Raw genomic sequence first — 72089 nt, 5'->3', positions numbered from 1 at the left:
TCTCTCCCGTAGTTTTGTGCTTTCTTGTTTCTCTCCTCTCTTCTTCTGTCGCTTTCAGCAGGTATTTCTACTTCCGGAGCTGCAGAGTCTGGATCTGTGGTTGTGGGCCGCCTGCTGCCCCCGTGTTCCTGCTTGGCAACTGCTACTGCAGTTGTCGTTGTTGGCTCTGTTACTATTATTGTCATTGTTATTCCTTTGACTGTCATTCCTATTATTAAAAACTTAATAATATTAATATTACCACTACCATTACATTATTGCTATTTAAAAATTCTAGGTGGTATTTGCATTGTGCCCCCCCCCCCTTCTCTCTCTCTCTCTCTCTCTCTCTCTCTCTCTCTCTCTCACAACCTAACACAGCAGTGGGCTTTGTTGGGTCTCTGTAAATAATATTATAAAGAGTAGGGTCTAGACCTACTGTATAGGAAAAGTGCAATGAGATCACTTCTCTTATGACTTGGCGCTATATAAATAGATAATACTGAATTGAACACACACACACACACACACACACACACACACACACACACACACACACACACACACACAACAATTTACAGAAAGTTACTTACATACTTGACAATATAACATTGACTGTTACACATACACACAGAAAGTCTGGTGTCGCAGACAAATTCTCAATTATCCATAAAGACCTCAGTCCGATGATTTTCTTCTGTCTGTGGGGAAGCTGAATCACTGTCCTACCACCTGACAGTATAGGCTGCTGTTTTTTCCCAGAGCCTGTCACTACATGTCCTTAAATTAACTTCATACTCAACAAGTATGTGTGTGTGTGTGTGTGTGCGTGTGTGTGAAAGAGAGAGGCAGAAAAACTACATTCATATGTTTCTGTCTGGACTGTAAATGTCTGCATGTCTTTATCCATGTATTTGTCTTTGCATTGTGTGTGTGTGTGTGTGTGTCTGTGTGTGTGTGCGTTTGCCCCCACACCACCACAGCACCAACCACAGGAAGAGTGGGAGAGAGAGAGGAGAGGTGGACCACGGAGCGGTTAACCTCATGACATCACATGCTCTGAGCTGATTGGCTGCTGCCAGAGGCTGGAGAGTTTATAAGCCAACCAGGAGCCTCAGTTTCTGCAGCAGCATCACAGAGCAGCGAAAGACATCCAGGGAAACCCAGGAGATAAACTAAAGACAAACCACGTCTGTCTGTTTCTGCTCCACAATCTGCATCTGCTAAACTCCTGAAGCTTCTTCCGACTGCAAACAAGGTCAGAATGAATATATGACAAACTAAACATTATATTTACTGTGTACAGTGTTTGGTTGGAGTTTTTCTGCAGCACTGGTGGTGTGATGAGAGGTGGGAGTGCAGGTTAATATTTGTATAAGCTGCTGGAAATATGCTTTATTTAGCTTAAAGAATACAATTCAACATTTAGAAACTTGCACTGTGAATAGGTTTGAAGTTCTTTCATGCATTTGAAATACACTATATGGCCAAAGGTATGTGGACACCCTATATTTGTATACTTTTGGTATGGATCTGTTTTTCACTGTAGGCTGGGCCTCTTAGTTCCAATGAAGGGAAATCTTATCTTTCCCCCATACAGAAAGCCAGGTCCATAAAGAAATGATTTCCCTGTTGTGGGAGAACTTGACTGGTCTGCACATAGCCCTTCAAACCCTTCCAACACCTTTGGGATGTACTGGAGCACTGACTGTGAGCCAGGTCTTATCAGCCAACATCAGAGTTGGACCTCACTAATGCTGTTGTGGCTGAATAGGAGCAAATCGCTGCTGCCAGTTTCTAAACCCCAGAAGAGTGGAGACTATTATAGCAACAGATTAATGCCTATAGTTTTGGAATGACATGTTCAACAGTCACATGTTGGGTGTGTCCAACATTTTGGCCATGTAGTGTATTTTATTTATGGATTTTTCTTCTTTGAACACTGTGAATGCAGGTAATCAAAAAGGAGATTTTACAAACATGGTACAGAGCTTCACTGCAAAAATTTCATTTAACAAAATCTTTTATTTTATTTTCTTCTTAGCCTTTCTTTAAAAACACACCTTAGTCTGTAATTAAGTCCAAAAAGTCTTACTTTATTTATTCTTAGTCAAAGCCAAGACAAATCAACTTGTTTTTACAGTGTAGTTTCCAGATACTGACAATTCTTATAACAAGCTCATCTAAATTTGTAACAGGTTGAAAGCAGTTTTTGTTAAAAATAAATGATTTAGAACTAAATAATAGACAGCAGTGGCCTTAAGATTGTTTTGCAGTGTACTTGGTGTAAAGGGTAATTTCTTTGGAGGATACAGAGTCCAACTGCAACTCTAAGAGTTTTCTAACATACTCCAACTTCATTTTGATTGATTTCAATTCAATTTTATTTATATAGTGCCAATTCATAACAGAAGTTATCTCATTGCACTTTTCCTATAGAGCAGGTCTAGACCGTACTCTTTATAATATTGAAAATAATATTATTTTCAAACGCACTTGTACAGCATTATCAAAAATTAAAAGTCAGTGTGGAACCAACCCACAGGAGGGATTGGTTATCCACCATAAAAGCTCCGCAGTTTATTGCAGTCAATTACAACTTCTTTTTTAAGACTTTATGGCAGTCCGCCTGTGATTGGTCAGAGGTGAAGCCGGGGCGGCTGTGTTTGATTGGCTGATTAGTGTCACAGTGAGTCCAGGTCAGAAAGGGGAAGCTGTGGGCAACAGGAAACTAACCTCTGGATTATGTGTCACATGACCAGGACCAGCCCCAACTAACCACACTGAGTAAACACACTGACAACATACACATACTGATTAACTACCAGCTCAGTCAGCAGCGTTTTTTTTACTAAAGAGCTGGAGAGAGTTTTTAAGAGGTTCAGGTTCTTTTTGTAGGTGTTTAGTTTTCCAAAAAAGAGACCAAAGTCCAGCAGAGTTTCAGAGTTAAAATAAGTTCTGAATAAAAACTTGAAGCTGTTTCTGTTCTTCTATGGAAGTAAATAAACACATGAACACTGAACACATTTGAGTGCTGTTCAGTCTGCAATGAATAGCGTAACAGAAGTGTATAACTACATCTGAGGTCTTCTCTAACTTGTAACTATCAAAACTGCTTGCTCTCACTGTCCACTTTCAAGTGTGGTGAGTGCTTAAGGCACATACCATATATAAGCAATACCCGCAATTTGATTCTAGCTGGGGACCTTTGCTGTCATAATCCTCTCTTTCTCTCTGTTTGTTTTCTGTGTCTATGAATACTGTAAAACTATTTAAAAATCACATTCTACATGTTTGCAGAGTAATTTTCTGTACCGCAGTGGTTCCCAAATGTTTTGGTTTATAAAGCCATGCTATGTCTACTCATGGCCCCTTGGCCTTGTCACAGGTTGCTAGCAGTTCAACAAAAGAGTGATGTTCCCTTCTCAGGTTTCATTTCAATAGTTGAAGCATGAAGAGAGAAAACTATCCAGTATTTTATAATAAAGACAAAAAGATTAGAAAAAAGTCTCCACTGGTTGCCCGGAAACCTCACGATGACGACAAGTCTCCCGGAAGTCAGTGCTCCTGGCCAAGAAATAGTCTGGCCCATCACCCCTTGTAAAACCAAAATTTGTCGTTTTACATTTTTTGGTTTTCGTATGGATATAACAAAAGAGATATAACATGTTAATTAGTGAGTCAGGCTAACCATTTCCCCCTGCTTTCAGTCTTTATGGAAAACTAAGCTAAGAAAGCAAATAAGTGTATTTCCCAAAATGTCAAACTATTCCTTTAACCACCACAGCTACATGTCTAACCCCAACCTTACCCTCTACCCCACTGGTCCTCCATCTGAAAAATACGTCTCTCTTTTAACCTAACCTTAACCTAAACCCAATTCTAACCTTAACCCTAGAACCAAGACTTAGCACTCAAACAGCCCTTGGAAGAAGTGAGGACTAGACAAGATGTCCTTACTCTCGAGGTATGAAACTTAAATTGGTCCTCACAAAGACAGACTTACAAGAGCACACGGACGCAGATACAATTCCTGCTGCTTTTGTCAGGACCCTCATTGACATAAAACATGTCCTAGCCCCTAATCCTAGAATGATCCAAAACCTAATTCTTGCCTTAAAATCTAAAACCAAATCTTAATCCCCTTAAACAGCCCTTAAAAGACTTAAGGCTTCCAAACATGTGTCCACTCTCAAAATCTAAAACTCATACCGATCCTCACAAAAATAGATGTACAGAAATACACACATGCATACAGTCATATGGGCGTCTGTCATGTTTCTGCTGCACTGTGGCTTTCCAGTTATAACCTGGTGAATTACACAGTATAGGACGAGTCCATCATTAAAGATTGAAGCAGCCACTCACACTGCTCCTCCCACAGCATACACAAAAAGAAGAGCTTGGCACAGAAAGAGAGGGGAATAGAGAAAAAAGACATGTTTTTAAAGCTGCTGTTAACAAGGTTTTAATACCTGCAGTGAAAAGAATGATGTATAATACTGACATGCTAGGTAGAGGTAAAAAGTACTCTAAACATCTACTTCATTAAAAGTTACTGTTACTGTCATCAAATCCCATGAAAAGACCAAAACCAACAATTAACTGATCCCACTAACAAGTACTGTGTGTGTACCCAAAGCCTGATATATCTTATTCCTCTGTGCCATAGAGCTCCATTGTTGTCAAAAAACTAATAAAAAACATCAATGAGCCACACTGTTGCACTGGGTGGCATGTTAACTACACACATTGTAGTTTATTTTGACTCAGTCCCACATACACCATCCTGCTGCTCAAAATACTCACTAGAGCATGAAATGTGTATTACTCCTCTGCTGAAAATAGTTCCCAACAAATGCACTATTTACTCCTGTTTCAGTAACATTTATTAAGAACTAGTGTCCAGCTGTTTTAGGATATTACCGAGTCTTTTTAAAAAATGAAACTATATATTTGTGAGCAATTTTTAAAGATTTAGTAGGAACCAATGAGCGCGGAGCTGAGAGTCACAGACAGAGTAGAGAAGTCAGAAAGTATAGAGAGATGGACTAACACATTGTTGGTTTTGGTCTTTCAATGGCATTTGTTGACACAATAAAAATATAGACTAATGCCAGCCTTGTCCTTTAAGTATAATGTTCTTGATGCTAGTGTAGCATTTTGCCTTATTATATACTGATACTCATTTGTAGAAAAATCTTGAAACAAGGCACTGAGTGCCACTGAGTGGATTTCTGGCTGATTTCAAGATAGATGTCATAAATAGATGTCGTAAGGCCTAAAAAAAAGGTACAATGAGTTTGTAGTGTTTAGAATTTTTTGCTGTGGACATTGATGTCTTTTATTTTGGGGCATCTTTTTGCAGGACAACAGTTCATTTTAATTTACTTCCTTAGAGAGTTCTTTGCAGAATGATTGATGGAAATGTAAACTAGACTCAGACAGTAGTAACTCTAAATGATGCTGGTTTTCTCCCTTATATCTTTTCAGCCAAACACCCACAGATTAATTTCATATCCTTCTAAATCATACCTCTTATTTTCTCACACCTTTTAGACCAGAATCAACCAGAAACATCCTGTCTCATAGTTTAACAAACCACGCACCAAACCAATGTTTTACTGTATCGAAACAGAGTTGTCAGGGACACATAATCACTTGGTCTGTAATTAAGGACCTAATGACTTCCTGTGACATACCAAGGCTTCAGGAAGTGCCACTGCTAGTTAACAGTCATGTGACCATGCATCCTCCATTTTTAGGAAGGAATCTGGGCGAGAGCATTTACTGACGAGACTTGCAGCTCATTTTCAGTTTGACATGTCATTGTGTTTCCTGTGAAGTTATGGCCTCCGGACAAGTATTTTGGTGTCGTACAAGTTCAGTGTATCATGATTAAGTTTTATTGTTTTATTGTGTTATGTGATGATGTTTTATTGTGTGATTTCAACCTGCATGTTTCTGGTTTTCTTCCCATCCAGACACCAAACTGTGACACAATGAAAGTGGCCGTTGTTTTTGTTCTGCTCTTCGCCACAGTTCTCTGCCGGCCGGTGAGTCATTTTCTCTGTCAAGTCAAAACTTCAAGATATCTTTTGCTGAACTGAGAACAGCAGCTTTGTCCTTACATCACATTGCATTTTTGACATTAGTTTTGTTTTATTTACTTACTTGCTTGCTTTCGATTCAATTTGTATATATCTTTGTTTGCTTTTTAGGCGAGAAAACTTTCTGACAGCAGTTCAGAGAGCTCTGAGGAAGTGGTGAGTATCTGAGAGAGAGAGAGAGAGAGAGAGAGAGAGAGAGAGAGAGAGAGAGAGAGAGAGAGTTCTACATTGACTGATGTTTGTTGGTCTTGTCCCAAAGGTGAGACGACCAGCAGCTCAACCCATCAGGAAACAGGCGGCAGTGGTTCCTCAGACCCATGCAGCACCCGTACAGGTAAAATATTCCTTCACTTCATCCACTTATTCTTTTTTCCATACCATCGTGTTCGGTTCAATCTCTTCTCTTTTCATATTTCGTTCTCTCCTCTGCTCACCTCTCACATCTCCTCTTCTGTGTCTTTTCTCTTATTTCCTCCTCTACTCCTCTAGTGTTTTTCCTCTTATTCAGTTAGACACTTTCTTCCATTCATTCAAGGCTGGATTACCAATCAGGCAAAGTAGGCAACCACCCCAGGGCCTTAGACCCCCAGGGGCCCCCAAAAGTGGTTTGTACCGCTAAACAAATTTGCAATTAATTAACTGCAAATTTGTATCCTAAATTCGGAATATGCAGAACTAAAACACTGAAATGATGATGGCCTTAAAGGAACTATGTGGAAATTTCAGTAAATCCTTGTTATTTATGACACCGGTGGCCGTCAAGTGAACTGCAGTCAGTATCCTGTTGCTTGCGCATGCTCGCACTCCGTCGGCGCGAGGAAGCATCCTGGGCACCGGTCAAAAGATGATTTACAGTAGCTCTGACCAGGACTCTGACTCCGGGGACGACGAAGACACAGCAGGTTCAGATGGGGACAGGAGATGCATGAGGGTGGTTGGGCATTAGTGGTTATGGCGAGGGGATCAGGAGCCAAACCCAACAGGAAAACCACCTCGGTACTGTATTCCTTGTATTCCCTGTCGTTTCTCGGTGACTGTGTTCAGTCCCGGTCTGGCCGTGTTCACTGGGAGGCTGCTGAGCTGGTTCCGTTGCCCACTCGCCCGGCTCCGGTGCCCATTCTGGCGCCGCTCCCTGACAGCATTCCCCACTTGGTCCCCCCCGCGCCAGGCCTGAAAACCTCCTCCCGAGCTCCCAGTCCATGCAGAGTCAGCTATAATCCAGCAACCCTGTTTCAAGTACATGTATGATATGGCCCTAGTGGTCCAAATGAAAGACATTCTTTGGAGCTTAACATTTTAGAGACTGCAAATGATACCTAGGGAAAAGACATCAAAGTTAGGAAAGACATTTTAACAACTGTCTACAAGTCACTCATTGAGTTAGTCCTCACTGCATTTGCCTGAGACACGAATGAAGCAGCAATAAAAAAACAGTAAAAGGTAAAAAGAGGATTAATCAAATTCATTATTTCTCTCTGATGTTGCAGAATGTTGTAGCAGCAGCTGCTGCCGGCTCAGACGAGAGCACAGAGAGTTCAGATGAAGAAGAGGTGAGAGATGTCAAATAAATAATTTAAATAAAATCAAACATAATTTATCAGGACACATCTTGTTAAAAAATCAGATTTTCTTTTGGCTTTTGTCTGCAGACTACAGTTCTGGTGAAGTTTATGACTTTGTGTTTTGATCATTTTTGCAGCAGGCGGCAGCAGAGGCTCCAGTTGAAGTCAAATCTGATAGCACAGACACAGCTTTGTCCTCAGATACAGACTCTGTCATCAGCAAGGACAGTGAAGACAGCGATGATGATGACGATGAAGCAGAGGTGAGTAAAAACACACCAACAGCACATCTGGCTACATATACAGCATGGAGGTGATGTTTTTTTCTGGATGTTACTGGACAGTGTTGGCTGCTGAAACTGTAGAAAAACAACAGAAAAACTACAAGAAGGCTCATTCAATTTAAGGCAGTTATAATGTCATATTGTGGGATGATTATTTCACTATTGATACTTTCTTGTTTGTAGAAGAGTTTTTTTGCAGTGAGGGCCACTGTATGTGTGTTTGCATGTGGGTTTCATGTGTAGGAGTAGAAACTGTTCATTTAAATGCCTGTACAATGGTCTGTATATATGTTCTTGCATCCTTGTGTTGATACATGTTACATACAGATGTTAGAGGTTACTGATCTGTGAAAGCTTGTGTTTTGTGTAACAAATTTTAATTTATCATAACTATAAATGCTGTCAGGCTTGTAGCCAGAAACGTGTGTGGAAAATCAAAAACAAAGCTTCAATTAGGATAAAAAGGACACCAACAGCTGATGATTATTACAACACAACCAAATTACTGTAAATACAATGCTATCAACAAATACCAAATGAAAAAAATCCCCAAAACAAACAATCAATAGAGAATAATAACAAATAAGTCACAATTCATAACTGTCAATAAAAAACAGTTGTAACCACTCAAATATTGTAGTCCTGCTATAAGTACAACATCAGTCTCATGTTTTTCATATTTTTCATGGTAACTAGTAAACACTTTTTTGTCAGTAAAAACTTTGGTTTGACTTTGGACAGGAACAGTAGCTAATGCTACTTATGCTAACAGTAACGACCTTTGTGCCAAACAAAATCTAGTAAAATATTTGTGAAAAGGCAAAGTAGGCAAATAAGACAAATAAGACAGAGACCATATGAGCAACACAGATGGTGACATACATAGAACATTTCAAGGAGGGAATTCCTGACCCGGCTATCTGCATAGATGCTCCAAACACCAAATATGACAGCTCACCTCCCACCTCTGTATCTCCAGGAAACCGAGGATGAATCCAGCGACAGCTCAGAGTCGGGAGAGTCCTCCACCCTCGCTCCCGCCACCGATACCCCTGTGGTCATCACAGAGGAACCCGTGGCTGAAACCACACCTGAGCCAATCATTCCTACTATTGTCACCGACATGGAGACAGCCCGCGGTGACAACTTGGGACGCTACCCCAGTGACTACAAGTCCATTGTCTACGTTGAGGACAAATCCTACCACAAGGTCCCTGCTCCCTACAAGTCCTACGAGTTTGTTGGCGCAGGAAAGAAGATGGCCTATGACATGACAAACGTCAATGAGGTGGAGAAGTCACTGCAGGTGTACAAGGTACCGGTCAGTTTGAGCTTCCTGAGAGTGTTAGGCCATCAATAGAGTCCAAATTAAATTAAATTTAGCTTTAGGCTGCTGTAGAATGTTCTGCTGCAAGCAACTGCCACTGTCAAACTGTCTAATATCGTGAAAATGTTACCTTTTACCTTGTACTACCCTACCATTCCCCCAGGTGTCAGCTCACGTGGGTAGTGTTTACAAAATGCCGAACCACAGCGTGTGCTTAAAAATGTAGCTAAACTCCACAAAACATTACGACATAAATGGGTTCTTCTGTTCTACTTTTTCTAACTTTCTCTTCCTTTCTCCCGCTTCATTCTACAAAACACCTGAATATACCAAGATTTTTAAAACAACTCTAGACATATGCCTTTCACTTGTACTTCAGCTAACATTTTAAACTCCTTTTAGCACTTGCACATATGAAACTGCTTGTACTTCAGCCGACACGTCAACTCCTTTCAGTCCTTGCTTACAGTTCAACTAACACTTTCAGTTTTCACTTGAATTGACACTAACTCGTTTCAGGACTAGGATATCCTTTCAGTTCATTGGACTTTAATCGACTCTTCAAGCCATTTCAGCACTTTTACTTTCACTTCAACTGATACTTCCATTTTATCTTAACTGTCACTTCAAGTTCTTTTAGTAATTCTGTTCAAACTGTTACTTCAACTTCTTTCAGTTCTTCAACTTCAGGTGCAATTTCATTTCATTTAAGAGTTTCAACATCAGCTATCACTACCATACAAATAAAAAAGTCTACATGTTAAGCCATGTTCTCCGTCCTTTTCTCTCACTACAGACTTATTACAAAAACCTAAATATACCAAGTTGTAAAAACACTGTAGACAAATGGGCTCGATGAATTTCCTCCATCAGTATTTACAGAGAGTTTTGTCTGTACTCTAGACTTAAAGACAAATCAAACAAACTAATTCTCCCAACCCTCCTCCACTTCACTTCCAGGCTCTCCAGGTCCACTCCGATCTCCTGGAGGAGGACACCAGCACCCCTGAGGTGGAGAGCCAGGGCTTGGATGCATCCTCCGGCACCTCTAAAGACCAGGACCTCAGTCCCCGACAGGCCTCCCTCCCAGAGGAGGAGGAGAGCGCTAGCACCAGCGATGCCACCACCAGCGAGAGCTCCAGCACCCCAGAGGAAGAGGAGGAGAGCGCCAGCACTGCCAGCGACAGTGCCAGTGCCAGCAAGGAGTCAGAGGACGATGAGAGCCAGAGCAGTGAGGAGGCCACAGCCACGCCCGGAGCTGCTGACAGCGAATCAGATGAGAGTGACAGCACTGAGAGTGACTCAGATGAGGAGGGGGCCGGACCTGACACCACCACTGACATGCCAGTGGTCATCACTGCCAAATAAGCCCCAGCCATACAGGAAATGGAGTGGTTGGTGGTGTCAGATAGATTCATATAAAGAGCGCATGCTGCATCCAGGTGCAAAAAGCCCCCTCCAGAGCCACTTTCCACTGTAGGGCCAAACAGGGACTGCCAAGGCTTAATTATTATTGATTTCAATGTCTTCAGCCAATATTTCTATAATTATTTGTGCATCTTTTGAGAAACAGAAATGCCTTTTCTTCTGGGTTATATTTAAATAAACCAATAACTCCTGCATTCTGTGGTCTAGTTGCCCTGGTAAATCCAATGTTTGACCCCACAGGGGAGAAGTGGTTGATATAACTTTATAGGCCATTGAAAGTGATGACTGCTACCTGCAACAGGAGGTTGACTGACCTCATGACCTTTACCCCCTCCCCTGTCCCCTCTGTTGCTGCAGGGTAAAAGGTCAAAACTGGAAAAGAACAAAGAAACAAACACAGTTGAGTCCTGATATCTACACTAGCACAACACTGCATTTAATCATTAATTAATAACTGCAATATACAAACCTACATTGTTTTTGTGCTTATAAAATGAGACAGAAAAGCTCACAGTTTATTTAAATATTTGTAATCATTTCAAGCATAATAAAATTTAAACTTGACATTAAGCCATACATTTGCTGCCTGTGTGGCTTAGCTTTGTTGCTTGCTAGTATTAAATCTGCTGGTGTAGATAAAAGGATGAAAAACAAGGAGAAACTCATCATCAAATACAGGGTTCAATCAGGTATAGATACAGTACACACACACAACACAGTCCTGTTCATTTGCACAGTTCCTACCTACACTACATGTTGTTTGTTCCATGTTGTTTACTGTAATGTATCATATTGTACCATTTCTAAAATATTAATAAAGTTCTTTTTCATAAAAATAGTATTGGTTGTTTATATTTGGTAAAGACAGGAAGGGTGGTGAGATGACAGGCTGAGAAGATAGATCTAGAATTAGCTGAATAAGAAAAGCATAAGAGAGTCATAAAACAATGATACACAGAAATGCTCAAAAATAATTAAATTGGACTAAAGTAGGGACTGCATCCTACTGAAATTTGTTCTAGAACCAGACTGAGCTCTTATTTTAAAGGAATAGTTTAACTTAATTTTGGGAAATATGCCTATTTGATTGAGATGAGGAGATCAATACCACTCTCATGTTAGTGTGTAACATATGTAGCTGAAGCCAGGAAGTGCTTAGCTTGACATAAAGACTGGAATCAGGGGGAAACCGCCCCCCTTGGCTTTGTCCAAAGTACAAAAAATGCCTACCAACACCTCTAGAGCTCACCAATTAACACGTTTTTTAACATATTTTTAGGGGGAGTTTGGTGGTGTTTATCCATCTGCCATGCGGTTTATGCAGCGTCTATGCTGGTTGCCTGGCAACACTGCAGCGACGACAAGACTCCCGGCTGTTGTACTGCAAGACAAAGTTACAGCATGTAACTCCCATGCTAGCTGTTTCCCCCTACTCCCAGTCTTTATGACAAGCTAGGCTAATCACCTCCTAACTCCAGCTCCGTACTTAAGACACAGACATGAGATTGATATTGATCTTCTCATCTAATACTTGGCAAGAATGCAAATAAGCTTATTTCCCAAAATATTGAACTATTCCTTTATAGAATGCAAATGCTGCATTTTGGGGGTGGGGGCCCAACTGAACTAGACCATATATTGTAGGCTTCCTCACACAGCTTCAAATTTTGGCCTCCTATCGGCTTATTTGAGCACGACACAGCCCTATTTTGCCTGACACTTAGAAAAACTACACTCCAACTTCCAACAGTCAGGAGAAAGTGGTGGTACTGAATAATAAGTAACATTACTCAGCTGGACAGATATCTAACGTGCAGGTACTCCAGAACTGGCCCAATTCTAGTGCTGCATACATGGTCTGGACTGCTGCAATAAATCATGACCTGTTGCAACAATATGTGACAATATGTGTGTGTTGATTAGGAACTGGGACAGAATGATTCTGCTGCAGAGTGATGTGTGTGTAATGAAGCGAGACAAGGACACAATTATCAGCACACATTCTAATCAGTGTATAATTGTAATTTTGATATTAGGTTAAGTAACAATTCATTTTTATGTTTTAGGCCCACACTTGACCCTAACCTGCCCTATGCATGTGAAAAAGTTAAAGCAGACCTGCTAGTGTCCTCTATAGGCAGAACTTTTCAGAACAATCAGCAATATGGGAGTGATTTCTACAGAAATCTGATATTGAAGCACCTAGTTTTTGTCTAGACTTCATGTCCTCATCTGTTAATGTCCTCCCTTCTGTCAAACACTGTATAGACACATAAACACTGAGGGAGTTCTGGCAGATTACAGGCTTCATATCGTCGGTGCCCCCAAACTGCAGCAGTGAAGCCCCTCAGGTGGAAAGACGAGACATTTAAAAATGTGTTAAGATTGATGTTGTTCCTGTTTCAACTCTGAACTGCTAATCTAAGGATCCAATATACGTTAATGTGTAATATATGGCAGTGATGTCTAGAAAATATACATGTATAAAGCAACAATAAAAACAGACCTCTTATTTTATGTTTTACTATAAATATGTGCAGGATTGTGAACAAAAAGGATGTGTGTTACAAAATAACTTGAATAGAGGTTTTGGAATATGATGTAGACATGGTTGTTAATAATTACTAATAAAGACACTTTCAATATATATTTGATAACACTTCTAAAATTTACCTGGGTTCTCAAGCTAATCCTGCTGTGGAAAAACCCTTGAAAGTGAGTAAGTTAAACATTGTAACTTGGACTCTGATGTCTTTCTTTTTCTATGAGTACACAATGTCACAGTGATCTAAGTGATTTATGTTCAGTTGTGCACAGACAGGCCAAGGCTTAATTTATTATCCCTCCTGAGAACATAAAGACAGACACTGTAAAATATGTCATTACTTGAGTGCACGAACAAAGGCAACATAAATGCGCAAAAAGACACCTCTGTGAGTTTGGCGATGCAAAGAAATGCAGATTATCTTGAACACATAGACAGCAAAGGTGGTTCTTCTGTGTGTGTCTCACCTGGGCATCGTGCCACTCCTTCAGGGAGGGCTGCTGACAGCTCATCCAGCATTGGAAATATCCCCGAGCTTAGCTTTTATGTAGATGACTAAAATAATAACAGGATAATAGGCTAATTGTGATTACTATATTCGTCTATGAGTCATAGTGAGAGCTGTGTAATTCTGCAGTGGGATTTGAGACATGAAGAATCAATCAATAAAAATAAGTCACTTTTTTTTTAGCAGAACAGTGTGTTCAGAGACCAAACCGTCAAGAAATACAACATTTAGGATTTTAATGGACCTACCGCAGTTTCTCTTGTGTAGCGCTCCCCTCAGGGGTAGTCTCTAATTTAAAGTTGGTTACTGAAACAGAGCTGCCGGCACTGACTGAATGTCACTGAGGGTCCAGGTCAAAGATTGTAATTTACTTATTAGTCCGATATATATTAGCCAACTTTGTAAACGCTTATTTGGTTTCAATGAATCCAGCCTGTGTAGAATTCATGGCATTCAATCTTTTTGCATGTAAGTAGGTGTGCTGTACTTTCTTGTTTATTTTGCACACCACAAGAAAAATATAAACATATGATTACATCTTTACACCCATATGTGATTGTGGAACATGTCATTTCAAAACATAGGCATTCATTTGCTGCTATAACAGCCTCCACTCTTCTGGTTTCAGGCTTTCCACCAGATGTTGGAACTTGGCTGAAGGGATTTGCTCCCATTCAGCCCACAAGAGCATTAGTGAGGCCCAGCAATGATGTTGGCTGATAAGGCCTGGCTCTCATGGTGTTTCACTTCATCTCAAAGGTGTTGGATGGGGTTGAGGTCGGGGCTCTGTGCAGGTTCAGTCAAGTTCTTCCACACCAAACTGGGAAGACCATATCTTAATGGACCTGGCTTTGTGCACAGGGGCATTGGCAGGCTATATAAGGGTTTAACGGGTCCATGTATCAGCCAGAAACCTGTTTGAAATCCCTGTCGACATAGACTGTAATAAATGAGTTTCCCCACTAGATGGGGCTGAGTCATTGAAATGCCATTTGCAAGCACTTCGTGTCCACCCTGCTTGCTTTGAAAACACAAAGAGAGATTTTTATTTTTTATACTTTTAGTTGAAGGGAGTCAACAGGATTTTATGCAGTGATCAGAGCAATTTGAAATAACTTTAAGGACTGAAAGGTCGCAGGTTTGAATTACAGGCAGTATTCTATCTTACCTACAAAGAAGAAGTTCTGCTCTGACCTTAAAGGGTCAGTTCACCCAGATTTTATTAACACATTTTGTCATTTACAGAGTTTTGGTTGTGCACAGGCTTTGAGATACCCACCAGTTTTTATGGGAACTTTTTTTTTGGTTGGATGAACTTCCAATAAAAATAGAGAAGTCTGTAGATTATGAAGAAAATGAACCAAACTTTACCTAAATTGAACCCCCACTTCATTTTTCATGTTTACACTGTACAGTAGAAACATATTTGTGCGAAGTAAAGAACATCCTCTATTCCTCATTTTCTAAACCACTGGGTTGGGACCCCATGTGGGGTCACTTCATCATGGGAGATTTCTAAGAGTGATCTATTTATGTTTAAGATTTTTTCTCCACTACAAAACGAGTTTAAAATATATTATTGCCGCCAGCTCCCTCCACGCTCTTAAAAATAGTTTACAAAACAATGTTACATTCATATTTCTATTACTGAAATAGGGGGTCATCAAAACTTTATAACCACGAGCTAAAACAGTTTGAGAAACCTTTAAACTCTGTTCTTACTCTAATTTAGATGCTTTATTAGAAGAGATTTAAATACATTCAATCATGCACATTAAATCCAGTTTAATAAAATGAAGTACAACACATGTTAAAACAGAAACAAACCGACAACAGTAAGGTATTGTCTTCAGCCCCCTAAGCCATATTTGGGAAAAGATGAATTCACAACCCATAATTAAACCAACCCACTGTGGCATAACTCAGTCTTATTCAGTATGTACAGACAACCGACGAGACAAGACAAGACAAACAGGACACACCCTCCACAGTCTATAAACACACTGCGGTGGGATACATACTCTGGTCTTTTTTTTTGTGGAACATATAAGTAGTGACAATCTTCTACTATCTACTTGTTTTAACAATCTTGTGCCGCAGGAGATACACTTGACAAAATCCTTATAAAATACTAAAAATTAAAACTAAATACTTAAACAGTATTTAAGGAGCAGATCTATGTAGAAACACTGAAATTTACTATTTTTGGCACACTGGAAGAAATCCACCAAAGTATCCTGCCTGAGCAGGACCAGTTAATATTTAAAGGTAAACATGACTGAGCCACAGATTTGTTTATGTTATGTCACCATATATAAACATATCTAGAGTCACATACTTTAAGAGTGGGGGTTCCTAAAAACTCTTTACTTGTGACCTGTTCTTTCTAGAAGTTGATTATTTATCATCATTCATACACATTATCTCTACACATTTGCATATTCTTCTTTAGGTCAGTTTTGGTTAGATGTCTGCTGCTTGTCAAACTAAACCAAGATTTGCATTTTAGTTGTAAAAAAATTACTTCAATATATATAATATTTTTATCAAGCACCTAGTGGTCATTAACGGAAGCGCATCTTAAGTCACTTTTCAACAACTCGTCCTGGACGGGTTAGTGATACTGTTAGCTAGTTAGTCTAGTTGACCTTCTAAGTTCAAACTGGCCTCACAGTATCTGTACTTATATCTTTTTGCTTCTTAAGTTGATCAAGCCCACTGAGGTTTAACTCTTGCAACTAGACTCAGATATATCCTGAAAATGACACATTTTGAATGGGAATGTGGTTAGTTGTTGTTTGCAGTTGGTTAACAGGAATGACAGTCGCTTAGTTGTCTCCTCTGTTTTCTGTGATGGAAACTGGCGTTGGAATCTCCTCGGTAATACAATGACTCACACTGCCTGGTGTCGGTGTTGTTAGTGGGGTCGTCACAGTAATAGTTGGCTCATCTGTGCTCATTGTGTCTGGTTCAGGGGTGAGCATACTCCCGTCTCCTGTGGTGATGGTGCTCATGGCGGTGGTGGTCACGACCGGTGTGGTCTGATCGGTGATTAGAACTTCCTCAGAGGACTCCTCCGAAGATTCACTTTCTGACGATTCATTAGATTCCCGTGACTCTGAAGAGGAGTCTTTGTAGCTGGAAGATTCAGTAGACCGCGAAGACCACCCGTGTTTTCCATCCAGCAATCCCTTTTTCCAGCCATTGTCAGCGATGTCAGCATCATGATGCCGACGCCAACCAGTCTGTGGAGGAGATGTCAAATGAAAGAGACGTTACACTCACATACTGTCAAATCATTCCCAGCCCAGTATCTCTAGATATTACATTTATATTGGATGAATCTGCAGTGCCACTGCAGGAGGTTGCGTCCTTTACAGTATGTAATGAGGCAGAAAGTAATTAATGTTAGCTTTTAAAAAAACTGAACTAATCACAGTCTTTTCCACACCTTAACCATAGGTGAAACCATGCTGTAGATACGATGTGCAGGCATTATAGAAATAAATCACTTTAATAATGGTGGCATTGAAATTTTATATTTATCATTGAACGTAATGACAGTGGGACAGTGAGCCAGCATTCACAATACCAGTGCTGTCAACTTCTGTTGCATGCTGCTGAATGAAACACGTTATAGCCCTGCAGCCTATGAACCATGACGTTTTTTTCTCCATTTTCAAAAAGAACACATAGCATTGGTTGTGTATCATCAGTGATTAGCTTGTTAGCTTAGTTCCAACTAGACGTTACTTTTTGTTCATGTTACATCAGAACCTACTTACATCCCACACACTCAGTGTTGGGTTCGTCCTGCATTATACAAAGCAGGGGGTCTAACTATCACTCGCTGTATCTCTCATGGGCCCAGTTGTAGTGATAGTAAATGACCGGAATGTCAAAACTCGCAGCACCGGGTAGTCCTGTAACCTCAGCACTCTGCACGTTGTTGTGGGACTCGAATCACAGCATTGAGTAACAAATTTACAGAGTCATGGAGTAATGTAGGGAGTGCTCACATCACAGATGGAACTTACGCAACGGCTAACAACGTTGGGCACTCTCCTTATTCACCTAACTTCTTGTGTGGCTGCTGGAATTGACGTGATATAACAAACTGTTATTAGTATCCACACCCACAGATATTGCAACAAACAAACATCATCAGTTGAAACCAAAAATTCAGGCCCCCCTGGAGAACATTAATGAAGGGGGTGCTATGCTATGCATGGCAGAAAAATAAATGAAACTTAAATTTGTTTTTGGCAATTACACACTGATAATTTCAGTTTGACTTTTAAAAGTTGCAAAATGGATGAGCTCTGTCAGTTGATCTCTGTGTTATTTGCAAATGAATGGGGGTATAAACAGTCACAATAAACATAACTCAATGGAATATGTAGAAATTAAGTTAAATTAGTTAAGTTAAAGTCTAAAGCATATTGTGCCCTACTAGAGGTTACAACGTTACATCCCATGGCAGGAATGTGTTGGTTGAAACAAACATCATACAACATAACATCATTTATCAATGTTCAGAGGTTTACCAGTAAACACAACAATAGGAAAAGTGAGGCACAGCCAGTGAGAGAGAAAGAGCAGTGAGGGATGAGGATGAGGGAAGATTCATATGCAGCTTTGTGTTTAGCTTACTGGCTTAGCAGAGGCTGTTGTAAGAAGAACGATGACGAGGGCGGTTGTCAGGAGCTTCATCTCTGACTGGTTCTTATCTGCCAAGGAGGGAAGCTACATACACAGACACACAAAAAACACACAGTCACTTACATACAACCAGAAACAAGACACTGTCAGAGCCTTGGCATAAGAATCAGAGCATTGCAATAATCTTGAAATAAAAACATCTATGTTTTCTAAAGAGATAAATATTCACATACTTGATGATAAGTTGCTCATAACCCCATAAAAGAAAAGTAAATATCTAAATTACATGAAAACATTTGAATAAATTAAAAAACTTACCAAGTTTTCTGTAGCAGCAGGTCTGTTCTCTAGTTTCTTTATAACGTCTCTTGAATCCTGTAGAAAATCAATGAGATTCTGTGCAGCTGTGCTCACTCTCTGTTTCAGTGCAGAAAGATGTGTGACTTCCATGCAGGACTGGCTGCTGCTCATATATGCTCCCTGGACAGAGAGGCTGGGTAGGGCTGTGACGGGCAGGGGACCAGGGGGGAGGATTAGGCAAGACTGGGTGACTTGGGGGGGGGGGGTTTACCACACACTTACAGCTCACCCAAATGCTGAATCACTGGCAAAGTTATTTAGTTTAGAGAGGTATTGATTCAGCTCATTATAGTTTGTGGTGTATGTTGATGTGATCACCAGTGTGCCCGAAGAGAGGACAGGAGGATAGGTTCTGAGAGTCATTTATGTAGATTGTGTAAAAAAATAGGGCCACAACTGGGGTGCAGCGATGTTAACATGGAGTCTGAGGACATTTTGCAATTTTGATTTGGGACAGAACTCCTTAACATCCAGATTTCCCTTTAAGTAGCTTTAATTTTGGAAAAATCCCCTGATGTTTACACAGAGTGAAATATTCAAACCCAAGATTCCGTGTTGTAATGGCTGCATCATTACATTAAATGGAAATATTCTAGGTGTCTTCTGCATCATTCATTGCACATTTTCCCAAAATAAGCCTGACATATTTGATATCTTCGAAAACTCTGGGATCTCCACTGGAATTTAGAATAAAGTTCTGTGGATTTGAACATTGTTTGGCTACATAGCATGGGTTTGTAATAGTGTGTCAGTGAGGTTAATGAGGGTAAACCCTGTAAAATGTTTTTATTGTAAGAGTAAGGTGAAACAAGAGTGCACTACATGTTTATGCCCCTCAGTCTACTCTTGCATTATAGATTCAGGGTTTCAATAAATAGAGAGAAGCAGTCTATTTAAGATGCTCCGCTCATTCTTTTGCTCTACAGAAAAAGCTAGACAAAACAAACAAACAAACAACTTGCTGTTACTGCTGTTGCTACTGATGCAGCACAGGAGTTTCCTAGGAATTACTTCCCTATTGGGCAATTCCACGCCTCCGCGGATTTATGTCCAATGCCAATGTTCATGTTCAAGACATATGTAACGCGGTGGAGGTGGGGACGGTGGGTGGACATACAACACTTCATATTTAAAATAATAGGTTTATGTTTGCTGTGTTTTTTTTTTTTTTACTGTAACCACAATCTTTCCCAAACCTAAACCATACCATAGTTGCCATATGCAGATATTGTAAAAATAAAGATCGAATGTTATCTGGGTTTTTGCAGAATCGTCGGATATCACTGTTCTTGTCTGGCGATAGGGTTGGCACCTCTTGATGACGCTATGTGTTAAAGGCTGAACTGAAATTTGACATGGTGACAGGTGGTGACTGAGAAATGACAAAAGGTGTCGGACGTCTGAATGAGGTAATGGACAAATGAGTCAACATACAGATTGACTCAGGGAGTGTTGAGCAGTGAGTGGAATGTTACAGTAGAGTAAGAGGGCAGCCACACTTTGATCTGAACTGTGTCGCGTGTGTGACAAAACTGTGTTCTTCATCACGCTGAAACTATCCCCCTCCTCTCTTCCTCACTCTTCTCATCGGGGAAATCACACAAACACCCCAAGATGTGTCACGAAAAGGTTTCAAATTAGAAGTTTAAGAACACAGATCAGCACAACAAACCATTCTGAAAAATGTGAGACCTCACCCAGAACCACATGGCCATGGCAACCAGGGTAAACATGAACAACAAACATAGATGTGGTTTTTATGTCTTTTTTAAATCAAACAATACTTTACCAAATCCACTATCCACATAAACCGTGATTAATTAGCAAACTTAATTATGACTCTTTTCGAAAGAACACTTTTCACAGGTTGTGCAGGGCAAAGTAAAGACTATCTTGCAATTTCTCCTCAACCAGTGATTTGAGCAGTGCTTGAATTTTCGTTTCGTCGTTTCTACTTTTTATTTTATTTTCTGTCTTTCTCTGGCTCTGACCCCCTGTGCTGTTTGTTAAGACCAACTAGATGTTTAAAAATGGTGGCTGTGGACCCACTTCCACAGAGAACAGATGTTTGTTTTTTGGTATCAGTACCCCTGGCTTGATCATGCATTCCAGTTAACACAAATGGTTCACTGGTGGGAAGCCAGTGAGGGTTCTCATACTTGTTGCTGCACTGGTGAATCCTGTTAGTTGGTTGCGGCGTCTGTTTTGATCAAGCTAAAAACAGCATTCAGTTGTGAGGCTTCTTTGGGCCTAGCTGCCACAGTTGGGATTGTAGATCTGACGCCCACTGACCCTAAAATGACTTTTCCCCATGGACGGTCATTACTAGACTGAAACCATTATTTAATGAATACATTAGTTGATCAATAGAAAGTCTGTTTTTTTTATTTTATTGAAACTGACCTAATTGTTTACAAGATGGCCCAGTAATCAGTAATCAAGATGGCCCAGTAATTCAGGTGAAACTAGCTATTAACAGATACTCAGGTAGATTCCTTCCTGAGGGCAGGGCTTATGTAACACAGAGTAGCTTAAATTTCTATTTCCCGTCCCATTTTTTCACAATTGAGAATGACTTCCGGATGGGAGCCGAAACGTCTTGATTCTGAAAACAGTGTCCAGATGACTACGACTGAAACCTTTTCTACGATAGAACACTCCTGGACGAATGTGGGGCTACACTGTACTTGTATAGCGCCTTTCTAGTCTTCAGAACACTCAAAGCACTTCACACACCACATATCACATTCACACACTGATGGCATGCTAACTGCTCATCAAAGTAACTAATGATTCACACACTCACACACCGAAGGCACAGCCCTTGGGAGCAGTTTGGTCTTCAGTGTCTTTCCCATAGACACGGATTGTCTGACTTTTCATCTAGTGCAAGTCAAAGTCTTTTAGTGGCTTTTATGCAGCAAAGTATCTCAACATCTACTAGAACTACGACCAAATATTGTACAGACAATCGTGGTTCCTAGACGATGAATCCTAATGACTTTGGTGATCCCCTCTTTTTTCCTCTAGTGCCATCATCAGGACAAAATCTTGGTTTATGACCAAATACCTGCAAAAATAATGACATTCCTATCAGCCTCTGTCTAAGTACAGCCTCACAGAGCTGCTAGTATGGCTAGTCTTCACTATATTCACTATTTTCTGAAATTTGGCTACAGTGTGTCCCACAAGAAATCTGGTGAGGCTGCTTTCTGTTTTTATGGCCCTAAACTGTGGAACACCCTCCCCTTAGGGGGTTGACATTGCTGGTATCATTTATCAAACTGTTTATTTATTTTCTTTCTTCTTTCTATTGCCTTTGTTGTTTATTATTGATATAATATATCTTGTGAAGCACTTTGGCCTGCATCTTTGCATGAGATATGCTATACAAATATAGTTATTGTTATTATTATTGTCAATTACGCCCCAAAGCTATGGAACATCACTACTTATTATCAGGGAAGCCAGCTCGCTAAAAAAAAGAAAGAAAAAAAGCTAGCTAAAAACTCATCTCTTTACTTTAGCCTTTACTTAGCTGTGACTTTCCTGATACAAGCCGGAAACTCTGCACTAAAAGAAGTGCAGCAGTTCATTGCACTACTGCACTACTTTTAAAATGCTGTATTTTACGTGATTTTATGCATTCTACGTATTCTATTTTTTAACTTTATTTTATTATTATTATTATTATTATTTAGTGGGTTTTATATTCCATCTTATGCATTCTATGCATTCTGTTTTTATCTTCATTTAAATTGTATTTTTACTATGATTATCAAGAGGGTTTTAATTTTCCCATCTTATTTTCCATTAATTATGGCATTCAATCCCTGTTTTTATGTTCATTCTATGTTTTTCATGTGAAGCACTCAGTGCATGTAATTTTCTTTGTTATAAAGCACTTTGAGCTGCATTTCTTGTATGAAAGGTGCTATACAAATAAAGTTTATTATTAGAATTACAAATGTCACCACAACTTTACACACTTTAACACACACACACACACACCAAAGTATATCTGTCATTATCACAACACACACACTGCACGTCTCCAACAACTTGAGTCATAAACCCACATCCTACTGCAAACGCACTTTCATTAATGTATGACATGTAAAAGTCTTACAAATTCAGTAAATCTGTCTGAGTCAGAAATAACTTTGGCAACAGTTTCAACCACTTTATCCAGAGCCATTCAGGGGAAGATCCTAACTCTGGTCACTCATTACCGTCATCCACCCACAGTCTTTTCTCAGGTCTGCTCATGTACAGGAAGCGCTCATTTAAGTTTGTAAATTAACGGGTCAGTTTAGGCAACAATCTTGTGGAAGTCGAACAACCCATGCAGTAAAGCCAAACTGTTGTTAATGGTTAAATTATTTAAAAAAAACAATGTCTGAAAAAACTCTCATCACAATAGAAACCTTGATGATTTGGGAATCAAACCAAGGTCGTGGGAATAGACAGTCTTCCCCTGTGATAGTTTAAGGTCAGACTACTTCGTCTTTCTGTTTTCATGAATAAGGCCCGCTATTTTAAGACATGTTGCACACTTCATTATGTAGATGAGTATATGAGTATGAGTATGTAAAGTAAAAATATGTAGGCTGCGGCTGAGTGTTAGCTACCAAGTATCTCCCTTAAGTGTCTTGCTCAAGGACAGCCTTACAACATTTCCTGAAGGAGGTAACAGCACTGCTGCTCATTTTAACAGTGCAGAGCTACCTCATACTTTTGTTGTTATTACAAGTAACATTTCACCTTACACTGACAAAGTATCTTGTCACAACATTGTGTAAACGGTCATTCTGCATAATGAGTACTTGTGTAAAACTTAAATTGCAGGACTTTTACTTGTAATGGAGATTTCTTTTACTTAAAATTACATTTTGCTCTTTGTGAGCAACATAAATAGGATTTTCATTAGTATGTGGACAATATGATACATTTTTGTGCAATCTGCAGCTATATCAGAAAAAGTGTTGTTCCTTATGTGAAGTTTCTGAGATCTTACTGGCCAAATAACGTTAAGTGAAGTCTGACAATAAAAGCATGCTCTAATGAGAAATTGTACTGTATACTTTGTAGTTGCAATGAAAAATGTTCTTGTTAAATACTTTTTTTTTATCATTCTGGCAGCTCTGTGTTTCCATTAAACAAACAACATTGTAGTCACCAGCCTACGTCACAAACCTGAATTGACACAACTTTGAAAGGCTGTGGGAGTGTGATTTGATGATGTGACTGAAAACTGAAAACTGAAAAATAGTGACTCATGGTCAATTAGTTCTGTGCAGTCATGGCAGACAGCATTGCAACAGTATCAAGATTCACAGTGTTGATTCAGACAATAATGGACAGTCACCAAGATGTCGTGTTAAACTCAAATTAAAAACAAATTTAGGTAATTTTGGAATTCATATTAGGGTACTGCTTATTGACAGTAAGTAAGGAAGTTGTTGTACATGAATCATGATCAGCTACTGTGGTGGTGAAGTCAAGCACGGTGTGCGGACACCCGGCCTGTCTGATCTGCCTAGGCCAGAGACACTCTGGCAGGAAAGCGGATTCCGGAGGAGAAGTGACCGCGAGAGGAGCAGCAGGCCGGTCAGGAGGGACTGCGACAGCCGATCGGTGTGTTTACCGGGGAAACTTCAGCTCACAATCCGCTACATCAGCACCACTGCTCTCTGTTTGCGGTTGGTTTGTAAAACAGACACAACCAGAGCTGCGCATAGCCTAACACAACCTCTATGCTTGACTCAAACTGTTAACTCAGTCCTTCAGAATTATTTCATACTCTGATAAACAAGGCTGGTCTGTTGTGCTGGCTCTCTACACTTATCTTGCGAACACAAATTAAAGAACACTTTACATAAATGTATTTGTGTAAAAATCATTTGGATGGGGAGGAGTGGTGGCATTTTACACAACTGAATGCTTCCATTCACATGATGGGTATTGAATGAAGTAGAGAAAAAAAAGTTAGCGAATGAAGTACTCTATTGGTATTGGTATCACTTTATGGGTACTGCTATTGGTACTGGTATCGTCATTTTTTAAACGATACCCAGCCCTACTCCTCTTCACACTTAATAAATTCATTATTCTTTACTAACACAATGTAGTGTGACGTATATCTGTTTTACGAACTGCACATGACGTCTGATTACTTTCTGTCAACTCTAACATTACCTTCGCTAACGTTGCTATGGCTCTTTTTTACACCCAATGCTTGGATAAGCTGCCAAAAATGAAAGTGACTGACTTGCACTCTTTTAAAGGTGAGCACCTCTTCCAAACATTGAGTGTAAAAAAGAGCCATAGGGACCTAACGTTAGCTAAGCTGTGAAAATCAGGCTAACATTGGTGCTACACTGAATGACTAGCTAACATCGCTAACGGTTTCTAAGACGCTGAGGTGATTATCAAAATGATTAAAAAAACATTATATACAAAAACGAACGGTAAATACTATAACAATATGTACAAAGCTAACTGAAAAGTGAGGTAACTAACTTAAAGATGAAAAAGCACTGTAAGGTGTTAAGGCAGAAAAATGCATTATTAATAAGTGCTTTATAATGAGTAATAAAGAACCAACACACTACTAATATGCATGCTGCTAAGCAACGAGTTAATGGTGAATATGTGTACCCTAATATAAAGTGTTACCCAAATTTTTATCACATGGAGAGTGTGCTGTGGGAAACTGGATGAAACTTAATTGCTGCCTGGATTATTCTCACTGGCAATGTTTTTCCAGTCCACGAAGTGTACATATTTGTACCACAGAACTGAGGCGGTCGGGGTGGATAATTAGCAAATAGAGCATGGGGTTATGTGCTTTTATCAGCAACAGGAAAATGTCTACAAAATGTTTACTGTCAATGTTTTTCAATTTTTGATTCTGCACAATGTCTGTCAACCTTGCAAATAGAAAAAAAAATATTGATAAACAGACAATTTGCTTTGGACACTGTGCAGGATATCCTATGATCATTTGTCCAATGGTGTATTTTCTGTCCCTCAAGGCGGCAGAAGGACGTCTTGTACTGTATGTCACAATTTATTTTCAAGTCCTACAGCATCCACTCATGGCAACTAAGGCATGGTTAAGGTCTTGTAAGGCAAATAATACACTTGGTTAAGGGTTAAGGAAAGATTGTGTTCTTGGTTGAATATTTTAAATGTCAACGCCAGCTTGCAGTTTGGGATGAGACAAAACCCCTTACCTCTAGTGTAAAAGTCACATATCCATTTGCACATATTTGTTATAAAATGTTGCAAACCCTCAAACTGAGTTTAAGTAAGAATTTGAACATTTGAAAAACACGAGACCTCTTTCTACAAAATCACTGTTGAATTTGAATAAAGTGTATGTTTATGTGTTGCCTTAAAAGTCATAAAAAGCCCAATTTTTCCAAAAGAAATTTGCCCCAAATTCCTCTGTTTTGGCAGAAACATCCTTTGGGAATCAGAGTGAAGCATGAAGAAACTCTGCCGTAAGGACTTGCAGATACAAAGTGTGGCTTAATGGAATGTTTTCATAAAGTCTAATTAGTGGTCTGACTCTGTGTGTGTGTGTGTGTGTGTGTGTGTGTGTGGTCTGCTGATCTGTTTGTTTTTGTTTGAGTTTTGTTACTTTTAATATTTTACACTTTTCAATAGAGCAAACAAGAGAATGGTATTGACTCACTTTAAAAAAAAAGATCCTATGAAATAATACAATAGTGTAAATTTTCTGGTGATAACAGGACAATTTTATTAACCTTTCTAATAGTGGCATCAGAGACAAAGGCTTAGTGTGGTGATGAAAATGTTAAAACTCTTCAGTACATGGAATAACTTAATCTAGAACTACATTTGAGAAAGCTTGTCTTGTTGCCCACTTTAAACACATAAATACGTTTTAGGTCTCTTGTAAAGAGTAGTACCTTCTAGAAAGAGTTGACATGCTGGCCAAAATTTCCAAATTGAATCACATCTCTCCATCCAATATCATCTTACTATTTGTGCAAAATTAACAAGTGGCTATTTTTTGGGGACAAACATTCTATCCATTCCAAAATTACATCACATACAAAACCTGTTTGTAACAGTTTTTTCATTCATCATCACACAAGTTTCAATTTAAAATAAAAGTAGTTTTCACCACAATTATACTGTATAACTTTACTATAACTACTGTATATACTTTAGTACTGAGTTTCTCTTTCTTTTTTATTCTTCTTCATGTTTTTTGACTTGAGAAGGTTAAATGTCTAGAGTTTAACCTATTTTGGGGTGTTCGCAAATGTCTTGCTTAAGAAATAACTTCCTGAAAGATGTAAAAATACATAATCAGAGTTATTTGATATTAGGGAAACACCACATTAAATGAAGTCTTTTGGCTTCAAACTTTCAATCTTTAAATACTTTTAAATCAAAAGTCAGAAACATGGTAGCTTTATTTTAATCAGCTAGCAATTGAGTCTGTGTATATGTGTATTAATGCTGTTGTATATATGAGGACCTGACAAAATGTCCTCACTTTGCAAAAATGTCCTCACTCTGAAGGTCTGAAACTGTAATTGGTCCTTACAGAGATAGAAGTACAAGACCTCACACACATTTTCAGGACTTTATATTCCTCCCAGCTGTCTTCTCTGTGTTGCATCTTGTATGCTACAAACCCTGGTGATTAGTGACATCTACCGGTGATAAAAATCATGTGCAACATACAGTAACCACTTCAGGAGGTTGACAAATGAACAGAAACACCTGTCAGCGCATTCGTTTATTTGCAAAAGAAAAGTCTGGAGAGAAGCTATTCCTTAATTTGGCATTTATTAAAGCATTGGAGGATCAAAAGCATCTTGTACAAGGATCTTTTCTATTCCGAAAACTACAGTCAGCAAGCTGTTAATCTGTAGTCATCATCCTAAAAAAGAATGCTGTTCTTAACATTACAGTGAGTTTTAAATGAGAATGTACAACTATCTGATGGTGTCTGAGGTGGAGAGGAGCTGTGGTTTAGACTTAGCTCTCCCTTCGGTGGTGCACAGGTTGGTCCCAGCCTCTTGGCACACGATTCTACCCTTCGTGTGGAGACAGCACCCTAGTGGAGGAATCCTACACTTCCTCTGTTTGTAAGTTGCTAAAGTCTCTGCTTCGTTCCCCAAAACTGATACTTTTCCTCTCATGGTCATGGACAATACATACTGTCCTCAGTACATGATGTTCTTTCTGATATCCCTGTTTCTTTGTATAAATGTAAGCCTGTTTGCAACAGCTAATCAACTTTTCCCTGCAGTCAGCAAGTCTGCAGGACAACACTTTGAATTGTTAAGCCTCATGCCCTGCGTGTGTATATGTGTGTACAAAAGTCTCAACATGGTATTAATATAATAGGCAAGCAACCTTCATTTAAATTATTAATTCTCACAGACATAACACTGGTGTCTGTACTCAGCCAAAGATCTTTTGTGAGAGAAGAACCTCCACTCTGTAACATCACTGTGCAGCGGACTTGTGTTTTTGTAGCTCCGACAAATCGAATGATACAATGATACATCCAGTGATACATCTTTTGATACACAGATCTCGTCACGTCAATTTCAGCTTATAAATTTTATATTTTTGAACCAGGACCAGGACCCTGAGGCCAGCAGGAAAGATTGGGTCCGATCCTCTCCCACCCCAGACATAAACTCTTTGAACCACTTCCCTCTGGCACGAAGTACTATAGGCTGACACCACACTTGAAGATTATAAGATAGCAGTTATTTTTCAGACTTTCAGCAGTTTGGTTGGATTTTGCGTATTCTTTCCCTGCTGTTATTTAGTAGTTGGCTTTTTTTCCCACCATATTGTAACCACTCTGCATTACTGTTATGAGATGAGGCAAGACTGGAAGTTTGGAAAGTTTGCTATACATTTTTGAGGACATTGCAAGGTTTATTATGTGTGTCTAACTGTACACAATCTTGAACCGTGTCATTGCTGCTAGTAAATCATGCAATTCTTGCACAATGCTGCCCCCTATATATGTTTGGAGCATGTGGCTAGGAATTACACATTGTACCATTAACATAAAGTCTCCACATCTGACTCAGTGCGTTACATTAAGGCACATTTTTTGGATTATTATCTCTGCACATTGTACATATTCTTTATACTTTATACTGTGAAGATTTGCCCATTCCTTGGTGAATATTACATCAATACATTCTATCCTCTGTATTTCAAACACTGTACAGCTGTTTTCATTTTTCAAACATTTATTTTACATATTTTTATATATCTTTCCGATTTTTTATTGTACATTTTTCTATTTTCTACTTATGATTCTTGACTTGTTTTGTCTTTTTTCTTACTATGTTTATTAACATGCGCCAAGATACCAAGGTGAATTCCTTGTATATGAATAACCTACTTGGCAATAAACCTGATCCTGATTCAGTATTTGGAGTGGCTCGGGAAAAATAATGTGTGTCAGATTTAGTAGTCTAGAGCTGTTATTTCAATGTGTCTGATACATATTTAAACAAAATTTAGGTAAATATAAGTATCGGATCAAGGTACCCAATATTAAAGGACTCGAATCGGGGCCATAAAATCTTGTTTGGGACAATGTTTCAGCATTTTTTAGTCATCCGTCTCTGTGTGTCTGATAGAACAGATATGCTTCTATTTTAATCAATATAGTTGTCTACAAAGGCCTTTTTACACAGAGATGGGGGCAGTTAAGGCTGTAGAGGAAGGCAGCTACACAAGTAAACTGTGTAAAGTTGGATACCAGTTTTCAGTATGTGTAACAGCTTTTGTCAAGACAATTTTTGAGTAAGTTTTAAGGCATCATGTGTTGCTGTCAGAATTTCTGCTACATTAGTCACAAACAACTGCAATGTTATAAAAGAAAAAAGTCTCAAAAACAGGAGACTTTCACACTGATGACTCCCCCCTCCCCCGTCTGTAACCTCTGCTGTGTGCCTGACTACTGACCAGGTGAGAGGACAGCTGATGAAACTCCACTCAAACAAGGCTGCAGGCCCCTGGGGTGCCAAAAGCCTGTGCCCCCCAGCTATGTGGAGTCCTTCAACATGTCTTCAACCTGAGCCTGAGTCTTCAAAAGGTCCCTGTTCTGTGGAAGACATCTTGCCTTGTTCCTGTGCCAAAGGTGCGAAGATGTCCTCTCTCCCTTCCTCTTCACCATCTACACCATGGACTTCAGCCACCACACAGAGTCCTGCTACTTTCAGAAGTTTTCTTATGACTCTGCTGTGGTGGGATGTATCAACAGTGGTGATGAGACTGAGTACAGGGCTGTGGTGGGGAACTGTGTCTCATGGTGTGAGAAGAACCATCTGCAGCTCAATGCGACAACGTCTAAGGAGCTGGTTGTAGACCTACGAAGGGCCAAGGCACCAGTGACCCCGGTTTCCATCCAGGGGGTCAGTGTGGATATTGTAGAGGATTACAAGTACCTGGGAGTAGACATGGACAATAAACTGGATTGGGCTAAGAACACTCAAGCTCTTTACAGGAAGGGCCAGAGCTGCCTCTATTTTCTGAGGAGGCTGAGGTCCTTCAACATCTGCCGGACAATGCTGAGGATGTTTTATGAGTGGCCAGTGCTATCCTGTATGCTGTTGCATGCTGGGGCAGCAGGTTGAGGGTAGCGGACGCTAACAGACTAAAAAAACTGATCCGTAAGGCCAAGTTACATTGTGGGGGTGGAGCAGGACTCTCTGGCGGTGGTGTCAGAGAGGAGGATGCTGGCCAAACTACATGCCATCTTGGACAGTGTCTCCCACCCATTCCATGACGTGCTGGTCAAACAAAGGAGTACCTTCAGCAAAAGACTTATCCCCCCAAAAAGCACCACAGAGCGCCACATGAAGTCATTCCTGCCTGTGGCGATCAAACTCTGTAACTCCTCCCTCTAAGTGTTAGTCTATATGACCCTAAGTCATTAAACTGGACATTGATCATTAACATCACTGCAATACTTGACATCGTTGTGCAATATTCTGTGTTAATACTGCTGTGCAATATACTCTTTTCAGTTTAAAATTCCCTATTTATTGATATTTATTCATACTTCTATTACTGCTGTGCAATATCCGCTGTCTCATTATAATCTTAATAAGCTACACTTAACTTGACAGTTCATGCACTATTACTTTATACTGTATTATTATCATCAACCGGTAAATCCACTTTGTACTTCACACTTATTTTAATTTTATACTTATACCCACTTAGTACTTAACTTATTTTCTGACCTGTATTATAGTGTATTATATTTTTTTGCTTAGTACTTCTATTCCTGTGTGCACTGACGTAATAGTGAGCTGCTGTAACAAAAGAGTTTCCCCTTGGGGATTAATAAAGTATTTCTGATTCTGATTCTGATTTTGAAAAGTGTTCTACTAAAGAGGAACAGTGTTCACTAGGCTTTTCTAGGGGAATTTCTAAATCTTTATGGTGCACCAAACATCTCTGCTCTGCGGGGCTGCTGTATTGTGTGTGTGTGTGTGTGTGTGTGTGTGTGTGTGTGTGTGTGTGTGTGTGTGTGTGTGTGTGTGTGTGTGTGTGTGTGTTTCAGTTCATTTTAAAAAATTCCCCAAAGGTATTTTGCAGTTCTGCCTTTTTAGTTGCCGCCACATCACCACTGATATTAGGTTGAATTTGTATAATTGAACAGGAGTGAGGTTACAGTGGCTTGCTTGCAAAAAGAAGTTCGAACACTTCATACGATAAAACAGCCACCCAAATTCATACAACTGTTCTCACTCTATCTCCAAATCTCCCTCCTGTTTCGTGTCTCATGAAATGTTTTATGCACCTAAGTGTTGTCACCTGAAAATGTGAAAAAACCAGAAGCAGTTAAGCTTAAGTGCGGCAGAAAGTGAAACCTGCAACCTATTTTTCCATGTAAATGAAACTGCAGTACAGAAAATGGTTTCCGTTCTATCTGTGTGTGGGCAAATATACTGTGTGTGTGTGTGATTTTGAAGGTATAAGACCAGAGTTAAGATTTATTGCACTTCACAAATGCTGCCTGTATTCAGGTTCAGGTTTCCAATTGCAACTGACACATTTTTCAGTTTATATCACTTTTTATCATTATATATTTCCAAAATTCCTATTTTAAGTTTATTACTCAAGAGCCATAAGTTTGGGATTGGATGACAGTGTCAGTCTGTATGTCTGTTGTTAGATCTTTCCACCACTTCCAGAGAAATATCTCAACAATTACAGGATGGATTACCATGACATTTGGTAAAGATATCCATGGTGCCACTAAGATGAATTGTTATAACAATGGTGAGCTCCTGACTTTTCTGTAGCGCCACCAGCAGATTTCAATTTGTACAAGACCTTGGCTTATGACTAAAGACAAAACTAACTAGCCTCAGCTGTACTTGTTTAATGCTAATTAGCAAATATTAACATGCTAACATACTAAACTAAGATGGTGAACATCGTAAACATTAGCCCGTACCTGCTAAACATCAGCATGTTAGCGTTGTCATTGTGAGCATTTTAGCATGCTGACATTAGCTGCATCAAAGCACTGTTGTGCCTAAGGGCAGCTCACAGAGCTGTTAGCATGGCTGTAGAGTCTTAGTCTTGTTCAAATATATATGAATGAGCTGTGGCCCAGGAGGTAGAGCGCGTCGTCCACCGATCACAAGGTTTGCGGTTGATACATGTGGAAGTGTCCTTGGGCTGAACCCCAAATTGCTCCCGATGGTCAGGGTTGGGCCATGTCGAATTGGCATAATGACCACATCGTTTTTTGGTCTCATGGGCTATTTCTATAAAGGTAGCCGACTATAATTTTATAGGCTATACTTTCTTTTATACTTTTTATATGTAGGCCTATGTATGGTGGATATTAATTAGCCTACTATTTCTATTTTCTGCACATTTGAGCCCATTCACAGCCCTTCCTCACCACAGTATTTCCTTACTTTTCCTCCCTATAGCCCATGCTTAACCTACCTCATTAGGCAGATCATCTGATTATAAAAATATTTTAAATACTAGTTATAGTGATGTAACTGCAGAATATACCAGTGAATTTTAAAAAAGGCAGTCAGCCAAGTGGATGTGAACAGCGACGAACTTGGCAGGTGTAGCACTTTGCTTCATGTTTGGTAAGCGTAGTAGTCCGACTCCTACCTTTGTCAGCGCGTTTGTTTTTTTGCAAAAGAAAAGTCTGGAGAGAAGCAATTCCTTAATTTGGCATTTTTTAAAGCATAGGAGGATCAAAAGCATCTTGTACAAGGATCTTTTCTATTCAGAAAACCACAGTCAGCAAGCTGTTAATCTGTAGCTGTGGTTTAGACTTAGCTCTCCCTTCGGTGGTGCACAGGCTGGTCCCAGCCTCTTGGCACACGATTCCACCCTTCGTGTGGAGACAGTGCCCTAGTGGAGGAATCCTACACTTCCTCTGTTTGTAAGTTGCTAAAGTCTCTGCTTCGTTCCCCAAAACTGATACTTTTCCTCTCATGGTCATTACAATACATACTGTCCTCAGTACATGATGTTCTTTCTGATATCCCTGTTTCTTTGTATAAATGTAAGCCTGTTTGCAACAGCTAATCAACTTTTCGGAATTTCAACACTTGGAATTGTTAAGCCTCATGCCCTGTGTGTGTATGTGTGTGTATATGTGTACAAAAGTTTCAACATGGTATTAATATAATAGGCAAGCAACCTTCATTTAAATTAATTCTCACAAAACCCTCCTTTTACACCTTTTTAAGGTGTAAACTCAATCAAAATGGTGCAACTACACACTACAACCTCCTTCCCCGTCTACCGGTACAACCTGGAACTCTTCTTCCTTATTCTGACTTCAAAGCTTCACCTAACAGGGGCATTTCGTAAGGTGGAGGGTCTTTCTCCTTGGTAAGGGCAGTGGTAATGAGACGGTTGATCAATGCACGTAAGCAGGAGATGCAGCAACAGCCACAGCACACTAAAATGGCTGTGAAACAAGCAATGGAAACAATTAGTGACATAAATAGGGCCTTATATTTACCAAAATAATGATCTTTCCAATTACTAAATGGGTCGTTGATGCCTGAATTTTCAGCCAACTCTTCAGACAGGGACATAAGGCCTGCTAGAGCCTTGTTGATGCTTCCATCAGGGGCAGTACTATTGGGAATGAATGTACTGCAGAAGTCCCCAAACATTTTGCAGACTCCGCCTTTTCTGCCAACAGCATATCTAAAGCCATCCTATTCTGCCAGGCCATAAGAGAAGTCGGTCCCAATTATTCCTCTTAGGCTAAAGAGGCCTGGTTGGCGAAAAGGGTGCCACGGTCGACCCCCTAGGGTCGGCCATGACAGTTAGGACTTCTCAACTCTTTGGGTCAAGTTCTTAATTTTATCTTTTAGAGCCCTTACTCGTATTCAGCCAATTCAGTTCTAACCTCCGCTAATGTGCGTGAGGGTGGTGGGGCTGGTACACAATGTGTCAGGTGGTGCCAAATTGCTCCAGCTTTTCCTTTCACCTAGATTGCGTGGGAGGTACACTCAACCACTTCATAAGGTCCTGTCCACCTGGGATCAGTCCACTTTCTCTTGTGAACTTTTACTCGTACCCAATCCCCTACCTGTACTGCTGGAGTCTCGGTGATGGTTGCTTCAGGTTTGGCCAGCTGTACCTGTTTACACAAAACTCGGGACAAGTTAGTCAGTGCAGTCATGTATTCGTCACAGTCAATCTGCCAGACATCCAGAGGGGGCATATGACCTCCCTCCCTGGGTGGCCCTGGCATTGGCCTACCTGTCAGCAACTCATGTGGTGTCAAGTGTGTCTTGGCCCCTGGGGAGGTTCTCATGGACATAAGCGCCAAAGGCAGTGCATCCACCCAACTGAGCTTTGTACCAAAACAGATTTTAGCGATCTTTCTTTTCAGAGTCTGGTTTGCTCTTTCCACCAAACCTTGCGACACAGGATAATACACTGCTCCAATTCTATGTGTTATTCCCAGTGCTTTTTCCACCTCCCCCAGCTGTTTGTTACTGAAATGTGAGTCGTATCTGAGCGTACACTACATGGGACCCCATATCTCTGTGAATCTGTCCACCATCACCAGCAAGTAACGGTAGCCTTTTGTTCTGTTTTCCACACCCATATTGGTAAAGTCGAACGTGATGTCTTGGAATGGTGCTTCTGGTACTGGAAACCTTCTCACTGGGCACTTGTATGCCTGTTTAGGGTTGTGTCCATTGCAAGTGTAGCAGTCTGTCACATAGTTTTCCACTATGGCTGTTATGTGGGGATGCCACCAGCATCCTTCAATGTTCTTCTGTGTTTTCTTCTTGTTCTCATGAGCTGGTCCGTGTGCTTGTTTGCTCCTTTCCGATGCCATTCTCTTTACTCGTATACTCCTGCTTGTTCTTGTATGCCAATGATGTATTTCTCTGTTAGTTCTGGTAGTTGTTCAACGGTGATAGACATCTGTCTGGGTGTGTATCCTCCCACCTTCTTGGCGGCTAAGTCTGCAGCATCATTTCCTTCAGCTATGCTGGTGTCTAGTTTCTGGTGTCCTTTGCATTTCATTACGGCCACAGCTGCAGGCAGTAGTACTGCTCTTACCAGTTTTTCTGGCTATGTTTGGTGCTTTACTGGAGTTTTGGCTGAAGTCAGGAACTTCCGTCTGACCCACTGCGGTCCATCTACATATACAGCTCCATGTCCATAGGCTGAGACTGTGTAGATGTTCATTCTTTTTCCTTCAGACAACTCCAGGGCTCTGGTTAAGGCCACTATTTCAGTGTCGGTGGTCAGTCCACTTGCCATCCAACCTTCCTAACCTTCCTAGGAGAGAGTTCACTCTTTAGGTGAGTTTTAATCCTCAGTTTTGCACACAAAGAAAGACTTACCCCCTGATTTACCAAGACAAGCGCAAACCAGGTAGATTTAAAAATTATTTTTATGTTTGCGCCTAAATTAAAACATGCTTTCACTGGGCAGTAAATAATGTAATTAAATAAGCTGTCTTTCCTCTAGTAAATCAGGCGCAAGAAGCTATTATAGCCTAATAATTAGTATAAACCTATCCTTTATTTTTGAGCTCTCTGGCTGACACTCCTTAAAATACATATTCATAATTTCTTAGATGCCAAATGTTTTGATAAATTACTTTTATTGGCTTTTTACTCGCAAAGCTTTTATTTTACGCATATAGGCTATATAAACGCCATTTACCATTTTTAAATGTAGCCACTTAAAAGTTAAATGTATCAAAATCTGTCAGACCATTTTCTTTTAAAACTAGATGTGCCAATCATATCGTTCATGATAATAAATCTTAAATCATATCATGATATTTCCGATATAGCCTATATTTATGTGATGATGTACATCAGCAACAAACATGGCTGAAAGCGAATGTAAGGTTGCTGTCGCTTCCTCAGCTCCAAAAAAGACTTTAATTAACCTTCAGAGAAAAAGAGCAGAGGTGCTACATCATGCAACAAAGACCTCATTCTCTGTCATCTAGTAATTACATTGACTGCAACATGAGTGGCTTGTGCATCTGATCCAGCGCAGGTGACAACGATTGACAGATCATCACATTGCATGTTCTGCAGTAACTAATAAGACCATCACGTTGCAATACCACGAAAAAAAGAGAAAACCTTCAAAGTTTATAAAAGTCGGTAAGAGTAGAGATTAACGGAACAGTCAGTCACAGCAGACAGCGCTGATAGTCAAACAAGGCTGAAGTTAGTTTGATAATCACCTGCTTTTTACCTAACACGGTCTTATTAATTTGACATTAGTTTAAGGTTGATCAGCTGGCCTCAGCTTTTTAATGGTGAGTAGAGCAGGTCGGTTTGCATTAATGACTCTGATCAGGGAGTTTTTTTAAAACAGAGCACAGCCACAGCTCTGCCTCTGCCTGCTCCTGTAAAGCGTCCTGTGAAGCAGGTATCACAGACAAAATACAGGGGCTGGCTGTGTACTCTGAACACACCAGCTGACATTATTACAATAATATTATAATTATATTTATATTGTAGTTCTGTAGACTATATGTAGGCCTATATACAGTATATATCGCCATCAATATTGTTTTCGCCATATTACCTTGCAATAATGTGATTATTTTATCTGCTGCACGTAAGCCACATCTCTGTTACTGTGTTTATACTGCATGTTGTCAGGCTGTGGTTTCAAACAGTTGCGACCTTTCAGCAAGTGAAGAATGAGAGAGGAAAAGGCTTCTTCCTGTTATTCAAAGTTTTACATGTCTCTGTATAATGAGGGCAGTGAATGAACTGAAGAAAAAATCATCTGAATATTCATCGTACTACACACATACTGTGCAGTATTTTCTCTGAGCATCACTGCCGGCCTGTGATACTCTTACTCCTCTTGTTATCTTTTCTTCTGCTACTTCTCCTGTTATCCAATCAGGAAGGAAATACATGCCTAACACGTAAAACTGATCACAAAGACAATGTACAGTTGGACTGAATTTAATCCCAGTTCACTGACACATAACTGCACTGTAGAGTACAATATGTGAGGTGATATCTGCCAATAACAGTAACAGTGACAGACTGTGGCTCATTTTAAGGACTGTATTTGTTACATATTTTTTATTTAGATATTCAGATAGTTACTTTAAAAGCAAAAGCCCTTGTGTAGTATATCACTTTGGAGTTCTACTGTCCAGATATTTGTCTGATAATAGTCCCGTCCTTCCCTCAATGTAATTATAAAAAAGCACACACACACACAAACACAGAATCTGGGATTATCTGAGGGATTATCTGAGCCCAGTAATGACGACAAATACCAGAGGTGGAAAGTAACTAAGTACAGTTACACTACTTGTTTTTGTACCTTTTAAGAGGTACTTGTATCTACTTGATTATTTCTATTTTATATTACTTTATACTTGTACTTTAGGCTATATATCAGTGGTAAATATTTGCATCTATAGTTACAAACTGCCAACATCTCTGTCATGAAGAGACTATACAACTTTGAAAAAAACCCCACATTCCTTCTCTTAGAAAAGAAAAGTTGAATTCACAAGCAATAAAATGCACCCTTACTCATTTCAACACACTCAGGGGTTTTCCTGTTATAGCCTCACTTGGTCTGCTATGGTAGATAAAAATCGATGCAGCAGAACCAGAAATATCATCTTTTTCCTTCCACACACTCTTCTTCCTTGTCGTAACCTGGTGCCTGCAACTCAGCAATGAGGAGCGGGCTACAGAGGTCTGGTAAACTCCACGGCCCAAGATTTTCTTCATTTTCAAACTTTAAGTCTTCAGACCCAACCGACATCCCAAAATCCCAAAACTTTGTGCAGCTCTCTGGAGACACAAATAGCCTTTTTCATATAGTAGTACTGCCCAAGACCTGTAGACTGACTTTGATGTGTAAAATTCCCCTTTAAGGACTTATTAATTGATAAAAGAGTTTTTGGGAAAATGGAGATGGATGGTTGGATTTTAAAATGTATGTATTGTAATAGATTAAACTACCCAACTGTATATAAAGTAGAAAAGTATAAAGTAAAATCAGCTCTGTAATCCATACAATATAGTCTATATAATATAATGTACCTAATAATATAAGTGTCAGGGATACTCCAGGCTCCACTACCCACTAATGATCCACACCTGCTCCCAATCACATTCCTGCTCCACATTAGCTCCCAATCACAGTCAGCATAAAAGCCCTGCACTCATCTCAGTATGGGTCCGACCTCGTTTGATTTTAGGACTCTCCATGCCACACGGCAAAATACCTATATCTCTCTTCTCCACACAATCTCCCTTCTCCAGCGATCCTCCAGTTTCCAGTGTATTCTCCCTCCTACAGACTTCCTTCTCTCCATACTCACTCTTTCGGGCTGTTATCCAATAAAGAACATTCTCTGTCCATCTCGGTGTCCCCTGTCTATCTGTTCTGTAACAGAAGGTCGGACCTTACCGAAAGGATGACAGCCCTGAGCCCCAAAGGCTCCTTCCTGGACCTGGAGATTCTGGTTCAGCAATATTTCCTCACCCATCCTTCACCACCTCTGACTGAAAGCGAGATGACACCACTAGGGACCTTCTCAGGCTCAGCAGAGAACTGCAAGGAATTTTTGGTGAGAAGTTGCCTAATTTTTAAGTTGTATCCACAAGAATTTCCTACCGATCGATCCAAGGTGGCCTCCTTGGTCCTTCAGCTAGACAGTCGACCGCACGTAGCTGGATAGGAAACCTATGGTCACAAGACGAGACCATCATCAACTCTTTGAGCAGATTCACAACATTCTTCTGGAAGGAGTTTGGCCCGCCATACGTCTAGGGCCGGCCGCCCAGATCAATGAATAGTTTAGTTGCTTTTAATATATCAACTTAATTACAAAGCTGGAGCTGACAGTTTTAAAAAGAGGTTAGAAAAATAACACACAAGGAAGCTGGTGTGGGGTAAAGTAGGAAGAGAGAAGAAGAGCGTGGGCAGGAGAGGAGGATTTCATGGGATAGGGTTTCAGAAAGAAGAAGAATAGGAGCAGTTACGATGGGAGGGTAGTGATGACAGGACCGTTAAACCTGCTACTAATAAATGCAGCCCATTGAGGAAGCTAAACCTTAGCATCCATGTGTGTTTTACGCACACGCTGTGTTGTCATATTGTTTTATTTGTTTCACGTTTTAGAAATGGCTTTTTTTTCCATTACAGAATGATTTTCATTACATTTCTTGTGGGTATTTATGGCCACCATAAATCCTGATGTTTTGGTGACCTCTGATCTTTTGTTTGGCACTATTAGGAGTTATAAATTTCCCCTTGTTCACATGAAATATAAACCAAATGGCCCATCTAATCCAATGTACTTCCCTGACAATTCCTGCTCCCCAGAGGATAAACCCCTTTGGTTTAAATGACCACACCACTTATGCTCTAGCACCACCTTCAGGACAATTTTAGATTTATAATACCATTACTGGAGAGGCTCTAAGAAAAACTGAACTGTTTGTATGTCAGTTGATACCTCAAAAACGATTTTTTTGTTTTGAGGTGCTGCGAAAAATGCAGCTGTATAAAAGGTGCTAACAAACTTAGGACTTCTATTTTTGTGTTAATAAAATCCAGCAAACATCTATATTTCCATCTTAGAAATATCCTATGACCCAGAAAAACAACCTCATGTGGGGCCCAAACACATTGTTATGAAGCATCGAACAAGGCTAAGAGTCCACAGCCAAGCTAGCAGCACTGTGAGGCTGTACTTCGACACAGCAGTTCTTTGAGCTAAATGCTAACTTTAGCATGCTCACAATGACAATGCTAACATGATGATGTTAAGCAGGTGTAATGTTAATCCACCTTAGTTTAGCATTTTAGCATGCTATAATTTGCTAATTAGCACTAATTACAGCTGAAGTTGATGGAAATGTTGTTAATTTTGCAGGTATGTGGTCATAAACCAAAGTATTGGACAAATTGAAATTTTGACCTGATGATGGTGAAAAGTCAGGGGATCACAAAAGTAAAAACAAATAATCCTGTTGGGGACATGAATGTCTGTAACAAATTATATGACAATCTATCCAACACTTGACATTTCACGCAAAGCCACAAATGTCAACCTCATGGTGGTAGTCATGGAAAAGTCAGAGGATCGCCAAACTCAGTAGGACTCATCCTCTGGGCACCATGAACATCTGTACAAAACTTCATGGCAGTACATCCAGTTGTTGTTGAGATATTTCAGTCTGGACCAAAGCGGTGGACCAACAGACTGAACCACTAGCATGACTAAAAAAATCATACGAATGCTTGTGTGTGCTTGTATTTGTCATATACCACTCATTATCGTTGTGTATATATGCACTTTAAATTTTCTCTCTGAAGCACTTTGAGTAGTCAGAAAGACGAGAAAGGCGCTATATAAGTACAGTCCATTAACCATTTCCCATCTGAGTTTCCACCATCACAACCATTGCAGGGACTCACATTATTTATTTATCACTTTTATTGCACAAACAATTTAATACAATCATATCACACAATAAAAACTGTCACATTGCTCATCACCTGAATGCAAACAAAATATACTATATCAAATACTAAAGCAATCAAATCAGAAATGCAGCTGCTAATCACAGCAAAATCACACTAAAACAAAACTAGAAAAAAAAAACTTCACACTAATAACACTCAATAATAATAACTCACTCATAAATAGTAGTTGAAGTTGATCAGGTATGAGAGACGCAATTCCCTGCCCCACATTTTATTTTTGTCTTTTCCTTCCTGTCTTTCTTTCTCCTTAAAATTGGATTTCTATTCTCTAGTTCTTATTTTCATTCTTCCTTTTCATCCTCCCTGTTCTGTCAAACCAATCGGGAAAAGTGAAGACAGTTATGTGTCATCACCATCCTTTTCTGCGCTTTCTTAGAATTTCCATTTCCACTACAAATGACTAACTCTTTACCTCCTCCTAAACTACAGAATCTCAAAGTATATGTAAAAGCAGGAAATTTGTAGATGAGTGTTGTCTAAGCTTTGAAGTTTTAAACTTTGTCTTGTTGGCTACATTTAGGTTGATAAGTGAAATTTTGAAAATCTGAACATTTATCTGCTTTTGCGAAATCTCATAATTTCACAGTTTAAGTAGGGAAAGTTTCTCAGCAGGTGCCTTTGAGAACAATCCATGATAATAAAAGAAACATGGAAACCTGGCTGAGTTCACACAATCCACTCCTTTCGGTACTTATCAGACAGAAAACTTTTTCTTACAAATATCCTGTGAGATTCATTATTCCTCTGATGAACACGCTTGTTTTCACTGGGATTTAACCTGTGACCTTTCAGTCGTGGTAATATGATTATGTGCTGTCTACAGTATTGTATCGCTGACTGAGTACTGCAGTTTTATTTTCATTCATGTTTATTGTACCTAGCAGTAAAAAATGAGGCTACTTGAGCAAAGATCAAAAGAAACGTTTGCATTTGTTTTGCATTTTGCAACTGAGTGGAATCAAGCTATCAGGCCGCATGTCACAGTTATAAAACTGAACTCCTGGACTCATTATGCACACACTACAAACACAATCTGATCAGAACGTCTCCTTCTGTAGACTGAGGACTTTGGGTTTAGGAGGTCAAGATTTAAAATTCAAGAGTCATACATGGGATTGCTGAAGTTTCCCAAAGTCCTGTGTTCGTCGTCCAGAAGAGGACCGTAGGATGTACGTCTGGAATGGGGAGGAAATAGAGAGATAATAAGAGATGAAGTCAAGTGGGGAAAAAAATATATGACAAGGAACTACTGTAATATATTCACTTTCAAAGATGAGATGACAGTAGTCTTATTTACAAAGGATAATTGGAAATAAAGATACCTAAAGGGCTGTTCTTTTGGTTATACAAACATTTTAGAGCTGCTGAAGCCTGAAATAATCTCATAGGTTGAACTAAAATTGGTTGTGATTGGTTGTGTGTTTTTATCATTATCTACTATAGTAAGAATAGTCCCTATGAAATCTGTTTACTGCGTGTTTAGTGGAATTTTCTGAGTAAGCAGGACATGGTTTATGAAAAAACATGTTGCTTTTGATTTTTTTTAAATGCCATTTTCAATGCTATGAGCTTCATCAATGAAATTCCATTCCTCTTTATTGTGTTGGGGTGGAGGCAGATATCTCGAAAAACGACAAATAAGATGAAAACTAAAATAAATGTTTTTTGTGATTTGGGTGGCCTATGCCTTTAAATGACTGAGCCAAAAGTCACTGACTTTACTCAGTGAGGCTAAGAGCAGGCACACATTCGTAATTGCTGTTTTTCAGTTAGTTCAAATAGAACAAATAATAATAATAATTAACTTTATTTATGCAGCACTTTTCAAAACTAAGTTACAAAGTGTGAATCTACATGATATTACATTTCCCACAAAATGTCATTGCTTGAGCTTTAGTGCATTAATAGTAGCATGTTAATGTTCTTTGGGCTCACCTGATCTTTCTGTAGTACAGCATAATCAACACAATGACAATGACGATGACAATGAGGATAAACAGACAAATGGCTGCAATACTTCCTGTAGAGAGATAGAGAGAGTGAGACAATAAGTCTGAAAATATCCATTGTTGGTTGAAAAACATGTTTTTTCCTGCAATAGAATAATGATCTGTCCAAGGTGTTTCCAGGTACTTTCTTTCAAAATTTCTTACATTTCTTTCTTTCTTCCTTATGTCCGTTCCACCTTTTACACAATACTTCACAACTTAAACCATGTATCTTCAGCTTGCTAATCACCACCGTTGGGCAAGTTACTTGAAAACTGTAATCAACTACTCATTACACATTACTCATTGAGAAATGAACATTACTTTACCAATAACACAACAGCAAAAGTAATGCATTACATTACTCTGTACTTTACTTTAGTTACTCAGACCAGCACTGTCAAAGGTAACTTTAAAGTCCAACTGAAATCACATTTAGGCATCCCTTTTTGCAGCCTAATTTAATGTCAGTGTGTGTTTTTTAAATGTATTGATAATAGTTTTTTTAATATTAAAATGAAGAAAAAAGGTCTTTGGGGAAATTTCATAAATGTTCTTTTTTATCTCACCCAGCCGGAGGAGTGTGTCAGTGCCTGTGTTTGATTGAGAGTAGCTGGCAGGCTGCCAGAGGAATGAGACGTAAACGAACTTGCGCTGTAGCCTACATGTCATGGGCAGACAGTGTTGTTAGTGGTATTGAAGAGTAAGGATCACACCAGCATCTATCCCAACCCAAGTGACGTTTACAACATTTACAGGTACGTTTACAAGCTATTTAATGTGCTGCAGATGACAAGATAATTAGCTATCTAGCCTGCAAGCTGACATTAGCAGTATGCTCAAAACTTTTTGCTCTCAACAGATACTCAGGTAGACTCCTGAGGGCAGGGCTTAAGTAACACAGAGTAGCTTAAATTTCTGAGTTCCCGGTCCATTTTTCACAATTGAGAATGACTTCTGGATGGGAGCCGAAACGTCTTGATTCTGAAAACAGTGCCCAGATGACTACGAATGAAACCTTTTCTACGATAGAACACTCCTGGACGAATGAGGGACTACACCGTCTTATTTTGAAGAATTTTGGGCAGAAAACCTTGGATCTGGTTCGGGAACTCGAAAACACAGCCAGGAAATTAGCAGACCACAGGAACCATCTCGGTTTTTTTCTAAGATGCAGGCAGAGCAAGATTATTTCCAAGAGCCTACAGATTAAACCACCAGTAAAAGGACACAGAGCAGAGAAGATTTGGAAAAGAAACCTGACCCAGATGCTTAGTGAAAGGATCAGGGAAAACAACTCAAGAATAGACAATTTGAAGAACAGAACAGAATTTTTGCAGAAGAAGTTAAGATCCTCAAGAGAGTGATGGATTTTACACAGATAGCACAGGGTGCACAACAGAGGAAGAGCAAGGAGCAGAACATTAAGAAATTTAACATCGTTTTGAATAAGAAGAATCTAGGAAAGGACCAGCACAAAAGGAGATCAGGGACTGAATAAAGGGAGACGTGTGTTAACAGAAACAATTGGATCAAAAACTTGTCAGACCGCATCCTGACACAGGCAGAAAAAGATGTGCTCTCTAAAGGGCTCAACTTTTCAGTTACGTCCAACCACATCCCTACAGTGGACTACATCACAGCCACAGAAACAGCCATTAGGAAGAACAAGATGACAGAAGCAGAGGCTGCAGACCTGAGGCTACGTGTCACAGCAACACTAAAGACTGCCAAACCGCCTCCTTCCAACATTACATCCGAAGAGAGGAGGGCACTCTCAGCACTGCAGAAGGATCACAGCATAAACATTCTACCAGCAGACAAGGGTCGCTGCACTGTGATTCTGAACACACTTGATTATGAAACCAAGGTCAACAACCTTCTTCAAGACACAATCACATCAAAAACTTAAAAGAGATCCAACCAGTGGCTACAAGAAGAAGGTTATAGACTGTCTACAGAAGCTTGAGAAGGAAGAGGTGATAGACAGGCCTCTGTACTCCATCGTGTGTAGCACAGATTCCATAACATACAACATAACCAAACATTTGACTACAATCTTGGCTCCGTTGGTGGGTAACACAGTACATCATGTGGAAAACACACAGAAATTTTTGGACAAAGTGAAACATCTCCAGTTGGACCCAGATGACGTAATGGTTTCTTATGATGCTGTGTCCTTGTTCACCTGCATCCCGACCTCAGAAGCAGTGACAGCGGTGAGGAGAAGACTGCAGGAGGACTCCACCTTGCAGGAAAGGACCAAGCTTACACCTGAACACATCTGCAAACTATTAGACATCTGTCTTAACACAACCTATATCCAATTCCGGGGACACTTCTACAGACAGATTCTTGGCTGTGCCATGGGCTCTCCGGTCTCTCCCATCGTGGCCAACCTGTACATGGAACAGTTTGAGAAGAAGGCATTATCCTCGTTCCCGGGCACACCACCAAGTCATTGGTACCGCTACGTGGATGACACCTTTGTGAAGATCAAGAAACAAGACTTGGAAGCATTCTCAGAGCATATCAATACTGTGGACCTCAACATCAAGTTCACACGAGAGGATGCCAAAGAGAACCGCCTGGCCTTTCTTGATTGTTCTACACTCAGAGGAGAGGACAGAAAGCTCCAGATAGAAGTGTACAGGAAACCAACACATACGGATCAATACTTGCTCTTTGACTCACACCATCCATTACAGCACAAGCTGGGTGTAATCTGGACATTACAACATAGAGCCCAAGAAGTGCCCACCGGCTCAGAGGGTAAGAAGAAAGAGGAAAGGCATGTCCAGAATGCACTCTCAGCCTGTGGTTATCCTACTTGGGCTATCAACAAAGTTAAAAGAGCCAAAAAACAAGACAAAAGGGAAACAGAACCAAGAAGGAACGGTGTCTCCATTCCTTATGTATCTGGATTGTCTGAAAAACTACAAAGGATCTTTAGACAGCACGATGTTCCTGTTTTCTTTAAACCAGGCAACACTTTAAGACAGAAACTTGTTCACCCTAAGGACAAGATCAATGAAACAGAGCAATGTAGTTTACTCAATTCAATGCAGTGAGGAAAACTGCAAAGAACGGTACATAGGTGAGACTAAACAGCCACTTCACAAAAGACTTTATCAGCACAGACAACACGCTAACTCAGGATTGCAGAGCGCCGTGCATTTGCATCTAAAAGCTACAAACCACACATTTGAAGACAGCGAGGTGAAGATTCAAAGTAGAGAGAAGAGTTGCTTTGAACGGGGTGTCAAAGAAGCCATTTTTGTGAAAAAAGAAAACCCCTCTTTGAATAGAAATGGTGGCCTGAGATTCAATCTGCCCAAAGCTTACCACAGTGTATTAGCACCTTGGTCACGCCAATCATATGCTAATCAGGTACAATTAGGCAGAGTAATCAACAGATACTCAGGTAGGTATCCTGAGGGCAGGACTTATGTAACACAGAGTAGCTTAAATTTCTGACTTCCCGGTCCATTTTTCACAAGTGAGAATGACTTCCGGATGGGAGCTGAAACGTCTTGATTCTGAAAACAGTGTCCAGATGACTACGATTGAAACCTTTTCTACGATAGAACACTCCTGGACGAATGAGGGACATAATGTTTGTCATGTTAGCCATCTTAGTTTAGCGTGATAGCATACTAACATATACTAACTAACACTAAAGATGTCCTTAGAATCAACTGTTTTACAGGTCTTGCAGGTTTTGCACACATTAAAATTTTTACCTTATGCTGGCACTAGATGAAAGGTCAAAGAATCACCAAAGTGATTACAATTCATCCTCAGGGCAATGTAAATATCTGCATCATATTTCATAGCAATCCATCCAATAGTTGTTGAGACATTCCACTTCAAATCACAAATGTCAACCTCATGGTGTCGCTAAATGAAAAGTCATCAGATCACTAAAGTCTTTAGTATTGATCATCTGGGCACCATGGATATCTGGAAATTTCATGGCAATTTCATGGTAATTAATGTAATAGTTGTCAACATATTTCAGTCTAAACTAAAACGGCCGACTGATCGACTTACCAATAGACAGACCGACATTACCATCCATAGAGAGATGCTGCTAGCAAAACATAGCAACATTTCGGACAAACTTGTTTCAGAATGAATTTGAGACATGAAACACTATATGCAGTTACCAAATATAGTTAGACTCAGAAGCGATACAATCTAAAACATGCCCAAAACTTCAAAGAATCATTCTTTGCTTCGGATTTATAAGGTCTGACTTAAAAATTTGTTTGTGCCATCCAAGGGTTTCATGAGGTTGCAAGCCATGTCATCATTTGAACACGCCTCATAGTTCCCTGATTGGTCCAACCCATACAGTACGTGGCTGGCCTCAACTGATTATACTTCTCTATGTGACTGACTTTAATCTTCACCTGGTAAATCTCTAACTCTGTATCAGGTAAGACTTGATGGCCACTTTGCCTCCCAATGTACCATGACCATAAGATATTTCCTTTCCCAGTAGATCAAACTGACCTTTGATCTTAAGTATTAAATAGTAATCTCCTTGTTGGAAACTGAACCAAACACATTGCTGAAGGTCTATGTGAGCTGTGTCTGTGTGAGCTGTTGAGCTAAATCGATTTGACTGCCTGGTAAATATCTCAAAATGTAACCAGAGATGTGAAAACCCCTCTCAATATAAACAGGACTAAGAGTCTACAACCATGCTAGCTGCTTTTTGAGGCTGTACTTAGGCATAGTGGCGCTTTGAGCTAAATGCTAACATCAGTATGCTAAAATTTTCAAACACAGTGACAATGATTACATGCTGATGTTTAGCAGGTACAATATTTACAATGTTTACCATCTTAGGTTATTGTGTAAGCAGGCTTAGGCTGATGGGAATGTTGTTAGTTTTGCAGGTATTTGCTCACAAACCAAAGTAATGAACAAATCAAAAGTTTGACCTGATGGTGGCGCTAGAGGGATCAACAAAGTTCAAGTACAATTCATACTGAGGTGAACATGAATATCTGTACCACATTTCATGGAAACCCACTCAATAGTTTTTGAGACATTTCACTAAAAAACAAAAATGTCAACCTCATGGTTGCGTAAGAGGAAAAGTCAGGGGATCACCAAAGTCCTTAGGATACATCATCGGAGAACCATGAATGTATGTACAAAATGACATGGCAATTCATCATGTAAATGTGGAGATATTTCGGTCTGGACCAAAGAGGCGGACTGACCAACCATCATTGCCATCCCTAGAGCTATGGTGCTAGCATGGCTACAATGCTAAAAATTAGCAAAACTTCAGTTACAATAGATATATATTTTAATTATTTCCAAGATTGGAATATTGGTTGCTGTAGTACTGAATGGTAAAATCTCAGCTATTTCAAGACTGTGATTAAACGCTGGAGGCAAATTTTTCAGCTGCAAAGACAAAAACTGGAACTCTTTACCTGCATTTCAATTGGAGAAATGAGGGTCTACAGTTTCAGGCCCTCTACAAACCCCTGCTCTAGGGGTGGGTACTGCCTAATGGACCAGAAACCATTGCTGTTTGTTTTATCAGTTTAATTAGCCTAATCCTCATTGTTCTTTAAATATCATGGGAAAGCAAGGAGGAACTTTTACTTTTGGACTTTTGGTTCTGCTGTGTATGTCCCTGTGTATAACTGTAGAGAAATAATTCCTGATTTAGTTTCTGACTTAAGTTTCTGGGGCTATTTGGTCAAAAAGGGCCACTGGGTGACTCATAGTACTTAACACTTTTAATGGGTCACCTGGCCTAGAAGCAGTCAAGTTCAAAACCACCGCCCTAGAGAGATGTCATAAAAGTTCTGAGTCAGACGTATTATCAGATGTAATGGTTACTGATGATGGGAAGGAAGTTCCTGCACACGAGGGACAGAGTTCAAACACAGTTACAGGACAAGGAGCTTGTGCTGCCACAATAAATGACATTAGAATGACTAGATGTCATGAAAAACTTCAAGGAATGCCTTCTTTCACCTACACAACATTGCAAAAATCAGGCACATCCTGTCTCAAAATGATGCCGAAAAACTAGTGCATGCATTTTTTTTACTTTAGTGTCTACTTTTAAGTCTCTCCTCAAAACACATTTTTATCAGAAAGCATATCCTGATTTGATCTGAACTGGCTGTTTATCTTATTGCATTTGTATTGTATGAATTTTAGTTCTTTATATTTCATCATTCACTGTGGTATTTTATTTTTCTTGTTGTGAAGCACTTTGTACTTTCTTTTGATAAGTGCTCTATAAATAAAGTTTTATTATTATTATTACTTCTAGGTTGGACTATTGCAATTCCCTATTATCAGGCTCCCCGAATAAGTCCCTTAAGACTCTCCAGTTGATCCAGAATGCTGTGGCATGTGTGTTGACAAGAACTAGGAGAAGAGTGCATATTTCTCCAATATCAGCTTCTCTGCACGGGCTCCCTGTAAAATCCAGAACAGAATTTAAAATCCTTCTCTTTACCTACAAAGCTCTTAATGGTCAGGCACCATCATATCTTAAAGATCTCATAATACCATATTACCCGACTAGAACACTGCGCTCCCAGAATGCAGAGTTACTTGTGGTTCCTAGAGTCTCCAAAAGTAGAATGGGAGCCAGAGCTTTCAGTTATCAAGCTCCTCTCCTGTGGAATCACATCCCAATTTGGGTTCGGGAGGCAGACACCATCTCCATATTTAAGAGTAGGCTTAAGACTTTGGTCTTTGATAAAGCTTATAGTTAGGGCTGGCTTGGGTGAGCCCTGAACCATCCCTTAGTTATGCTGCTGTAGGCCTAGACTGCCGGGAGACTTCCCATGATGCACCTCTGTCCTCTCTCCTTCTCTCACTCCATCTATATGCATTTTTATCCCATTACTGCACGTTACTAACTCGACATCTGCTCTCTCCCATAGTTTTGTGCTTTCTCGGTCTCTCTCTTTTGCTCTCAAAATCTAACACAGCAGCGGCGGATGGCTGCCCACCATTGAGTCTGGTTCTGTCCAAGGTTTCTGCCTCTTAAAGGAAGTTTTTTTTGTCACTGTTGCCAAATGCAACAAATAATATTATAAAGAGTACGGTCTAGACCTGCTCTATAGGAAAAGTGCAATGAGATTACTTCTGTTATGAATTGGCGCTATATGAATAAATACATAAAATGAATGAAAAAACAGGTCAGTGGTTAATCAGTTTTGTGAACGATAGAATGAGCAGGAAAAGAACTGTCAGACAGCCTTTCTCTTCAAACAGCTGCTGTTCATTTTCACACATTCAGCCAGTAAAGACTCGACTGCAAAGTAAAGAAGGAAGCATGAGAGGAAACCGTTACGTTCACATATTAACCACAGATCAAAACAGTGCTTAAGAAGGTCAAAGAGAACAGATAATCTGGTGCATTGACTCTTCATGCGTACATTTGACCTCTGTAATGAGAGAAGTGTGATCCTCTCTGTTTTGTTGTTTCCTTTGTTTCCTTTAAGTGTGGTTATGTGTTAAGTAATGCTTGTGTTTGACACATTCAGAGACACTCACATTCGGAGTGTTAAAGAAGGACAGACGATTTACATCAGATTTACATGAAATGTAATTAATGTTTTGTGAGATAATTTGCGGTTTACTGGCAATATATTTTTACCATGCTGGCACATCAGAGGCCATAAGTGACAGAAGGTTTATTCACTTGTATTTTAACATATTATTTCCTATAGCTGACTGATTGAATTTTTTGTACGCTTGACTGATTATGCTGTACATGCACTACATTTTATACATTGTGCAACTGCAATCAAAATCACATATCAAGTCTGGGTGATCCTGCGAAATCTGATGGCATTTTGCCCATAAGTGGCGCTACAGCAACATGATATATTTGAATGACCATGACTCAGTATTCATGAGTCTGATTCATTTGAAACTTTGCACAATTCATTCTTATACTAAATCTGCCATCAATTACAAAAGTTGAACAACTATCAATGTATGCTGTAGACTTGCGAAGACTGTTGTCTTTCTGGGCTGTCTACACGGTCTGTGTCAGCCATGTTTTTTCAGTTGGACCAGATGTGCTGTCGTGTAGCAGCTCATTCATGTTGTATGCGTGTAACTTTGATGTGAAGCTTCTTTTTTGACTTCAAGTCTATTTTCTTCCATTTTACATGTGTAATTGCAGTGACTATGTATTGGGCTATGAGCACTACCAAAGCATCAACAGTACTGTGGCTGAACGCTTCCAGTGTAGACACTGATGGAGGAATGAAGCTGCTGCATTAATTAATAAACAGTTTAGGAAGGTGTGGTAGTTCTCACTTTTTAGTAAAATATCTCAACATCTACTTGATGGTTTGGCACAAAATTTTGTAAAGACATTCATGATTCCCAGAAGATGAATCCTGACAATGTGGTGATCCCCTGATGTTTCCTTGTGCCACCAGTTAGTTGACAATTTTCAATGCTAATGAAATATCGCGACAAGTATTAAATTAATTGTCACGAAATTTAGTACAGACATTACATCGTTCCCAGAAGCTGAATTGCAATAACTTTGATCCCGACTTTTCATCTAGCACCATCATCTGATCTAAACTTGAATTTGTCCAATTCTTTGGTTTATGACAGATACCTGTAAAACTAATGACAGCCTCAGCTTTACTTTGAGTTTAGTGCTAATTAGCAAATGTTAGCATGCTAACACGCTAAACTAAGATGATGAACATGGTAAATATATACCTGACAAATATCAGCATGTTAGTGTTGTAATTGTGAGCATGTTAGCATGCTGATGTGGGCATTTAGCTCAAACTACCATAGCGCCAGTGTAGCCTCACAAAACCGCTAGCATGGCTTAGTCTTGTTCTTATACACAGATTTGTTTTAGTATAAATATTAAACTTGTAAAATAGGGATATTATCCTCTATTTATCTATTATTCTTTCTGAGTGTAAACTAAAGATTGAATAAGTATATAAATTAGTTTGCATAAACCACAACATATTTTACATTGTGTTTACACTTATACTAGAGCAAATGTAAAAAAAAATAAAATAAAGTTTTGTTGCCACATACCTGAGCTCTGAGTCCTGGACATATGTCCCTCTTGTACCTGTGTGGTGGATTGTGTGGCACTGGTGGTGGCGCTGTTGGGCTGGGTGGCGGTGGTGGTGTTGTTGGTTTGTGTAGTGCTGGGGATGGTGCTGGGGTTGGTGATGCTGGTGGTGGTGGTGGTGGTGCTGTTGGTTTGTGAAGTACTGGGGCTGGTGATGGTGGTGTTGGTTTGTGTAGTGCTTGGGTTGGTGCTGGGGTTGGTGATGCTGGTGCTGTTGGTTTGTGAAGTGCTGGGGCTGGTGATTCTGGTGCTGTTGGTTTGTGAAGTGCTGGGGATGGTGCTGGGGTTGGTGGTGCTGGTGGTGGTGCTGTTGGTTTGTGAAGTGCTGGGGCTGGTGATTCTGGTGCTGTTGGTTTGTGAAGTGCTGGGGATGGTGCTGGGGTTGGTGGTGCTGGTGGTGGTGCTGTTTGTTTGTGTAGTGCTGGGGATGGTGCTGGGGGTGGTGATGCTGGTGCTGGTTGGGGTGCTTTTGGTTTTTGTAGTGCTGGGAGTGGTGCTGGTGATGTTGGTGCTAGAGTCCTGGGTCTGAGTTGTGATAGATGTGGACGACGGGGATGAGGAAGAAGAGGAAGAGGACATAGGTAAGGCTTCTTTTTCTGTCGTGTCCTTAGCTATATTGTTGGTAGATTGAGCTATAGACGGAGCCATACTGGTGGGATTTATATTGGTGACAATAGCAGATGACATGGCAGGTTGGGTAGTTGATGAATTCACAGAGCTGACGGTGGTTGACCTGTTCCCAGAATTCAGTGGAGGTATTTGCGAGAAAGAGGTTGGTTTTGTTGTTGAGGAAGCTGATGAAAATAATGTTGGTGTGGCAGATTGATCTACCGTCTGTGCTGTTACTGCACAGCACCACAGTAGACCTGCAATTCGAGACAAAATAAATATGTTTGTTACTTGTCAAAGTTTATTTAAAGTGCATTAATGCAGCAACGTGTTTCAACACATATAAGAGCATATGACAGCCATTCTTGTCTCTCCGATCAGCTCCTTTTTAGGGTGCCCATAGTCTCTAAAGAGACCATAGACTGTTCATGTGTTTATATTCGATTGCTGTACTTAGCACTAGCCTGTGAAAACAGTTGTTTAATGTCTTCTGTGGCTCTGGGGGAGCTTTCCAAAAACCCTGATGATGTCATCATTATGTCCCCCCCAACTTTATGGAAATGCAATAATAAATTGCTGTAGTACCCGTTATTACTAATTGTTGGTGTTTTTTATTCTGTCACTGATTGTTATCACCTTACAGATCATTTAATTTTCTTTATTTGATTGGTATTGCAGTTCACTTAACAGTACCTGCACTGCTTTTGTTATTGCTTATTGCTTATTGCTGTCGGAAACAAGAAGGTACTTCTCAGTGGATATATTTTGATCAACAATACATTTGAAGAATAATAATTTGCACCTGAAATCTATTGGCTCATCTGTTATTTTGGACAGATGTTAATCTTTTATGTGTGGCCCCTGGAAAAAGCCAGCGTCCTGGCTGAAATTGATCAATGCTAAACTAGCAACAGTTAGGTACAGTAGGTACAGTTAGCGGTCCGGCTAAAAGCAAACCATGTTAAGATATTGGTAGGCAGCCAGGTAGCAGAAATCTCAAAATCTGGCAATTAAAAAGAGTGTAACCCCTGAAAGTTTCAGGGTGAAATAATTCACCAATAATTGTAGCCTATAACAGTAATCTAAAGTCACTAATGACCTTTTACTGAATGCAGATGCAGGCATGTGTTCAATTCTTGTGCTGCTGGACTTAAGTGCTGCCTTTGACAAAATTGATCATGGCATTCTTTTAGATAGACTGAGGCACTGGGTTGGCATATCTGGCACTGCACTAGACTGGTTCTCATCTTATCTGTCCAATAGGAAATTCTGTGTCAGCATTAATAACTTCATGTCATCTTTTTCCCATATCAAGTACGGTGTGCCTCAAGGTTCAATTCTGGGACCAATACTGTTCTCCTTATACATGTTTCCCTTGGGTGATGTCATCCGCAGACATGGGATTTCTTTTCATTGTTATGCGGATGACACACAGTTGTACCTCCCTGTCAAGCCCACTGACCTTAGTATGCTGAGTTCTCTGCAGGACTGCCTGTTTGACATAAAAAATTGGATGTCAATAAATTTTCTTCAGCTCAACTCAAATAAAACTGAAATCCTTGTTATTGGGCCCCAACACATCACTAAACAAATACTGCCATCTACTGGTAACCTGTCACAACATATCAAGCCTGTTGCAAGAAATCTTGGTGTCCTGTTTGATAGCAATTTATGTTTTGAGCAACATATCACTAAGCTTGTCCAATCATGTTTCTATCACCTCAGAAACATTGCAAAAATCCGAACTATTTCAAATCTTACTGATGCAGAAACTGTTGTACACGCTTTTATCTCCTTACGCCTCGATTATTGTAACAGCCTGTTCACTTGTCTTAATCAAAAAACTTTGACACTACTGCAGACTGTACAGAACTCAGCTGCTAAGCTTTTAACCAGGACCAATGTTTTAGCCTCTTTACATTGGCTCCCTCTTTGTTTTAGGATTGATTTTAAGATCTTGTTATCCCTTATGAACCATCACATAGTTTGAGATCTTCGGGCAGGGGTCTTCTGTCGGTTCCTGAGTCCAGGATGAAAACTAAGGGGGACAGAGCTTTTACCATCAGGGCCCCGAGGCTCTGGACCTGCCTGAAGAAATTAGGTTGTCTGAGTCAGTGTCTTCATTTAAGTCTCTTCTCAAAACATATTTTTATCAGAAAGCATATCCTGATTTTACCTTTACCTGTTTATTTTATTGCTTTTGTGTATTTTATTTCTTTATATTTCATCATTCACTGTGGTATTATATTATATTATTTATGTGAAGCACTTTGTACTTTGTTTTGATAAGTGCTCTATAAATAGTTTTTTATTATTATTATTATTATTATTATTATTATTAATCCTAGTAATTCTAATCCAAGAATCATATACCTAGAAATCAAATAACAGTCATAAAACAAGGACGGCGAGGCAGAGAAACAAATCAGCAAAACAAGCAGGCAGATATAAAGTTAACTAGCTTCACTTCTAAAAACAAACCAGGCTTGACCCAAGTGGTGGTATGTAAAATAGTTTTATGCAGTTTTATTCAGTGCAGTTCCTTGGTTACATCAGCAGCAGCAGTGGCATCCAGATGGATGAGGGGATGGTAGAAGCCATAAGGACCTGGCCCACTCCATCCTCCATCAAAGATTCCTCGGATTTGCTAACTTCTACCGAATATTCATCCAAGATTACAGTTCCATAGCATTTCCGCTCACCAACCTCCTCCGTAATAAGCACAAGTCTTTGTCCTGGTCACCAGCCACAAATGAAGCACTTTGAAAGAAGCCTTCACCAGCGCACCGCTCCTTGTACACCCTGACCCAGAGAAGCCCTTCATCGTGGAGGTAGACGCTTCTACCACAGGGGTAGGAGCGGTGCTATCACAGCAGCAGGGGAATCCAGACAGACTCCATCCATGTGCCTTCTTCTCCCGCAAACTCAGCCCGGCGGAGAGGAACTACGACATCAGCAACAGAGAACTCCTTGCCATAAAGTTGGCCTTGGAACAGTGGAGGCATTGGCTGGAGAGTGCTAAGCACCCATTTACTGTACTCACCTCACACTCAGACCACAAGAATCTGGAATATCTCAGAGATGCCAAGAGGTTAAACCCACGCCAAGCCCGTTAGGCATTATTCTTTACCTGTTTCAACTTTCATATCTCCTACCGTCCCGGTCCCAAAAATGTGAAAACAGATGCCTTATCCTGCCTATACACCTCCGAAGAGATCAATGACAAACCTGAACCCATCATCCCTAGGAACGTTATCTTAAGTCCAATACATTGGTCAGAAACTTTGGTGCCCTCCTCTAATGCTCTGCCAACGCTCTGCTGGGCTGTCCCCCGGGTTTACAATACATCAGCAGAAGTCAGTGCACTCCACTCATCCACTCCTCCCACACGTCTCTGGGCACTGGCCACCCAGGGGCCAATGACACCCTCTCGTTGCTAAGGGAATGCTTCTGGTGGCCAAACATGGCTAGGGATGTGAGAAGGTACGTACAGGGCTGTCAGGAATGCGCCATCTCAAAGGGCCCTCACCACTTTCCCTCCGGCAAGTTACTTCCTCTGCCTGTTCCCAACAGACCCTGGTCACACCTAGGAGTGGACTTCATCACCAACTTGCTCTGATATCAAGACCTGCATCCTGGTGGTGGTCGACCGGTTCTCCAAGTCCTGCAGGCTGATACCCCTCAAGGGACTACCCACAGCCATGGAAACAGCTGAACTCCTGTTCAACAACGTGCTCCGCTATTACAGGATCCCCGAAGACATCGGGGACCCCAGTTCATTTCATGAGTGTGGAGAGCCTTCTTCTCCCTCCTAGGTGTGACCATTAGCCTCTCATCAGGATACCATCCGCAGTCAAACAGGCAGATGGAGAGGAAGATTCAAGAGATCGGCCGGTTTCTAAGTACCTTCTGCCATGGTGACCAGAACTCTTGGAACCAGTTTCTGGGTTGGGCAGAGCACGCCCAGAACTCCCTCCCTCCAGTGCGTACTTGGCTACCAACCCCCTCTCTTCTCGTGGTCAGGAGAACCATCGGAGGTACCAGCAGTGGACTACTGGTTCTGAGAGAGCAAGAGGGTCTGGGACGCAGCTCACCATCAGCTGCAACGAGCTCTTCGCAGACGCAGAATGACGGCCGACCTGAGACGATCCGATACTCCAGCCTATCAACCTGGTCAGAGAAACTGTCACAGACACACCAGGTTCCACCATCAGCCAGTCCCAACTCACTCCATCACCAAAATACTAATCACACACACCTGCTCCCCACCAGCACCTAATCACAACCGAGATAAAAGCACACCACTCACCTCAGTCAGTTGTACGGTCTCAGTAGTACCAAGAAGGACTCAATGCTACGCCAGCATGATTCTACTCCAGCGTGCATTCCACTCGAGCGTGTTTCCACTCGAGCGTGTGTTCCACACCATTCTACTCCAGTGTTATCAGGCAGGTGATATTCTATATTTATTTATATAACGAATCCCATGAAAAGAGAAAAATCATCAAATAACTGATCCTGCTGATGTAAACACTCACAAAACCAAACGTGTATTAATCCCTGCTGAAAATAGGGCCCAACAAATGTACTCTTTTTTTCTGTTTGAGAAACTACAGTGCCCAGGTGAAAATGACTGAGCCTTTATTTTTATATGAAACTATATATTTGTGAGCTGCTGTTGAAAATTTGCATCTTCAATAGGCACCAATGGGCTTGGAGGTGGATGCCACATACAAGGTGGGGAAGTCAGAAAGTATTGAGAGACACAATAACACACTGTTGCTTTTAGTGTTTTCAGGGGATTTGTTGACAATAAGAAAAATATAGAATAATGCCAGCTTTATCCTTTAACACTGCAGTCTGTTGTGGTATTTCAACAGCTGGGACTTTAAAACACAGCTACACCAATTTTTAGCTTGACTCAGAACAAATAAAAGACTTGAGAGGCGCACAGTTAACAGTCGTTGCACAATTATGTTCTGTGAAATAGGAATGTGTAATGCTTTAGGACAAGAAGCAGAGTTTCATCATCAGTGTTTCAATGAACAGGAAGTCAGGGCAGGTATTCCTGTCTTATTACTGTGGTCACAGTGTTTTAAATTTTGTCTTTTTAGAAAACTCTAAAAGAGAGAAAGTCACTAAGGCACAATTCTACTGGAAATGAATACAAAAAAAAGAATTGTATAACCTTAACACCCATCAGGGAGAGCTGGCTTGTGAGTTCAACTTTTTTGACACCATCTTTAAAACTGTTCTTAAATGATGCTGTAACTTGAATTGTGAAAAATGTCTTGAAACGAGCCTGACTTAGCTGTAAACAGGAAATTATCTCACCCAAACAGAAACTAAAATGACATTTGGAGAAATTTCAACAATTCCAAGGGTTTAGAGCTACATCACATAGCAAGAGGGACATTTTTGCCATGGAGCTTGAATATTAATCAGAATTTACATGGTAGTTGAGGTGACTTGTCAACTTTTTAACATGGTATGTCTGCATTCCCTCCATCTCCCTGAGCCAAAATGTTACCATCCACTATTGAAATTCAACTTATTTCAGCAATTTTCTTGAATGTAGTGTAATGATCTTGATACTTGAGATGTGATCTTCCCCATATTCTGACTTCCTCAAGACATTTACATTAAGGTAAATCTTCTACATTATAAAAAAGAGTGAAATCAGATTTTAAGGCTAGTTACAAAATGAAATAACATGTCAGAGTTTACTTACATGTTATCAGAGTTTGCAGGCTGACCCTCATTATTGTGTTCCTTTTACTGTATATCTCCACAAGCTATTGTAGCTGTAGCTCTGCGTTTTCTGCTCCCTGTGGACAGTTGTAGTGTGTGTGGCTTCATGTGGCTGTAGGTGACTGATTATAAGAACCTGGGGCGAGGCTACATGATGAGTCACATTCAAAACCTCACAGGGCTGCCCAGTCATGCTATGAAACTGTTGTAATGAAGACTTAAAAACTAAAGAACACAGGAATGCATTATAGGTGACAAACTGTATTGGTAGTATACTTTTAGAAGGGCTTGATGTAAATTCTGTCATACTTTAAACTAAATGACCAGTGAGCTTATTGATATATTTAGTTAATGGCCTGTTAAACTGCTTTAAACTAACAAGGAGATGACACAATCACTTGAGGCATTGTTGGTTGGAGATGAAGACTTCAAGTGAAAATGATTTGAAAACAAGTTAGAAAGAAGTGAGATTATCAAACTTCTTTAGCCCACTCCTCATCTCTACTTGAGGCTCCAGGCTACGTGAAGCCACAAATAGCATAACACACCTGAGTCCGACAATGTTATAGGAGTGCTACAAATCGATGTGCTCTTTTAACTTTTCTACTAGTGCGCCATCAGGTCAATATTTCAATTTGCCCAGTATTTGGATTTATGACCAAATACCTGCAAAACTAACAACATTCTTATCAGCCTTAGCTGTCCTTGGTGTTGGTGGTTTTGTGCTAATTAGCAAATGTTAGTATTCTAACATGCCAAACTATGATGGCAAACATTATACCTGCCAAATATCATCATGTTAACATTGTTACTGCGAGCATGTTAACATGGTGACATTGGCATTTAGCTCAAAAAATTGCTGTGATTAAGTATAGCCCTACAGAGCCGCTAGCATGGCTGTAGACTTATTAGACTAAAGTCTTTTGGCTTTGGACCACCTTACCTGAGGAATTCTGGCTGACAGAGACCGTTTCCTTATTTAAAGAGCTGCTGTTGATGCTGCTGCTAGCTGTGGTGGTTATGATGATGGCTGGTGTTGTCTGGGTCACAGATGTTGGGTCAGGCCCTGATGTAAAGCCTGTGGGCTGGGCTTTGGTAGATGGGGATATGGAAGAAGAATAAACTGAGGAGGTGTTTATTGGTGATGAAGCTGGATCGACTACAGGACTGGTGTTGCTGGTTTGTCCAATCCTGGCTGTCACTAGATCAGTGTATTGAGTAGAAACTGCAGAGGTGGCATCAGCATCACTGGTGGACTGAGCTGAATTTGTAGCGGTTACATCAACAGGTGACGGGGCAGGTCGGGTAGATTCAATTCAATTTTATATATATAGCGCCAATTCATAACAGAAGTTATCTCATTGCACTTTTCCTATAGAGCAGGTCTAGACCGTACTCTTCATAATATTACTTACAGAGACCCAACAAATCCGACCATGAGCAAGCGCTTGGCGACAGTGGCAAGGAAAAACTTCCTGTAAGAGGCAGAAACCACGAGCAGAACCAGACTCAATGGTGGGCGAGATGGGGTAGATGAGGAAAGGATAGTTGTGGTTGGTGTTGCTGCTGAGGATTCCTCCCTCTTCTTAGTTTTCAAAGGAGGAACAGCTGTGGGAGTAAGAGAGTTTTGTAGTGCACTTGAGAATGGTGATGGCGCTGATGATAAAGATGGTGGGGTTGTGGGAGCTGCAGTCTGTCCTGTTGGGGCACAGCTGAACAGCAGTCAGGCAGTTAAAGTTAAAACATTTCCGTTACTTGTACATCATAGAAGGCTAAGTGTGGTGATGAGGTTAATCAGTCAATCAGGGACGGTACCATAGATGACTGACACAAACCTTTCATACGAAAGCCTGACTGATACATCGGCTGATGTTGATGTTGATTGGTATTGACATGTATATATTAGCCAATAACAAGAATTTGCAAAAATGTGTGCTTTTAAATGTGTTTATGCAAAAAAGTTAAGATTGACCAATACGAGATTTTTGTAATTCATCAGTATTTAAACAATATCATGTCTCCTGCCCCCTTTATGACAGCAGGATTTTCATCCCACAAACTAGTTCTGAATGAGCATAAAGTGACCCTTAAAATTAGCTCAAAAATGAACAGGTAATCGACGAAGAGCTGCCTGGGTGAGTGGGGCTTAAAACCTCAGAATGAAACAGAAATTTGGCAAAGAGCTGTAAAAAGGGAGTTGCAGCAGTCTGAATGTGGAGATAAGCTTATTCCAGTACACATGAATCATAATCAGACAAAATGAGTGGCTTTGTGAAATACCACATTCCGTAGGTCCTGATCATAGACTGATGTTGATGATTTACCTGCTTTAAGCACAGTATAATGTGGTTTTGTGTAGGGCTGCAACTAACGATTATTTTCAAGTATTATCTACTGATTTACAGTTTAGGCTGTAAAATGTCAGAAAATTGTGAAAAATGTTAAGAACGGTCCAAAACCCAGAGGATGCATTGACAATTATATAAAACAGAAAAGTGGGAACAAGCAAATGTTTAGCATTTTTGCTTGATAAAAGACTTAAATAATTAATTATCAGACAGCATTGTTGATTCATTTTCTGTAAATCAATTGATTGATAGGTAGAGAAGTGTAGCTGAACCGCTCTCTATGAATTCACCTTCTAAAGTTCTTCAATCTTCAACAGTAATTTAGCTTGACTAGAGAGATTGCAGTTTTTTTGTTATTGTTGTTGAACAAAATTAAAGCGTGCCAAGAGCAGTGAATGAAGACAGAAAAAAAACCCTGCATCTTAGTTAGTGTGCATATTACATATTTTTGAGTTTTTATTTAAATGTATTGTAATTTGTATTTTTTAATTGTGTTTTTTTCTGCATTTTTATTTCAGTGTTTCAGTAAGTGGTCACATGGTCTTGACATCTGACTGCAACGGATTCACTGTCACATAGCTGGCCCTTTGGTGTGGTAGTTAAGGCTTCAGAATTTGGTGCTATAGGTTTGGTGTTCAAGAGTCACTATTTGTGGTTTTGAATTTAATGCTCAGAGCCTTGAGTTGTTCTTATTTTATTATTACTGATTAAATTACCTAGCTGTGGCTTTTTTAAAGTTGGCTGTAGTTCATATTATGAGCCAGAAGAGAGCAGCATATTCATTTATAATGTGGCCTGTGCTTTCAAAACCAGTGAAATCATAGGCGATTAAAAACACCAATGTATTTGTCTCTATAGTATTAGCCCCTAATCAGTGAGTCCCTACAGTACATGTTATATACAATGTGTTATGTTATATATGAATATTATAGGAATGCCACAGATTAAAAACACAATTAAGTGTTATAGTTTTATAAATTCTGTGACAGTACCTTTTTATTAAAATAAAATTACATGCAGGATCAATTACAGACATTTCTGAGTGTGTTTTGATTTTAAGAAGCTCAGGCCTGCTGAAGAACATTCTTGAAGCAAACCTATCTCCTAAGCATTACGTTTGTATACTACTCATCTGAAACAGAAAACACGATTTGAAAGAAACGTAAACCCACAGATTATGTTTTAATAATGATGAAACATTTTTAATGAATGCAAAGTCTCAAATTATTAATGCTAAAAGTGTGAACTATGTTTTTTATGGTTCTGTTTAGGCACTCAAAGCACTCAGGTGAGGTTAGGTCACGATTGTGGTCTTGGTTAAATGTAACAAAAGTAAACACTGATTTAGAGCCTGAGACAGGCTGAGACATGTTACCAAAACCACGATATTTCCCAAATCTGTTTACCTAGTCAGGTGTTTTAGTGACTTAAACCAGGGGTTTTCAAAGTATGACACTGGGGGGCCCCCATTCAGACAAAATCTTGACCACTGTGCTTGAGCCCTGTGTATGTTTTTGTTAACCTTTTGGCAAATTGGCACCATTAAAAGTATTCCAAATGAGCTATTAGCAGTTCCTGTTTGCAATGTACTCATGGATGTACAGACCACTATCACTGGATTACTTTGATTTATGGATTTTTATTCACGATGGACAGAGATAATGATATCCTCAGAAAGTGTAAGTTACATTGAATCTAAAAATATGTGTATAATGTCTGTGTGTTCAGATTTATGACATTAAGGAGTACGATTTTTCAAATTGTGGCAATCAGGTGCTAAGGGTTTTAAAGTACCTTAATTGCCAGCATGACCTGCTGACCGTATTGGTAAGAGGGACAAATCAGCGGGCCAAACTACAATAACTAACTTCCTGTTGTTTTGATAACACTAACACACACCTGTTCCTTTCACTTCATGCAGTATCGTTGCCTCATTTCTCTCTCTCTCTCTCTCCGCGCCCCCTTGCAACTCTCCCATCCCTCACAGTTTGAAAACCTCTGGCCTAAACCTTACCAGGACATCAACCCCAGTCTCCATTGTCGCAAAACAGGTTGCCTATCGGCATGTTACATCACAGCTTTTTGTTTGTCTTTCGCTTTGCATGCTTGTCAGACGTTTCAATGAATATTTTCTTCAGTGCTGAAACAAGTTGTTCATGAACTGATAAGTCAATATAAACAAAAAAATGAATCAACAGCTATTTTAATAATTGATTCATTGTTTCAGTCACTTAAGCAAAAATGCCCAAACGTCCTCAAAAGTGAGAGGCTGGAACCCGCGAGAATCAGACCTGCAATAAAATCTTTAAACGCACAATAATGTTAAGACATTTCTTCGGTGGGTCAGTATTGTTTTCACTGATAAAGGCAAACAGTGAGAGGTTAACATACACCTCAGTGGGAGATGAGAATAATGGACACCTCATGCAGTGATCTCACTGTGACAACCTCCCTCTGCTCCCGACCGATTGCCTAATTAATCGGCCTGGCTGCTGATAGCCCTGAATTAGTTTGCAGAACAAATGAGGATGGCTGCCGTGCCACTGAAACCTCTGTGGGGAAGGGCAGGGAAGGAGGGGCTGGCATGAAGGAATAACAAGACTTATACTTCTCTTATATAACTTCGTATTCCTTCCGGTGTTTTTATATTGATAGTCCTAGAAGGTATAATGGATGATGAGAACTTCGTTGCATTGATATTTTAAAAGCACAGAGAAGCAGCAGGTAGAGTTTGACACAGGTGGACATTTGGTTTTTCTGGAGGTTGAACCAGTGCCCACACAGTCATTACAACCTTTTTTAAAAAGAACTTTTTGCTTTATGCAGCACAGGAGGTGTGTTGCTGCTGCAAAATACAAAGAGGGTAAAACATTAAAGGGATTTTTCAGGTGCCACTTCATCAATAGAATAATGGGGGTAATTATCCCTGGAGTGGAGAAAGGTCTGCAATTTAAATGGACTGTTTGATTGAGGCTGGAGTTTAGCCACCACTAGATTAAGTCTAGAACAGAGGTGTCCATGTGTGTGTATGTACACTAAAACTAACAGAAGAGTTGGAAAGAAAAAAAACACTTTTTGCTATTCCTGTAGCCTTAAAATGTAAAGTCTATCGTGAAGGTGGCACTAGAGGAAAGGTCACAGGGTCTTTAAAATCAAAAGGGATCCCCCTCAGGGGAGCATGAATCTGCTTAGTGAATCTCATGAGAATCTGTCCACTAGGTTCTTTATATTTTATAATCTAAAATATGGCATAATCTGTGCAAACTTGACATTTTGATCTGACAGCAGTGCCAGAGGAAGCTCATCTTCTGGGGAGCAGGATTATCAACAGCAAATTTCATGAAAATCTGGCAATTAGCTTTTGATTTACAGAGTCATGGAACAAGCATTTATTTAAGCAAGAGTTTGACCTGACGGTGGCACTACAGGAAAGTTTAGAGAATCACAAAAATCATATGGAATCATCCTCTGGGCACCACGAATACCCAGATCATATTTAATGGCAAACTGGTCACCAAAAGTATTTTGCTCTGGACCAACAGAACAACTGAATGACAAAATGAAAATAAACTAAAACTGACAATTCCTGGATGATTCAGTAACTCACGATTTACTGGCAGTGCCACTGGATGTGCTCTTTATGTAGCACATCCGATTTTAATGCAAGTGACTGGAGTTCATGTCTCATCACAGAGCTGCAATTGATGTTGGCTTGTTTTTCTATCGTAAACCACAATCTTTCCCAAACCTTAAGCCCATTATACTTGCCATGGGCTATTGTAACATGACTAACAGCAGTTTACAGTCCTGCTAGTGGCTTTGTGAGGCTGAAATTAGGCATAGCGATGCTTTGAGCTAAATGCTAATGTTAGCATGCATCTTAGTACAGCTAAGGCTGCTAGGAATGTAATTAGTTTTGCAGATATTTAGTCATAAACCAGCTCATAGCAATGCGCCATTTTGTTAAGAGGGAAAATTGGTTTAAAAAACTCCTGACATCAGTACCATCCTGACATCTGTGCATGTGTGTTTATGTGTGTGTGCGCCTCACTGCATCACTAGGGGACTTATCCAAAGCCCAGTCATGTTGTGAAATATTAATTTGTAATATGTAATCTGGCCAACGAGGCTCCTGAATATATGCAGTGGGTATTTTCAGTTATTAGTCATTCAAGTCATGCGCCTTTTATTATGCACACAAACATTTTCCCCCTGTAAAACTGTTCCCCCAACAGTTTTCTCCTCTTGAATTCTCATCGCCTGATTTAGAATTTTCTTGAAACCAAGGTAACAAAGCATCATATGATAACGGCAGAAATCAAATCAAGAAGTTCAAATAAAGAAGTCAAGCTAAAGATAAAACAAGATAGAAAATAAACAACATTTTCAGTGTATATAAACATTGAATCAAATGACAAAAGGTCACACAGCTGTCTTATGCAGGTTTGCTTCACTGTAAGTGATTTGACACATCATACAGCTGTGACCCAGTGCAGCAGGCCCAGCTCTGAACATCTTAAAAAGGCCCAGAAATATTGTTGCTCTTTACAGTGTACAGACGAGTCAGCTCATCCCCTCATACTCGCTGTTCCTGTCTTGGCAATCGCCCGAATTTAATGAGCCAGTGACCTTTCACAGCATCATTTTGCACAGACAGTCTACTGCTAAGTCATAATCCACACAGCCTTACCAGATTGTATAATTTGCATTTATATTGACGGGAGGAATGTGATGATTGATGCAGTGGTGGTTGCAGCGACTGCAACCTGGACATAGTCAGATAAAATTACATATTGGATCATCTGGGCGCATTTTGGCCTCCTCAGCCAAGCTGAAACCAGACAACTTTTTTTTCTGTTCTGTTTCACACATTGTTATGATGAAGTCTCAAAGGTTGCCTTGAAGATTTGGGTCGATGACGATGACCAATCAATAGCTGCTGGGAAAAGTTACCAATATGAGAAAGTGCAAGGACATTATTGAAGAAGTTTGCTCTTTCTAACATTGCTTAAACAAGCATAATTAACCATTATGTCAAATAAAAATTTACAAGTGCAATTATCTTTGCCAAGAGTATGTCCATGTACAACATGAATGTGAACATTACTGAAATGAAATTTTGTAACAGTATAAAAACGTTTTAAACATCTAAACTCCCAAACCATACATATGGAGATTCTTAAAGCAACTATAGCTGATATTTATATAACAAGGTATCAAATGACAATGTGAAAGGGGTCAATCGTAGAGATGAACCTACAGAGAATTATCACCTGAATCTGCAGTTCCCCTTGTCTTACGAAGCTTTATATTGAGTTTCAGCTAGAATTTAGCTGTCTGGGCTACAACTTCACAGTTTTGGTTCACTCTCACCGCTCTCATAGCGTCAGAAAAGAACCTCTAAAAACCCACTAAATACTACCTGCTCAGCACCAAACAGCAGACAGATGCAATTAGCGACTAGCTGGTGAACATAGTGGAGCATTTAGCAGCTAAAGAGCCAGATGTTTCCCTCAGGAGTTGGTAGAGACCAAAAACAGAGCTAGCAGAGATTGAATATTGGCCTTACATTCGCCATTCAACTCCAAATGAATGAAAATGTTGTGTGTAAATAAGCAACTGTTTGCTAACAAGTTGTTTCCACTACTTCCAAGTGGCCCAAAGTAAGCAGTTATTGCAGGTATAAGTGAAACAAACCAGAAATGTATGTTAGTTTTTTTTTTTGGAAAAATACTTTATGAAGCTGAGTGTTAGAAACACTGTGATAGACTTGGCCTGCTGGGAAAGTTTCTCTGGGATACTATTAGTCCAAATGGGAAGCTAGTCCTCATCCTTGAAGACTTTTCTGTCATAAAAGGGAAAAGTCAAACACTTCCATTAAGGTATAATGTCAATCCCACGTCATTGTAGTTTGTCCAAGTGTGTTTTCAAGTGCAGCTAATTCTTCAGCCACATACTCACAACACTCTCCTGTCAGGCTTTTGGAAATGCTCGGAATGATTATCTCTGGTATTTTGTCTTTACAGATTATTCGGTCCCTGGTAGAGGAGTTGGGAGACACTTTTGACTTGTTTTCACATGTCAGGGATTTATTTCCTCTGTGGCAGCAAAACACATCACGCAAGCCATCAGAAACTCTAGGAAGTTGAACTGGGCTAACTTGTGCTTTTAGGGCTGACTAACTGTCAAAAAACACCATAAACAGACGTGAGGGAACTTGCTAGTCTAGCAGCAAGTTTTCACTTATCACATCTACATCTACTTGATGGAATGGCACAAAATTGTCTACAGACATTCATGGATCCCAGACGGACAATGTATCCCAATGACTTTGGAGATCCACTGCCACCATGAGGTCCACATTCACGGTTTTGGGTGAAATGTCTCAACAACTATTGAATGTATTGCTATTAAATTTGGTACAGACAGCCATTTCCCCCTCAGGATGAATTGTAATAACTATGGTGACTGACTTTTCATCTAGTGCCATCATCAGGCCAAAGTTTTAATTTGTCCAGTACTTTGGTTCATCAGTAAATACCTGCAAAACTAATGACATTCCCATCAGCCTCAGCTGTACTTTGTGTTTATTGCTAATCAGCAAATATTAGCATTCTAACACAGTAACTAAGATGGTGAACATGGTAAACATTATACCTGCTAAACATCAGAATGTTAGCATTGTCATCATGAGCATGTTACGTTAGCATTTAGCTCAAAGCCCCGCCAGTGGTGGAATGTAACTACATTTACTCAAATACTCTACTTAATTACAAATTTGAGTATTTCCATTTTATGCAACTTTATACTTCTACTCCACTACATTTCAGAGGCAAATATTGTACATTTTACTCCACCACAAGCTTTAGTTACCAGTGACTTTTCAGATTGCAATTTTTCATACCCTTCCTTTCAAGTGAAATCTCCAAATTTGGGCATTTTGAATTAACTGATTGAACTGATAAACTGAAGATTTAGTCCCTAAAGTGTTCCTTTATGGATTAAGAAAATTATCCTACTTCTTAAGCTAAATAAACTATTTAAAAGACCCCTCGGATTAGCTGGAAAATGCATATGTGGTTTTCACAGGACAGCGTCGCTACAAACATATGATGATTTTATAGAATATGATGCATTGCTGTAGATTAAACTACCCAACAGTATAGTATAGTATAAGTATTTAAAATTAGCACAACCTTACCTTGTATTTGCAGTGTGATTTGACACACTAAGTTATGCAATAATGCTAAACATTATTCAGCTTCTCCAATGTTAGGATTTTAAGCTTTTATATGAATGTGTATGAATATATATGAATATCTTTGGGTTTTGGACTGTTGGTCCTACAAAACAAACTACTTAAAGACGTCACGTTGGAGTCTGGGAGCCTGTGATGGGCATTTCCCCTTTTTTCTGACATTTTATAAACTAAAGGATTAATCGGAAAAATATTTGCCAGAATAATCGATAATCAAAATAAACTTGCAGCCCTGTAGGAGCATACTAAGCATATAGACAGCGTTTAAATGTCATGAAATTCAAAACATATACATTGTAAATGCTTGTTTCTGGTTACATTTACCAACATTTTCTACCACTGTCCTTGAATTTTGTGTTAAAGTTTACATAGTTTCGTTTTGTGATGCATGTTCATTAATTCAACCTCCATTATGCTAATGACAATCCTATTTTATCTGTAGCTATGAAATTATGTATGAATATTATTATCTTTATCAGCGATGTCTGATATTTAATTAAGGTCCCATATTGTCATATCAGTCTAACCCAATTACCTTTAATGGGTAAATTTGAACTGACTGAATGAGATTTTTCTCCCAAGGACTTGAACACTGTATAAACAGATCCTGGTTCACACACACACACACACACACACACACACACACACACACACACCTCAGTGTTATTTTTACTGTCTCTTTTAATTACTCTCACAGTGTTCTCACATAGCTCATAAAGACTTTTGACTTTCTTAAATGACCTCCAGGAAGTTTGATTCCTTTAACATACAGACATGTTTATATGTTATGGTAGAAGTTTGTCTATGAACACATTTAGGGAAGGTTTCAGATGATTGCTCCAGTAGTTTGTCCTGTTTTATTTATTCTTTCCATGAGGAAGTAGATAGGTCATGTGAGCTTTACTATAATGTGAAAACCTGCTAACCCGTGTCAGGCTGGTGCAGACTGGCAGATGGTAATAGTGGGTGATGCACTCCCACTGCAGAAATGACTGGAAGGCACAAATGAGCAGGGATCTGTGAATGACAGGAACTGTGGTATTTTGAAATTATGAAGTGGTCAGGCTTTCTTCCAGTGAATATAGTATTTCATGGCAGGTAATTACTCTTTTTTTTTTTTCTTTAGAACCTTGCCAGTTCAACGCCTGCAAAACATCAAAACTTGACAGATTTCAGACCTGGAAAATGCCACAGAAAAGTATGGACTCAATACTTATTTATGCCTTTACATGGGACTTGACTACTTCAGGAGGATTCTACCACACTGTATGCCAAAGTCCTTTAGTTCACCAAGGTACAGATTATGAAGAAGAAATTCATAACTTTGTTGCACTCCACGGGATGGGTTGAAATTATGTGAAAAACTACGAAGAAGACTGAAGATCATCTTCAAATTATAAACGTTCAAATCAAAACCACTTTCTGACACTACTAATGGTTGTCATCTTTTCAGCAATAGCCATTCAGTATCTTTACATTCTGTAAGTACCTCTCTTTATAGTAGTTTTCATTGTTAATGGCGGAGTCATTCGTGTGCTGGAGTCAATTTGCCACATGCACATGGAGACGGTATATGTCTGTAATACAGAATGACTGTTTTTAATATGAATCTCCTTAATATCAGCCTCACTGTTTGCTGTTCACTCTCTTACAGTTGTATCAGATTTGTATTTGTGTGGCTGCACTGTAAGTAGATACACCACCTACTCTTATGTTGCATTTCTGACAAAGTAGCTGCTCATTGTGTTTGTTGTGGTATTAAACCGCACTTATATATATATATACTCATATAACCAGTACCAGTGTCGCCAAATCAACCCGGACTTAAATCTTAAGGATTATAACTTAAAGACATCACTAATGCCGTCTCATCAGCTACTGTTTAGTGGCTTTAGAACACATCTATGGCTAGTGCAACTTACTTTATGCTTCCACAAAATGTATGAAATACAGAATATTTGCTGATTAAAGGCCTACATTAAAGGCCTTTACACAAACTATGGCCTCTAGATTCACAGCCAACCGGTCACCCAACTAATTTGCAGCAGCAAATACGTTTTGAAGGAAACGCAATGTTGCCTCTAACACAACTCAAGTGATTCCTTTGACAATTGATGTACGTGTACAAACTGTTGTTCTTGATTAGTTTCCTGCGTCATGTGACTTATTGGGATCATTATGCACAAAATGCACTCATTAACTTGTGTTGTGCTGACTGTTTGTCCCTTCTACATGTCTTAGTCTGAGAAATAAAAGCAATGCATTTAATAAAATCTCACAACAGTACAACCAATAGGAGGGTGGGCCAAGGCATGTCACCAGCTGATTAGGTGATTACATAGCTTTTAAGTCTTTTGTTAAGTGCAAAAATTCGAATTCTGTACTTTTGTTAAAATACATATAATGTCTTGTAAATTTCATTCATTTATGCCAGTAATTCTGCAAGATTAGTATTAAACACCAGACTTTTGACCTTCAGTGAATAACTGGAGACCTAAAATATTACTTTTTGCAGTGACAATTAAATGTTACCAAATGTCAATAATGTTGACACGGACAGAGACGATAGAATGATATAGTACTTATGAATTCACACAGAATATGCTTTGTAATAAAACCAAGCAAAGTTGTGTTTTTAAAGTTTGTTACTGACATCACATGCTGGCTAAATTTGTTATGTGCTGGAATCCCAAGCCACTTTTAATTTTCTGACCTTTGTCAACAAACTCATAATGAGTGTTTAGCACCCTGGGATATCTGTGGTCCTTTCTACTATTAAACACCCTTTCATTTTTACATTTTAAAGTTTGGACACTGGGGTGACTTTTAGAGTCACAAAGACAGAAAAATGCAAAATGTGCCCGCAAGAGTATGTTTGCCTAAAGTGGTCTTGACCAAACTTAATATGCTGGTCAACTCAATTTAGAGAAAAAAATGACAAGTTAACAAAATGTTTTCTAATGGTCTCTTTTTGAACAGCTTTGCAGCCTGCATCAAATAAATTGTCTTTATGGTTATTTCAAACAGGAACTGGTTTTGGTGTGGCCTGTAATATGCACTATGAACACATAGTCCAATCCATAGCATCACCCAGTAAGATCTTAACACTGTGACCATGATCGAAGTAATGTAAAAAACGAAAAAGCCCACATGGCTATTTAACAGATGTCAAACACATACTCACTTAAGTTGTGATACTCAACACAAGTCCAGTCAGAGCTCTGAGGAAATTCCAGGTGCAAAACACACTCCAAAAGTACACAAAAGTTATGTATATGAATATTTATTCCTGTAACCTTAATTATGGAAGTGCAACTGATGAACCCTTGAAACTGAAGACACTGTATGAACTCTTTTGGATGTCTTTTGAAGCAGTTTTTGTGTGTAGTAATAAAACTAAAAGATGTACTGTCATAAGTAAATAGAAAAAATATTTAAACAAAACAGTTACAGCATACGTGGTCTTTTGTGAATGTGTGATCATCAATACTGTTTATGGTACCAACCAAAACATCTGTACCTCCAACCATCAAAAAGTCTGGCCAGATTGATAACCTTGTTTACTTATTTTTTGATTAGATGGTTTCTGATTTATTTTTGATCAAAATGTTGCCAATTGTAGACTGTATTTTATTCACACAAATTACTTTTATGGCTTCTTGTGTTTAGACAACATTAACATTTGAAAACTTTGGCTTCTTTTGTTAAATTGAAAGGCTTTGTAGATAAACATGTTTATATTCCTCACCAAAGTATTGCAAAAAGTATCTTACCGAGTGGTACCTTATCGGCACGAATAGTGTAAAATGTTATCGGCTAAATGTTGCATAATGTCAAAATGTAGGCATGAAGTAGCAAAATGTTAGCATTCAGCTTATTTCGCACTTGTGCCTACAGTACACCTGAAGCTGACAAAGTACAGCTTAGACGAGTGAACGATGAGCCTAGACTGACAAAACAGAGCTGAGCTCTCCTAACATGGCCACTGTACATCATTTCTGTATTTAGCTGACAACATGGCCTTTCCTCTTCCCTCTTCCTCTTATGACAAACTGTCAAACTCCGGACTATTTTTTTTTGCCCTACGATAGTGTCTAAGAATAGCAAATTTGTCTCTGCGTGTTTTAGCCAACAATTTTGATTTCTAGAGTATATGAGCATTACAGCCTTACAGTGCTGTTAGTTTTGCT

The 72089-nt window shown here is 39.6% G+C and overlaps 3 protein-coding genes across 9 annotated transcripts; 1 reads left to right on the top strand and 2 right to left on the bottom strand.

The window, feature by feature from the left end:
• Nucleotides 1-1108: 1108 nt before the first annotated feature.
• Nucleotides 1109-11528, top strand: spp1 (secreted phosphoprotein 1). Of its 4 annotated transcripts, none has more exons than XM_044174007.1 (8): nucleotides 1109-1237; nucleotides 5964-6035; nucleotides 6201-6245; nucleotides 6349-6423; nucleotides 7577-7639; nucleotides 7789-7914; nucleotides 8915-9250; nucleotides 10223-11528. In XM_044174007.1, the coding sequence occupies exons 2-8, from the start codon at nucleotides 5982-5984 to the stop codon at nucleotides 10628-10630; spliced, it is 1107 nt and encodes a 368-aa protein (XP_044029942.1). In that variant the 5' UTR covers nucleotides 1109-1237; nucleotides 5964-5981; the 3' UTR covers nucleotides 10631-11528. The 4 variants fall into 4 exon arrangements, with proteins under 4 accessions (XP_044029942.1, XP_044029943.1, XP_044029944.1 ...); XM_044174008.1 differs by lacking the exon at nucleotides 1109-1237 and adding an exon at nucleotides 5696-5850; XM_044174009.1 differs by lacking the exon at nucleotides 1109-1237 and adding an exon at nucleotides 5706-5861 and having other exon boundaries at nucleotides 7792-7914.
• A 3937-nt stretch (nucleotides 11529-15465) lies between these two features.
• Nucleotides 15466-18964, bottom strand: scpp8 (secretory calcium-binding phosphoprotein 8). Its single transcript, XM_044174004.1, has 3 exons — nucleotides 18724-18964; nucleotides 18397-18489; nucleotides 15466-16988 (listed from the first exon to the last, which is right to left on the bottom strand). Exons 1-3 carry the CDS (start codon nucleotides 18874-18876, stop codon nucleotides 16572-16574), a joined length of 663 nt encoding a protein of 220 aa, XP_044029939.1. The 5' UTR covers nucleotides 18877-18964; the 3' UTR covers nucleotides 15466-16571.
• Nucleotides 18965-40756: 21792 nt separating this feature from the next.
• parm1 (prostate androgen-regulated mucin-like protein 1) lies at nucleotides 40757-58406 on the bottom strand. 4 transcript variants are annotated; one of them, XM_044174000.1, is made up of 4 exons: nucleotides 58274-58406; nucleotides 51894-52799; nucleotides 42760-42844; nucleotides 40757-41999 (listed from the first exon to the last, which is right to left on the bottom strand). In XM_044174000.1, the coding sequence occupies exons 1-4, from the start codon at nucleotides 58302-58304 to the stop codon at nucleotides 41921-41923; spliced, it is 1101 nt and encodes a 366-aa protein (XP_044029935.1). In that variant the 5' UTR covers nucleotides 58305-58406; the 3' UTR covers nucleotides 40757-41920. The 4 variants fall into 4 exon arrangements, with proteins under 4 accessions (XP_044029935.1, XP_044029938.1, XP_044029937.1 ...); XM_044174003.1 differs by lacking the exon at nucleotides 58274-58406 and adding an exon at nucleotides 54005-54040; XM_044174001.1 differs by lacking the exon at nucleotides 40757-41999 and adding an exon at nucleotides 43382-43473 and having other exon boundaries at nucleotides 42766-42844.
• Between the last annotated feature and the right edge of the window lie 13683 nt (nucleotides 58407-72089).

Source organism: Siniperca chuatsi, linkage group LG18, assembly GCF_020085105.1.
Source record: "Siniperca chuatsi isolate FFG_IHB_CAS linkage group LG18, ASM2008510v1, whole genome shotgun sequence".
NCBI lineage: Eukaryota > Metazoa > Chordata > Actinopteri > Centrarchiformes > Sinipercidae > Siniperca > Siniperca chuatsi.
The sequence above is the reverse complement of the archived record's forward strand: the minus strand, read 5'-3'. Positions and strand labels throughout refer to the sequence as shown.

Bases quoted from the DNA above. Each gene is read 5' to 3' on its own strand.
- scpp8 (XM_044174004.1), bottom strand. From the start codon at position 18,876: ATGAGCAGCAGCCAGTCCTGCATGGAAGTCACACATCTTTCTGCACTG. The intron at 18,490-18,723 runs GTAAGTTTTTTA...CTGTGTATGTAG, and splicing joins CTGCTGCTACAGAAAACTTG to CTTCCCTCCTTGGCAGATAA. The intron at 16,989-18,396 runs GTAAGCTAAACA...TCTCCTCCACAG, and splicing joins CAACAGCCTCTGCTAAGCCA to ACTGGTTGGCGTCGGCATCA.
- parm1 (XM_044174000.1), bottom strand. From the start codon at position 58,304: ATGAGGGTCAGCCTGCAAACTCTGATAACAT. The intron at 52,800-58,273 runs GTAAGTAAACTC...CTCGAATTGCAG, and splicing joins CCTGCAAACTCTGATAACAT to GTCTACTGTGGTGCTGTGCA. The intron at 42,845-51,893 runs GTATGTGGCAAC...ATCTCTCTACAG, and splicing joins GTCCAGGACTCAGAGCTCAG to GAAGTATTGCAGCCATTTGT.
- spp1 (XM_044174007.1), top strand. From the start codon at position 5,982: ATGAAAGTGGCCGTTGTTTTTGTTCTGCTCTTCGCCACAGTTCTCTGC. The intron at 6,424-7,576 runs GTAAAATATTCC...CTGATGTTGCAG, and splicing joins CCCATGCAGCACCCGTACAG to AATGTTGTAGCAGCAGCTGC. The intron at 7,915-8,914 runs GTGAGTAAAAAC...CTGTATCTCCAG, and splicing joins ATGATGACGATGAAGCAGAG to GAAACCGAGGATGAATCCAG.